The 72089-nt window shown below is 36.5% G+C and overlaps 1 protein-coding gene across 1 annotated transcript; it reads left to right on the forward strand.

Annotated features, from left to right (window-relative positions):
* The first annotated feature begins 46189 nt into the window (after positions 1–46189).
* On the forward strand, positions 46190–50380 carry LOC133309273 (fatty acyl-CoA reductase 1-like). Its single transcript, XM_061510025.1, has 10 exons — positions 46190–46271; positions 46358–46461; positions 46721–46923; positions 47005–47105; positions 48561–48753; positions 48841–49002; positions 49106–49187; positions 49301–49573; positions 50009–50136; positions 50224–50380. The coding sequence occupies exons 1-10, from the start codon at positions 46190–46192 to the stop codon at positions 50378–50380; spliced, it is 1485 nt and encodes a 494-aa protein (XP_061366009.1).
* Positions 50381–72089: the final 21709 nt, after the last annotated feature.

The raw sequence follows: 72089 nt of genomic DNA on the forward strand, positions 1-72089 counted from the left end.
AGAGACTGTCCGTCGGTGACGGCAAGGGCTACTGCAGTGCAGGAAGTGCCACTTCAGATTGTTCCCCTTCCACATACTTCGGCACCGGCAGTGCCACCATCTTCTGGGAGAGTTTATACTCTGGATCGTCAGCAGTCGGATCGAGCTCCGAACCTTGTCAGAGGTTCTGTTACGATTGGTACATCAGCTGTTGATGTTTTATTTGACTCTGGGGCCACGCATTCTTTTGTTGCTACCCCGATTGTTGTGGGGCTTGAGTTGCCCAATGATGTGCTTTCTCCACCGTTGCGGGTTACCACTGCCACCGGAGAAAAGTGTGATGCGACCACTGTTCATCGCGATGTAGAATTTCAGTGGGACGACCGTGAGTTCTCGGTAGATCTAATAGGATTGCCGATGGCCAACTTGGAGGTTATTCTGGGCATGGATTGCTGTCCAGATATTGTGTGATGATTGATTGTTGTGCCAAGCGTGTAGTGTTGTCTCCGTGTGATTCCACAGCCAGTTTCTCGCCGTACATTTCGTTGCTGCTGGCTAGGAGAGCCTTGAGAGCAAGGGCTTTTGGTTATGTCATGTTGGGAGGTTTGGTGAGTGGTACACAGGAGGATATCACTGGCATTCCTGTGGTGAGGGAGTTCCTCGAGGTGTTTCCTGAGGAGATTCCTGAGTTTCCGCCACGGAGGGAAATAGAGTTCTCCATAGATCTATTGCCTGGTGTGGGGCCGATTTCTTTAGCTCCATACCGGATGTTGCCACCGGAGTAGGGCAGAGCTGAAGAAGTATATTGAGGATCTTTCAGCGAAAGATTTCATTAGACCGAGTGTGTCTCCTTGGGGAGCACCGGTTATCTTTGTTAAGAAGAAGGACGGGACAATGCGATTGTGCACCGACTACAGGCAACTGAACAAGGTGACAATCAAGAACAAGTATCCCCTTCCTCGGATTGAGGATCTGTTGGATCAGCTCAGGGGTGCTTGCGTGTATACCAAGATTGATCTCCGGTCCGGATACCATCAGATTCGGATGAAGCCGGAGGATGTCCCGAAGACCGCATTTCGCTCGAGATACGGTCATTTTGAGTACTTGGTGATTCCGTTCGGTCTCACCAATGCACCTGATGTGTTCATGGATTACATGAACAGTCGTACCTAGATCAGTTTGTGATCGTCTTCGTTGACGACATTTTGATTTACTCCAAGACGGAGGAGGAGCATGTGGAGCATTTGAGAACTGTTCTGCAAGTGCTGAAGGAGAAGAAGCTGTATACGAGGCCTTCCAAATGCGAGTTTTGGCTCAAGTCTGTGAAGTTCCTTGGGCATGTTATTTCTGCTGAAAGAGTTGCAGTGGATCCAAACAAGATTGAGGCCGTGCTGGATTGGGAGAGACCCAAGACAGTTACGGAAGTGAGGAGCTTTCTAGGTTTGGCAGGTTACTATCGGAGGTTCATCAAGGGATTCTCCACCATGGTTTTGCCATTGACTCGCCTTACTCCGAAGGAGACTCCATTTGTGTGGACTCACGAGTGTGAGGTCTGTTTTTAGGAGTTGAAGGAGAGACTGACTACTGCACCTGTGTTGGTCCTTCCTGATCCTGCGCTTGAGATTAGCTGTACACCGACGCCTCCGGGAAGGGGCTAGGTTGTGTGTTGATGCAGTTAGGCAAAGTGATTGCCTATGCTTCGAGGCAGTTGAAACCTCATGAGGAGAACTACCCTACTCATGACTTAGAGTTGGCTGCTATTGTGTTTGCTTTCAAGATTTGAAGGCATTATCTTTTTGGTTTGAGGTTTGTGGTGTTCAGTGACCACAAGAGTTTGAAGTACCTATTCGACCATAAGGAGTTGAACATGAGGCAGAGGAGATGGATGGAGTTCATAAAGGACTATGACTTCGAGCTAAGGTATCATCCTGGCAAGGCCAATGTGGTAGTTGATGCTTTGAGTCAGAAATCCAGTAGCTCATCCAGTTTGTTACTTGGTAACTTTGATGTGGTTGAGAAGTTCCGAAACTTGGCAGTGACCATTCCGTGTGAGAGTGTACTTCTCGAGTTGGAAGCAGCAGATGTTGTGAACGAGCTGTTAGAAAATATCAAAGAGGCACAAGTTCAGAGAGAGTGTCTGGATTATGTGAAGAACCAACACGGTGTGTCTTGGAATGATGATGGATTGCTTTTGTTTCAGCAGAGTATTGTAGTTCCTCGAGGTCCGTTGACAGAAGAGATTATGGCAGAGGGCCATAAGGGTCAGTTTTCTATCCACCCTGGTGCTACTAAGATGTATCAAGACTTGAAGAAGAACTTCTGGCGGCCGGGCATGAAGAAAGATGTTGCTATCTTTGTGTCCAATTGTTTGGTTTGCCAGAAGGTGAAGATTCAACATCAGAGACCGTCTGGTGAACTTCAACCTCTTGAAGTACCACAGTGGAAGTGGGAAGGTATTTCCATGGACTTCGTGGTGGGATTGCCGAAGACTCAGGCGGGTTGTGACTCTATTTGGGTCATTATGGACAGACTGACAAAGTCTGCCCATTTACTTCCAGTGAAGGTGAGCTTCACTACAGAGCAGTTGGCCAAACTTTATGTTCGCGAGATTGTGAGGCTTCACGGGGTGCCCGAGAGTATCATCAGTGATAGGGACCCGAAGTTCACTTCTCGGTTCTGGGAGGCGCTGCAGGAGGCTTTTGGTACACAGTTGAGATTGAGTACCGCCTATCACCCTCAGACTGATGGACATACTGAGAGGACCATCCAAACCTTGGAAGACATGTTGCAAGCATGCACTTTGGAGCAGGGCTCGGCATGGGATAAGTACCTTCTGTTGGTTGAGTTTTCTTACAACAACAGCTTTCATGCTAGCCTGGGCATGGCGCCCTACGAAGCACTGTATGGTAGGAGGTGTCGGAATCCTACTTGTTGGTCTGAGGTTGGGGACAAGGAGCTTTTTGACTTGGACTTTGTCCAAGATACCACCTTGCAGATCCAGATGATCCGTGAAAAGTTGAAGCAGGCGCAGAATCGCCAGAAGAGCTACTATGATGTCAAGCCTCGTCCGCTGGAGTTCAGTGAGGGTGAGCACGTGTTTGTGAGACTTTCACCTGTCACCGGTGTTGGTCGGGCACTCGGAGTGAGGAAGCTGAGCCCGCGATATATTGGGCCATACCAGATTCTTGGTAGAGTAGGACCTGTTGCCTACCGGCTTGCCTTGCCTCAGAACTTGGCTAACATCCACGACGTGTTTCACGTGTCTCAGCTTCGGAAGTACATAGCAGATCCTTCGCACGTGGTGCAACCCGATGATGTGGAGGTTCAGGAGAACCTGAAAACTCCCGTCGGACCACTCAGAATTCTCGATCGTGGCGAGAAGCAACTGAGGAGCAAGATCATTCCAATGGTCAAGGTGCAATGGACCGGAAGAACTCCTGAGGACGAGCTTCTCCGGCAGTACCCCGAGTTTCGACCAGGTATGCTTCTGATTTTGAGGTCAAAATCCTAAAAAGGTGGGGTGAATGTAAGAACCCGCACCGTTAATTAAGGAATTTTAATTAATTAATTATGCAAAATTAGGAAATGATTCCATAATTGACCCTAATAATTTTTAAGAGGCTTTAATAATTATGCTAAGTGATTAAGAATGTTGAAAGTCGCTTTTCGGAAGAAAAGTGCAGATACCGGTTCTGCTAGTCGGTATAAATTCGTACCAAAAAAGTATCCCGGAAAATTAATGTAAGTGCATGATAATTACTAGAATAATATGTAGGACTTGTAAAATGAGTTTCAAGTCCAAATAATGAGAACTGATGCCAGAAACGGATACTGGCTATGAAAAGCGCGTACCGGAAAAGTGCTCAGAAAAATATTATAAAAATATGATAATTCTTGGAAAAATGTGTAGTTTCAGAATCCAAAGTTTGGGAATAAAATACTTAGCGTAGCAATTTAAGCTAATACTGCGTGTTTTAATGAGTTTTGGCTATATATACTGTCTAAGGGCACATTGCCCTAGATACCTAAATTTTGAACGTTGCTTTTCTTGGAGGCTGAGCAGAATTGTATTCTTAGGCTTCCTTCTCCATTTCTTGATCAAGTAATCACCTTTGATGCTTGTTCTTCCATTTAAACACTTGGTGAGGGTGAGGGTTGGCCTTGGGATTGCATTGTTGGCCTTTTTCTGAGTTAGAGAACCTGTGTGAGGGAGTTTGAACTGCTGAGTTTTGTGTTTGAAGAGTGGGAGTCTCATTCTTGGCATTTTGATCTTCAAAGTGTCACCTTTGTGAAGAAAAACCTACTCTTGTTGGTGTCATTTTCGTGCATCATGTTGAGTCAGCTTTGAGTGGCTGTTGTGAGCTCCAAGAGTATCTCCCTCCTCTGTTTTTGAGTTGTGGTATGATCACCAACCTTTAACTTGAGTTTTAATGCTTAAAAATGGAAGCTTGATGCATGTTAAGGCTAAAAGATGATAACTTGTTGTGGGGTAATGCTTAACACACATAGAAATGCATGTTTAAGGGTTTAAAATCGGTAAAAACCCAACCTTTGAAGGATATCTTCACGAAATGCAGTTGCTGCATTCTGTCGTGAAATATCCGAATATCTGCCCGTGGAATATCCGGATATGTGATATCCGGATATGGGGTTTTGGGATATCTGGATATTGGATATCCGGATATGGGAATTTGTATATCCGGATATTACATATTCGGATATGGACAGTGAGATATCCGGATATTGCATATCCGGATATGTTCCAGTGGAATATCCGGATATTCTGGGATTTCGCAGAACAGTAGCTGTGTTTTGTGTACAGTAGGCTATTGGGGGTTTGTGGACCCTAGATTGATGGAGTTGAACTTCTGTAATTAATGGTCTAAGTCAGAATCATGTGATTGAGGGCTTGTGGCTTTGTTGGAAGCCTTAAGACGTAAATCGTTAAAGGAGAACGTAGTCTTTATGTTAATGCTTTTAAGTTATGTATGTTGATACACTTGCTGGTCCTAAATCAGATTGTGATATGCTGTGTGTTGGACTTGAGCTCTGAGGACTCTTGGCATTGGATAGTGAGCTTGCAAGGTAAGCTTTCGTGTCCTCGGTTTAGCCATGTTGTGGTTCCACCATGTCCCATGGGGTATGGTATATGCATGCTGTGTTACATGTTTTGATGTTTTGGAAATGCTGTTGAGCTATTGTATATAGTGCTTTGTTGATATGCATGGAGGTGTTCCACCTATACGGTAAGCCTGAGTATATAGAACATACAATAGTGTGAGGCTGTGGGTGAGGTGCAAGCGGTGTTCCTTGTACTATATGTAGGTATAGACGTATTCCTACATTTCTCTGGCGAGTAGATAGTGATAAACACACATGCCATAGATATCTGTTGCATTACATAGTTTTGGAACTGATAATGATATAAATGCTTTTAGAACTTATATTGCACATGTAAGTGAGCTTGGGGTGGAAGATCCTTGAGGACCCCTTGTCTTACTGAGATTTCTTGTTTAGAGATCTCACCCCACGTTTGGGAAATGCTTATTTTAGGATCAGGTAATGTTGAGACCTCAGGCGGCAAGAGGCCGGAGCTGAGTTAGATTTTCTGTTATTTATGCTGACATGTTGGATGCTGGATTTGCATGCTGCTTATATGCTTATAGCTTCAGTTTAGGTTATGGAGTTTTGTGTTGAGACTTGTTTTTTACACTGTTTATTTGGTGAGCATGGGGATTGTCCATGACACATAGTATTGTTTATGTCTTGTTTTAATTGGAGTTGTAATAATGTATCAGGATACGGTCCGGACTACGAGTTGTAGATCCGTGATTTTAGCTACACACTTTATTTTTATATTGAGGTATTTCAGTAGATGTCTTATTGCAATTTACATATAGGCGATATTTTGTGAAATTGATTAAGTAACCAATATGGTAATTGATAATAACGTCATAATTGAAAAGAAAAAGAATATTTCGTATTTTTAATTAAGCATCGCTTAATACGATGTAATGCTAACACATACCAAATATATACAGGGTGTTACATAGACCGCTATGTCTTTCTTAATGCCCAGCCACCAAAGGTTTCTCTTTAAGTCCTGGTACATCTTTGTAGCTCTAGGGTGGACAGTGAATTGGCCCTTACGAGCCTCTGTCATCACCTCCTCAGTCAATGGACCTCGAGGAATTACAGTCCTCTTCTGGAACATCAACAATCCATCTTCAGTCCAAGACACGCCGTCCTGGTTCTTCACATAATCGAGGCACTCTCTCTGCACTTGCGCCTCTATGATCTTCTCCATCAGTTCATTTTCAACTCTAATCATTTCCATCTCGCAAAGTGCACCCCCAAACAAAGAGGTTAATGTCAAATCCTGAAACTTCTCAATGACATCAAAGTCGCCCATCATCAAACTGGATAGACTCACATATTTCCGACTCAAAGCATCAGCTACCACATTGGCCTTGCTAGGATGGTACTTCAACTCAAAGTCGTAGTCCTTCAGAAATTTCATCCATCTCCTTTGTGTCATATTCAGCTACTTATGATCAAACAGTTACTTGAGACTCTTGTAGTCGCTGAACACGAAAAACTTTATGCCATACAAAAAATGCTTCCAAATCTTGAAAACAAATACAATCGTCGCCAACTCCAAATCATGAGTCAGGTAATTCTCCTCATGAGGCTTCAATTGCCTCGAAGCATATGAAAATACTCTGCCTAACGACATCAACACACATCCTAGCCCCTTCCCAGAAGCATAGCAATAAAGCTCAATCTGCTCAACAGGATCAGGAGGACCAACACCGGTGCGGTGGTTAGTCTCTCCTTCAACTCCTGAAAGCACTCCTCACACTCGTGAGTCCACACAAATGGAGTCTCCTTCCGGGTAAGGCGAGTTAATGGCAACACCATCTTGGAGAATCCCTCAATGAACGTCCTGTAGGATCCAGCCAAACCCAAGAAGCTCCTCACTTCACTCACTGTTTTGGGTCTCTCCCAATCTAGCATGGCCTCAATCTTGTTGGGATCTACTGCAACTCCTTCTGCGGAAATTGCATGCCCAAGGAACTTCACCGACTTGAGCCAAAACTCACAGTTCAAAGGTTTAGCATATAGCTTTTTCTCCTTCAGCACCTGCAACGCAATCCTCAAGTGCTCTGCATGCTCCTCCTCCGTCTTGGAGTAAATCACAATATCTTCAATGAAGACGATCACAAACCGATCCAAGTACGGCTGGAAAATACGGTTGATGTAATCCATGAACACTGCGGGTGCATTGGTGAGTCCAAACGGAATCACCAAATACTCGTAAGGACCGTATCTCGAACGAAACACGGTCTTAGGGACATCCTCCAGCTTAACCCGATTCTGAAGGTATCCGGACCGGAGATCAATCTTCGAGTACACACAAGCACCCCTAAGTCCATCCAACAGATCATCAATACGAGGGGGGGATACTTGTTCTTGATTGTCACTTTGTTCAGCTGTCTGTAGTCGGTGCACAATCGCATAGTCCCATCTTTCTTCTTAACAAAAATGACTGGTGCTCCCCATGGAGACACGCTCGGCCGAATGAAGTCTTTCGTCGAAAGATCCTCAATATGTTTCTTCAGCTCTGCCAACTCTGGTGGAGACATCCGGTATAGAGCTAAGGAAATATGCACCACACCAGGCAAAAGATCAATGGAGAACTCTATCTTCCTCTATGGAGGAAACTCAGGATTCTCCTCAGGAAACACTTTGAAGAATTCCCTTACCACAGGAATGCCGGTAATGTCCTCATGTGTCCCACTCACCAAACCTCCCAACATGACATATCCATATGCCCCTGCTCTCAAGGCTCTCCTAGACTGCAGCACTGAAATAAAAGGAGAGGAACTGGCTATGGAATCACACGGAGACATCAGCACTTTCTTAGCACAAAAATCAATCATCACACAATTCTCGGACAACCAGTCCATGCAAGGATGATCTCCAAATTAGCCATCGGCAATCCAATCAGATGTACCGAAAACTCACGGCCATCCAACTGAAACACGACATCTCGATGTACAGTGGAAGCATCACACTTTTCTTCGGTGGCGGTAGTCACCCGCAATGGTGGAGAAAGCATAGACATAGGCAACTCAAGCCGCACAACAACCGGGGTCGCGATGAAAGAATGCATAGCCCAGGAATCAAATAATACATCAACAACAGAACCACCAATAGAAATGATACCTCTCACAAGGTTCGGAGCTTTGTCCGACTATTTGTGATCCAATGTATAAACTCGGCCAGTGGCAGGTGGCACAACAGGTGCCGCTAAAGGTGCAGTAGGAAATATCTGCAATGAAACCGCCTGAACAGCTGCAGCTCTAGCACTCGAAGAAGGAAAATCTCAGGCATAGTGGCCCTCCTTGCCACAATGAAAGTAAATGACCTGCCCGGTGGCACACGGCCCAACATGAAATTTCCCACATCCAGTACATCTGGGAGAAGAAGGTCTAGCTGCACTCCCCTAAGTAGAAGTCCTCTTGAACTGATTTGGCGCCTGTCTAGCAGCCAACTGCTTCTCCTTACCTTTACCACCAAACTTCCTGTCCTTCCAAGATGTGGAACTACTAGTTCCCTTAACCTTCGATAACTTGGCCTTACTCACAATGCAAACGTCTTCAATGTCGCGACACTGCTGAACCAACGTGCCAAAATCTCTAGATGTCGCTCTAGCTATCCTATCAGCTATCTCCTCATTAAGCCCCCTACGAAACTTAGAAGCTAGAAATATCGGTGTAGGCATAGCAATACAAAAATGTGAAAATTTGGCCAGTTCATTGAACTTAGCCAAGTACTCGTCCACAGTCATCGAGCCTTGCACCAACCGATCAAACTCTCCCTGTTTCCTCTCTTGAGCGTCATAAGGAAAATATCTCCCGAGAAAACACTCCTCAAAGAATGGCCATGTGATGACATGACCCTGCATCTCGTAGACTTGTGAGGTGTTTGTCCACCACTCATGAGCGTCTCCCTCCAACATATAGGTGGCAAACATCAGCTTCTGGGGATCAGTGCTCTGCATCACCCTGGATATCTTATCCACGGCCTGAAGCCATCTAGGAACAGCAATGGGGTCATAGGATCCGTCGAAAGAAGGTGGCTTATGCTTACGGAAAGCATTCAGCCGACGGTCAATGGTATCGCTGTCCTCAGCAGGCTCAAAGTAGGGCTACATCATCCCAGTGAGATGACTAACACCCTCCATTCGACTCTGAATGTCGTCCTCATGAACGTGCGTCCCACCTCCTCCATGCCTATCCCGGTGACTGGGTGGAGGCGGTGGCGGTGGTGGTGGCGGTGGAGGTGGTGGCGGATGATGCTATCCACTAGCATGACCAGTCCTCATCTCCTCCAACATAACCCTCATCATGGTCATGTTTGCCAGGAGGTTTGCCTCCAGCACATCCTCAGTGGCTTTCCTGTTCGCCTCTCTCACGGCGTCCAGCATTGCCTGGTTGGCCACTCTAATGGCCTCTTGGTCGGCTTGTCGAGCCACTTGCATCTCAGCTAATGCAGCCAGGACCGGGTCAGGCTGACCCTCTCTAGTCTCTCGGTCCCTCCGAGGTAATACCATGACTCTGCACAGGTTACACAAAGAATGAGTTGATCAAGCCCACGCAATATGGTCACACATGCATCATCATAGTAAAACCCAAAAGAGAAACATACAAGACAAAACACACAACAAAGCATCCTAAGTTAATGCAACACATACATGCTTTTTTTCCCTAGAAAGTGCTCCGATACCATAAAATGTAACACCCCATGTGCACCCGGTGTATTAAACATACATATGGCAGTAGCGCAGCTAATTAATTGCGGAAGATAACTTTTTCTTTTCAATTATGATGTCATTATTATTAACCAAGTTGATTACTTAATCCTTTTTCAAGATAATGCCTGTATGTTAATTACAATAAAGCTAAATGAATAACCTCATTAAATAAATGTGTATCTAATCACGGAACTACAACACGTAGTCCGGACAATAATCCTGCTACATTATACAACTCAAGTCTAAATAAACATAGTCAAGGCAACGTGGCATGGACAACCCCCATGATCACCAAATAAGGCAACAAAGCCCAACATAGTCTCAGCTCAAATAACAATATAATGGAAATAACGCATAATCACTAAGCAAGCATATCAGCAGTCAACATGCATAATCAACTCAGCTCCGGCCTCCTACCGTATGAGGTCTCAACCCCCGAGGTACTTGAACCTGAAAATGTGCCCCAACGTGGGGTGAGAACTCTAAAAAGAAATCTCAGTAAGACAAGGGGTCCTCAAGGATCTCTCCACCCCAAGCTCACTTACATGTGCAATATAAATTCTAAAATAGTAAAACAGTATAATTTCCAAAATCTGTGCAATGTAGCATATAATCATTTCATGTGTGTCAGAATCCTACTAGCCAGAGAACATGTAGGAATTGCATATGTCTACAACCTACAGTACAAGATGCTACTTATACCCACCTACAGAATCACCATCTTGTATGACGCTACATACTCAGACTTACTGTCTAGGTGGAACACCATATACATACCATGAGGCACTTGCACTTAACAGCTCAATAACATTTCAAATATCATTTCATAAAAATACATCATGCATATAAACCATCCCTCCATGAAGTATAGTGGAACCAACAATGGACAAAACCGAAGACACGAAAGCTTACCTCTCAAGCAATCAATCCCAAGTCAAAGGTCCACAATGCCCAAGGTCTACAAACAGCACTCTCACGGTCGGGTTAAACCAGCAATCATATCAACATTCATAATCTAATAGTTTATGACATAACGACAACGTTTCCTTTTACGTTTCATGCCATTAGGCTTCTCCGAAAGCCATAAGCCCTTAATCTAAGTGATTCTGACTTAGTTCAATTATTACAGAGGTTCAACTTAACCAATTATGGGTCCATAAACCCAATATTCAATTCTGTATAAACAGAACAATACCCAACTCAAAATTCCCAGAATATCCGGATATCTCACAGGGCCATATCTGGATATCATATCCGAATATCCATATCCGTATATCACCAAGCCCATATCCGGATATCAATATCCGGATATCAATATCCGGATATCATATTCGAATATTTCGCGACAGAATGCAGTTTCTTAATTTCGCGAAAATATCCAACCAAGGTTCCATTTTTAACCCTTATACATGTTAAATCATGCATATTTAAACCCATTTAGACCAGTGATCATGCTAGCTACTTAATCCTATATTTTTCATGCCAAGACTTGATCTTTAACAAGGAAACTCATGATCAAAAGTGAGGAACATACCCCCAAAGGCTCAAAACAGAAACCACAAGTGCTCTTGGAGCTTACAAGTCAATCCCAAAGTTCTGACTTCAAGGGTCCACGAAAAAGGCTAACAAGAAAGGTTCTTTCTCAATAAAAATGGCTTCTTGAAGCTCCAAAAGCCAAGACAATGGCTCCCTCCATGAAACTCAAGAACTCAGCCCCTAAACCACCACTAAACAGAGGCCATACTCAGCCAATTGGAAGCCCAGATACATCCTCGGTAGACATTTCGAATCTGAAGCTTAAAACTTCCTCCATAACCCAAGGATATAGCTGTCGAAGATCGGCACCAACGGGGGCAGAACCTTTTTCTGCTGGATTGACCTCGGCCTATTGACCCTGGCAAGAGGATGCAGTTTCAACGTGTAACTCTGCAGAAAGGACTCCATAAATACCTAGAACAACAAAGGGGGAGGATTAAAAATTAAGAAGCAGCACGTAGCAAAGAGAATACGTACCAGAATTAAACGAATTAGTAGTGGAAGAACTTGAGTCATCGGTTTCAACAGTTGAAGCCGGGATAGATAAACCAGGATGGTGAGAGCAACTGCCTAAAATTAGGTCGGCCATAAAATCGTTGCCCTTCTCAACAAACTGGGCACTGAGATAAATATAATTGAAACAAGGTTCTAGACACCTAATACTCGGCTGAGCAGGAACTCTTGGGAGAGTAGGAAGACGAGCAGGGGCCGAGTTTGAAAGAAGGGGATTGGAAATTGGGTTATGAATAAGACGTCTAGATGGAGCCCTCAAACCACCATGACGACCCCCAAGACCCCGGCTCTGTCCCCGAGCTGGAAGGTGAGAGGAAGGTACTCCACTACCTCGGAAACCCCTCCCTCGCCCTTCGAATGAAGGACGAGATGAGGACACCGCTCTACTTCCACTTCCTCGATAACCTCCTAATAGGGCGGCCTGGGTTTCCTCTTCCGTTCGAGGTCTTCCATACAACAAATACCTCGGACCAGGAGGCAAACTTTGAATAAACCTTTCTTCTTCTTCAGCATATCTCTCCTCCTCCTCGGCAACAATCTTATCAGCACGGCCAAAGACACGAGGGAAAGTGGACCTCTCTCGAACATTACAGTTCCTTTCACCCATCCCAAAAGAATTTTCGCACTAAGGTATGTAGAGAAGTGAACAGATGGCAGATAGCCTCATAAACAACGCACTGGAAATAAACAGAACTTAACCAAGTAGACAAGAACAATACGGTGCATTACAGAAGCAAAAATCATAAAACCAGACTCTTTCCCAGAATACGCATGCAAATGAACTCAAAACAGATGGGGGCAATGATAAACAGAGAACAACATGGAAGATAGAGAAGCAACCAACAAGTAAAGAAAAACACCGGTAAACGTACCTGAGAAGTATGAACTTCAAGAATGTGAAAGGTATGAACATAGCAAGAGGTACCAGACGCAATGCGATTGTTCGTAAATGGGTGAAAGAGTGAGATGGTGGGTTAATGAGGAAATGATAGGAAGGTACTGAAGTTGAAAGGTTTTTCAACCCGCGAAAACCAAAAGGCAGAGTTATGAAAGTAATTTCGAGGCTGACAAGGCAGTTGAGGGACGTTATGGACAGTAGAAATTAATGTGGAAACGGTGAACATTACACGATGCGCTCGATAAAAGAGACACGTGGAAAGGCAATCATTTGGTGAGATAGGAACCGTTTCTGGGAGAAAACCAAGAAAATGGAACCGTCTTCCAAAGAAGGACGTTGTACCACACTATGGCAGAACAACCTGGATACAATTGTGTCTGGAGAAGCCCGAGAAAACTCGGGTTCTTTCTTGAAGCCAGGCTGATAAGCCGAGATCAGAAGCAACAAAATAATGGCTAGATGACCGACGTCCGGGCTAAAATGCAGACAACACACGACCTGACTTGGACATCCCGGCACCCTGAAGACTCATTCTACCGGGTTGGGGGGCAACTATTATGGACCTGGAAAAGGCCCATGCCTGCGAGAAGCCCAAACAGCACAAGCCCAAAGGTAAGCTCTATAAATAGGAGCTAAAGACCACAAGTACGACTGATCTCTCGAACCCTATTTTTATGCAATCACGACAGTGCACACACACACCTCCTCTGGCTAAGGCCATTATATAGTGTGTAGTGATTCGTTGTCCCCAAGATACCTAATTTATAGGTATCTAGAGAGAAAGCACTAGATCCAAGATCAATCATCCGACCTACGGTCGGACACCTCTGCCTCAGGCAGAACATATATATATATATATATATATATATATATATATATATATATATTGTTTTGCTTATATTGCCTTAACATGAACATGCATTCTTTTGAACTTATTATATACGTGTAAGTGAGCATGGGGAGGAAGAGTCCTTGAGGACTCCTTGTCTTACTGAGATTTCTTTTTAGAGATCTCATCCCGTATGGGGCACATTTTCAGGTAAGGTACCTCTGAGGTTGAGACCTCTGGTGGCAGGAGGCCAGAGTTTAGCTGATTGATGCATGTTTCTTTGTTACCATAGTATCATATGATTATGCCTGATTCCTATTTTATGGCTATCGTATTGAAGACATTATTAATGTTGCTTTTTGGTGAGCATAGGGATTATCCGTGCCACATTGGTATAAGTTATGTTTATTTCAGACTTGAGCTGTAATATTGTATCAGGATATTGTCTGGTCTACGAGTTGTAGTTCCATGAATTGATACTTATTTATGATATGAGGTCTTTCAGTATAGTTACTTATTGCAATTTACCTACAGGCGATATTTTGAAAAAGAATAAGTAAATATACTTGGTTAATTTTATAATGATCATAATTGGAAAAATTAAGCTTCTGCATTTTTTTTGAGCTGCGCTATTACCATATGTATATTTAATACATCGGGTGCACACAGAGTGTTAGAGTGTGTGTATGATGATGAACTGTACAAAGAGAAGGAAATTCTCTATTGCAAAACTCTATGGCTCACAATGGAGTATCATTTAGAAGGTTCCTTCGTTGGACCTTCGATATTGGGTCCAACCCATTGGACCTATGGATATCGACTAGAGCAATGTGTAAATTAGAGTTAGAAAAATACGCGAATAGAAATTAATTGTCCTTTTCATTTTATTTTAAGCATCGAAAAAAAATCTTGTAACTTAATTTAGTGGATACAAAATTAAGTTTTAGATTTTTGTATGGTCTTTTGAGCTACTTTTTTACGCAGTACTTACACGTTTTAAAATTTAAACTTAAGTAAAATTTTGTTGTGCTATAATGCAATTTATTTTTCAACAAATGAACTTTTAGTCTATTCTCTCTTAAAGAAACGCTCATATAATTGTTAACTTCTCTTTTTAAATTTTTAATTTAATTTTTTTTGGAATTAATTATGCATAGTTTTATAATTTTAAACATTATTTCTTTTAAATATTTTGTGATTCAACTTTTTTCTTTCTTAAATTTAAAAATATTTGCGTAATACACCATGTATTTACTAACTTTATTGAAATTTTAAAGTAGATCTAGTTTAATCTACTTTCCTTTTTCCCGCACGCACTAGCTCTTATACCATATACTTCATTTATAACCAAAAAATTGCATAAAATGTGTAGTTCAATGCATCCATCATCTAATCATCATGTAATGTATTCAATTAATATTTTCATTAATTTAATTTTTTTAACCATGATTTATAATAAACTAACTTAATTTTATTGAGATTATTATACTTTTTAGGGAGTGTTTGGTTGAGGTTTTTGTAGAATTTATCCATGCATCTGAGTGTGGCTTTTCTGGATTTCCTTGTTTGGTTGAAGTTTTCCAAAATTTTCCCCATGCATCTGTGTTGCCCAGCAATTTGCATTTGTGTGTAAAAATGGGGGAAAAACACTGTTGAGAAAAACCTTTTGCAATGTGGTATTTCAAGTTGTCTATGCAAATGGGAGAAAGAGGAGCTTTTCATTGCCAAAAATACCCTCTTCGTCTCTGTTTAGATCTAAACATTAAAAACCAGAAAAGAGGATTCAAAGATTATTGATAGATAATAAGAAAAACGCTCCAATACAGACTCGCGATTTTTGCTATCATATTTGCTCCTCCCAGACCCCGACTCCCATTCCTCCTTAAGCAAACTTCAACATAATACAACAGCTTTTCAACTTGTATAAATGCTTGTGATATTCAACAAGATTTCTAAAGATTACCCATTTTCATTTGCATCCTAAATGGTCTAGAACTAGATTCCCAGGAAGGGAACTTTCTGTACCTAGCAACTTATCTGAACAATGATGGACATGCACCGTATTTAAGGTGAAAGAAGTTTATCTTGTTACATATATACAAATAAGAAAGAATTACCAACAGGGTGGATCTGGATTGAAATTCACTGATTCCATCTAGATGAGCTCTTTGATGTGCTCTGCACTTAATGTTGGCTGCTCAAAATAAAAACTGAAAGGCCTGGGACCAACTGGCTCATCATTGATGTCGTGAAGTGAAGAAAGATATGGGTGCCAAAAAAAAAGTAAAAGGTAGGTGATTGAAATTTTTTTAAAAAGAGGGATATTTTTGTAATTGTCACTTATTTTCCCGTCTATATTTTACCTCAAACCAAACATAGACTTTATAAATATTATCTAATTTGTCCGGTAAATTTTTTTCCAACCAAACAACTTTTTTTATATTTTTCTACCAAACTCACTTTTCAATCATTTCCCTATCAATTACATTTCCCTAGTATTCAAAAAATTTCCCTATCAATTACAAAATACCTTGATTTTCGATCAAAAATGATGTTTTAGAATCAATGTAGACAAGTTATCTACATTGACTGTAGAAAAAATGAAATATATATATATAATAAAATCATTTCTACAATCACTTTATGTACGACGAATTACGCAATGATTATGGTACAAATAAAATATGATGTTATTTCAAAGATAGCATGCTTTTAGGGGGGAAATGTTACTTTTGCTATATCTCATTACGATTGATGAAACCAATGTAGGATGGGCTAGTCACACTCAATCAATCCTAATTATATTTAAACAAGTTTATATATGATATATCTACAGATGGGATTTTGCATTTGCCTGCCCTACTTACTAGAAAATGGAATAGTGAAAAACTGCAAGTTTTCAAAGAAAGTCTTTAGCGGCGGGTCCTTCTTTGAATAAAAACAATAATTTAATAATTGAAAACATAATTAGGATGCACGTGCTATATTAGTATAAAATTTACTGTTTATATATATATATATATATATATATATATATGGTATTAATATTTTTACGGTAGATAATTTATCTACATTCAATTACAAAATAACATCATTTTAGATTAAAAAATTAAGAATTTATAATGAGAAAAATTATTATAACCATGAATAAATTATAATTATAAAATACCTTGATTTTCGACCAAAAATGATGTCGTTTTGGATTCAATGTAGACAAGTTATCTACATTGACGGTAGAAAAAATAAAATATATATATATATATGATAAAATTATTTCTACAATCATTTTTTACGTACAACAATAGATTACGCAATGATTATGGTACAAATAAAATATGATGTTATTTCAAAGATAGCATGCTTTTACGGGGGAAATGTTACTTTTGCTATATCTCATTACGATTGATGAAACCAATGTAGGATGGGCTAGTCACACTCAATCAATCCTAATTATATTTAAAAAAGTTTATATATGATATATCTACAGATGGGATTTTGCATTTGCCTGCCCTACTTACTAGAAAATGGAATAGTGAAAAACTGCAAGTTTTCAAAGAAAGTCTTTAGCGGCGGGTCCTTCTTTGAATAAAAACAATAATTTAATAATTGAAAACATAATTAGGATGCACGTGCTATATTAGTATAAAATTTACTGTTTATATATATATATATATATATGGTATTAATATTTCTACAATAGATAATTTATCTACATTCAATTCCAAAATAACATCATTTTAGATTAAAAAATTAAAAATTTATAATGAGAAAAACTATTATAACCATGAATAAATTATAATTACAAAATACTTTGATTTTCGACCAAAAATAATGTCGTTTTGGACTCAATGTAGACAAGTTATCTACAGCAGAAAAAATGAAATATATATATATATATATATGGTAAAATTATTTCTACAATCGCTTTACGTACAACAATGACATGTGTATGATTATGATTCCTCACATTTAATGCTTTCATTTTATGTATGGTTATGATTTTTCATATTTAATGCTTTTTGACTGCTGCACGTACAGCAGCTGCAGTCTGCAGAAATATAAACCCCATATATATATATATAGGGATTTATATTTCTGCAACTGTTATACGTGCAACAATTAAATACTTGTCATATATATACCTGAAAGCATTAAATGCGAGAAATCATAACCATACAAAGGATGAAAGAATTAAATGTGGGGAATCATAACCATACACCTGTCGTTGCTGTATGTAAAGCGACTACATAAATTATTTTACCTATATAGGTATGTATGTATATATGTGTGTGTGTGTGTGTGTGTGTGTGTGTGTGTGTGTGTGGGGATACGATCATTTGACTCTGGTGTCAAACTTTAAAATTTAACACCAAATCCTTACAGTTGATTTCCGCCCATCAACAATTGTCATTTTTTGGAAATTAATGATTAATTAATAAGTGCAATTTCCAATAAATGATAACCGTTGATTGACAAAAATCAACGGTTAGGATTTAATGTCAAATTTCAAAGTTTGACACAGGTGTCAAAGGATCCTGCCTCATATATATATATACGGTAAAATTGTTTATACAGCCGCTTTACGTATAACAATGACAGGTGTATGATTATGATTCCTCACATTTAATACTTTCATTTTATGTGTGTTTATGATTTTTCATATTTAATTCTTTTTGACTGCTGCACGTAGAACAACTGCAGAAATATAAATTCATATATATATATATATATATATATATATATATATATATGTGTAAAAGATTTCTCCAGTCAATGGAGATAAGTTATGTCCAGTGAGCCCAAAATGACGTCGTTTTGGGACAGAAATCAAGGCATTTTTATAATTATAATATTTTGCAGAGTTATATTAGTCTTTATCATTATAATTTTTTAATCTTATAACCCCAAAACGACATTGTTTTAAGCTCACTGGAGATAACTTTATCTCCGGTGACTGGAGAAATACTTTTTCCTATATATATGGGAAAAATATTTCTCAAGCAGTTTTAGATAAGTTTATCTCCGGCTACCCAAAACGACGTCGTTTTATTTATTTATTTTCTTATATCAATTGATTCACATTTGAATAGTTATGATTTTTTTTTCTCTCTCTTCCTTTATCACCATTGATCCATCTTTGTACAGTTATGATTTAGTAGCCGAAGATAAGATTATCTCAAGCAACTTGAGAAACGATAAGTCTTATATATATATATATATATATATATATATATATATATATATATATATTAGGTCAAGGAGCTAATGGTAGATAAAAGAAAAGGTTTTATAAGAGTTATGTTGTAGGAAAAGTGATTGTGTAATGTTATAGAGATTCGTTTTGCGTGCCTTAATTTTTTATTTATTTTTTTGTTTTAAAAAGTGTGGACCCCACAAAATGTTGTGAGTGTAGAAAAGTTTATTGTGTTATGTTAAAGGATAAAACAAAAACCCTAAAAAAAAAAGTTTAGAATGCATGTAAAGTGATTTTTCTCAGTTTCAGTCTTAAAGTGATTTGACATGGATTGCCGCTCTTAATTTATTCAAGAAAAATTGCCACCAAAAAAGTTTATTCAAGAGATATCGATTATTTGATTAGGTTATTAACATCATTGTATACAAAAAAAAAAAAGATTATTAACATCATTTAATATCACAATTTTTTTGAAGCACTTATCTATAATGAAATAAGGCATATTAATATATCAATACATTTATACCAAATAAATATTATAATATATTTTAAATTAAATGAAGAACAAATACGTTTTTAATTTTTTTTAAAAAAATTTTCATGGACGATTTTTTTATAACATAGGGCCAACAGCACAAGAAAAAATACAGAGAGCATTTTCCTCAATTCAAGAGGCGGGTGTTTGATTATTTTAATACCAGGAAGCCCAGGTTCCTGGTAGAGGAGAGCAATTTTAAGTGCTCAGTCGCATGTAGTAAATGTCATTTAAAATAAAATGGTTTAGTATTTGTTCTTTTAGAGGATATAGAGTTATATATGTCATTTTAACTTAGAGAAATATATAAGTAATGAAAATCATGAGAGAGAAAGTGAGTAATTTATTTTTTAAATTTTAAATTTAAATAAAAAATACTAGATTATTTCTTTTTCTTTCTCAAAATGACAAAATTATATACAATTTAAAAGGATAAATATTTTTTTCAAATAAAATATCTATATTTTGGATAAACTATTTTTCCATCTCCTCCAACATTGATATGACAATATATCAACATTCATCGTCTTGTTTTTATTGTATGAATGTACGTAATAATAAGTGCCATGGAGCCCTTAAAATATTTTCACGATCGAGGCTTAATTCAGCACTTGTACGTCTGCACAATGTCATTGATCCTGATTACCCAGCTGTCCTGATAATACTTCTCAGCTGCCTCATGATTAAAGTTCCAATATGTCACATTTCCATCACAATACTTGTTTGTGAATCCATCCCCAGCCACGCGGGCTTATTTTTAAATATACTGGAAGTATGTGCTTCCTTGCTAAAAATAAAAAAATATGGGACATAGTAAAAATAAATATAGAGATAAAAATAATGTAGAAATATTATTTTTTTATTATATTTGTTAAAAAATATACCAAGTACTCAGTATAATGGGAGCACCAAAAATAATTTCCAGCCACGCACCCTACAGCGTACGTATAATTTCCCCACGGCATGGCAACCCAACTTGCTCCATCTCTGTTTAGTTTTCCAATCCAACCCACCTCGAATGGCAACCACTAAGGAGGCGTTTGGTTGAGGAGAAATTTTTTGAATACTAAAAAATGTAAATGATAGAAAAATGGTTGGAAAGTGAGTTTGGTAGGAAAATGTAAAAAAAGTTATTTGGTTGAGCCAAATATTACCCGGCAAATCGATAAAAGTTTTTGAAACCTATGTTTGGTTGAGGAAAAAATATTAATGGGTAAATGGGATATAATTACAAAAATAACCCCATTATTAATACAAGTAAACAGTGTATGCCATTTGTCCTCCAACGGTAATTTCCGTCATCCAAATTTGTCCATCGTCGGTGACAATTTATAAATGCAATATTACCAGGCCTATTGCATCGTCCGCTTGAGGTCCTCAACATTCTGTGAACACCCACAACCGAGGTTGGAGATCACGGCGGTGTTGTCGACTAGAATGCATGATAAGAAAGAAGCAGAGGATAATTGACTGGATGGAGAAAATGCAGTTGGTGATGTAGAAGATGACAAAGATGGTGATAACAACGAAGATGAAGATTGAATCGCTGCCATTTGCGAATCATAGAACCATTGTTCAAGTCCATGGAAGTCACCTGAGCTCTTCTGAGAATATTCTCAGTAGTCTCTCATCAAATCAGAGGAGCCTTGAAAAGGTTGTCCCTGCATGAATGGTGGGTGAAACGGCGGTGGAAGAGGCGGTGCCGGAAAAAAATTAAATGATGGTGAACCAGAAATGGCGATAGGAAAATCGTGAGCAGGTGGTGATCGCATTGTTGTAGTAACGTTTTCTGGGAAGTTGAGTTTTGCTCTGTTACCTCTGAATCTCAATGCAGCTTCATCGTAAGCTCTTGCTGCAGCTTCTGCAGTTTTGAATGATTCAATCTTTCTTTGCGCTTTACATGAGGGTAATATGGTCTGATTTGGATTGCCATGAGCTTTGTTTAGATGGCTAAGTATAAAAAACCACCTCCAACTTGTCTTTCCTAACAGTGACAAATGCTTGCTTTCTTCAACCAAATGCGGAAGGCTATGCAAATATAATAGATAGGAAAATTGATAGAATCAGTCTACCAAACATGGATACCCAACTTTGCCATTTTCATTTGCATAGCTAACTTTTTACAATCCCTGAACCAAACACCACCTAAATGGAAAATGTCTTCCTTACTGAATATTTGCTCCACTAAATTCCCATCGTTGTCTACTCTTGTAATGGATATTTTATTCACTTAAATTTCAAATCCCACTTTGCTAGATATCACTATGTCTGAAAGAATATTGGTGTATCTCTGTTTATGTCTAATAGGTTCGGGCAAAAAAAAATTAAATTTTTTTTTTAATGGAAGAGGTTATAGTTACTATTTCTCCTTTTTTACTATCTTTTACTACCAAATCTTACCGTTGATTTCCGTCAATTTGATGATTATAATTTATTAGAAATTAATAATTAATTAATAAGTATGACCCAATAAATTATAACTGTTAGATTGACGGAAATCAACGGTTAAGATTTAGTAGTAAAAGGTAGTAAGAAAAAGAGATAGTAACTATAACCTTCCCCTTTTTTAATAAACATTTACGAAACTATAGTTATTTTAAATGTAAATATGAATCTATAGCACTCAAATACGTTCCATATGGGGCGTGACCTGATAGAGAGAGACACGTCCCACAAGGGGCGTGACTTACCAGGTGCTGACACGTGGCACAAAAAATCAATAGTTTGACCGTAAAATTTTGGAAGGCCATAATTTTTGACTCGGGTGTCCGAATTAGGTAATTGTTTTTTGGTTCCACACAACTTTTCAAGATCTACGCAATGAGGTCTCATTGAAGGGGATTTGGTGGAAAAAATTTCAAAATTTTGGATATTTTATCGTAAAACTTTGGAAGGCCGTAACTTTGGCCTCGGGTGCCCGAATCAGGGTTATTTTTTTTATTCCGAATAAATTTTTGAGACGAACGTGTTGACAAGTACCCGAAGGGGACTTGGTCAAAATTTTTTTCAAAAAATGCTTCAGTGTGCTTCGCTTTACATATTTTATATCTGAGGGTGTGAACGATGATATTTAAGTTGAAATTTTGTGTCCTACAAATATTTTTCAACAATGACACCATAATCATAAGGATATTTACTATGAATGTTTCTAATCATGACAATGATTTTCTCTTTATGTATCTGGATTTAAACGTTTTTATAGTATCATTGTTGTAAATTTGAACTTTTTTGTTAGAGACAAATATGTCAAATGAGGTGTCACTGCGTAAATCTTGAAAAGTTGTGTGGAATCAAAACTTTTTTTTACATAATTCGGACACCTGAGTCAAAAGTTATGGACTTCCAAAGTTTTATGGTCAAACTATTGACTTTTTGTGCCACGTGTCAGCACCTAGTGAGTCACGCCCCTATAGGGCGTGTTTGAGTACTATAGATTTGTATTTATATTTAAAACGACCATGTTTTCGTAATTTTTTATTAAAAAACAATATATTAAGTTTTTTTGCCAATAGGTTACAGTGAAAATAAAATAAAATCAACCTTATGACACATGTTTATTTTAGAAAGTTTCACATCAAAACTTACAAGACGATGTATGATATTTTATGATGAATTTTTACTATTATATGACATTGATTTTGTCATTTAAAGTGATTTATGGTATTTTAGATTCAATACTAAAAGTTATTGAAATGGATTTATCTTTCTTTGACTTCTCATAATGAAGTGTTTTGAAGAGATTATTTGCTTGTCATAAGAGTTATTCTTTTTATTCTTATGATCTAATTTCTTAAACAATTCGTATTAGTTTTAGGCTTTAATGTTTCTAAATTGAATGTAGATAAGTTATCTACATTCGGTCCCAAAACGACGTCGTTTTGGGTTGAAAAATTAAAAAATTATAATGAAAAAGACTATTATAACCCTTAAATAAATTATAATTACAAAAATACCTTGATTTCCGCCTCAAAACGACGTCGTTTTGAGCTTATTGTAGATAAGTTATCTACATTGACTGTAGAAAAAACGAACCCTTAGTTTTATTATAATTGAAATTGTAATAGTCTTGCTAAGCCTTGTAGTAATGATAGAGCAAACCAAGTCTTTTATTTAAAAAAAAGTAAAGTCAAACGTATAATTTAACCTTTATGAGATTAACAAGTTAGTCTAAACATAAATTGTTCTATATAAACCTAACCTATTTAAGCTAAAATTTATCTTAATCCAGCCTATTTAAATGCTAGGTACCACTAATGGCCCCTTTTATATCAATTCTTGTTTATTTTGTCATACATTCTATATTTACTTAAATTAGAAACACCACTCACTAGATACATGTATTCATCCTATTTTTTTCATTTTTAATTTCAAGTGAGTAAAAAATGGGTGAAATGTTGAGAATTCAAGTGAGTAATAAAGTCTTATATCAAAAATGAATTGGCTAAACATAGGACATATAAGTGAAAGAACCCATAAACATAACACAGATATTGGGTTGAGCAGTAGTGATGAATCCACTTATTGTGGGCTTCTTGCTTATCCCATTGATATGCGGGTGGTAGTCTCCCATATTTTGGCATCCCTTAACACCATAACAGTGGTATTAGAGCCAATGATTGATTAGATTACACTAGCCAAGTAATTGGATGAGTTGAGTATATAAAACTAAAAACTACTTTTAAGCTAAAGTTTTTTCAAAAAAAAGCTAAAAGATGATTGGTAATTATATAAAACTATTTTGAGGGCTTTAAAGGAAGGAAGATGAAGTAATATGTTATTAGGTTAAAGAGTAAAATTGGTAAATGCAAATTTAGAATAAGGGTGAAACTGGAAAATAAATATAAGAATTCTAAAAAACTAGTATATATCTTAAAAAAAACTCCTCTTTGAAGCTTTTAGCTTTTTCTTTTTTAATTCATTATAATTAGGGGTGTAAATGGATTGGGCTAGGCTTTGGCTTAAATAAATCATGACCGTGTAAAATACTTTAGGCCTGGCATGGTTTATTAGCCTTATATATGCCTAAATTATAAGTATGACCTAACTTATATTTAAAATTACAAAAGCCTTGACCTAGGCCTATTAGCCTGTTTAAGCTATTAGGCATTTAATAATTAAAAAAATAATTAAAATAATATTACTTTATTATTCAAAATCATTAAAATAATTATTTTATTTATTTTATTAAAAATATAATATAGGCTGATCTTTAGGATTATAGGCCCGGCATATAAAAGCAGTCTTATGGCTTGTTTTTCTAAATAGGTTTTTTAAAAGGCTGATCTTTGCGTTTTCAGCAAGGGCACCGGTCAACGGATATAAAAGTAATAAAGTGTAAGTGCTTACGAGATCGTTCCCACGAGGACTAGGATTTCATTCACTAATTCATTATTTTACGCTTTAATTGGACAATCAAATACGAGATTAATAGAACAAAGATTTAAAACAATCAATGATTAAAATCACAGAATTCTAAAAAAACCAAAATATTCAATAATAAAGCATGAAAATAAAAGACGGGTTGTTAACAATTAAGAAAATATAGTTAGGGATTCAATTTCCCTCAATTTTTCTTTTTATGCAATGAATTAAAATCTTTATGTAACCGCCCTTAATGTATTGCTAATCGATTCACTAAATTAATTAGGATTCAATCCCTCAAGACCTTAATTCTTTATAATCTTGAAAAAATCCTAATTCCCCGATTATTCCTCAAGAAAATAAGCATTGAACATAAGAATCACAAGATTGCATAATTGCCCTATGTACAAGGATTATGATGAATTTATCAAATAAGGTTCATGCACCAATATTCCTATTGTCATATGTTGGGTGGTTTGCTGATGGCGAAAATTATATATTCTGATAAGGGACGTTCCTCTGTTCTAAGTTAGCAACAGAAAACAGAGTTGTTCCCTTACTTCCAACCCAAGTGCGCAAGTGCACACATCAAGTAATAATGGGTGTATTAAGGCCTAGATTATCGTTCCCACGAGGATAGAACTCTAAATATTGTCTTAAACTATTTTAAAAAGAATGAAAATGAGAAGAAAAGTTAGTGAATGAACTGTCTGGTCAAACTTTCCCTACTGTCTTGACGACGTCTCTCAGGAACAGTAAGTTCAGTCTGATGGCAAACAATTGCTCGCTGCGTTATGTATGTGATCCTTCCTGTTTAGAAGAAGGTGTGATAATAATCATTGGAGTTTGATAGATACAAGATTAAACAAAGTAAAAATAAAACAGTAATGATAACTATAATCAAGAGACAACAAAGTGGATGGTTTGAAAAATAGTTTAACAGAAGGAACATATTCACTGCTACATTCTTAAATAGTTATTTCCTCTGTTCAAGACTTAGCACTTTTTGGCCTTGTCCCAGTTTCTTATCTGCCAACTCTGATTCCTCAGCTCATGGACTAGATGGCTCACAAGTTTCCATATTCCTACGGCTCCCTTGACTCCAACAGGTACTTAGTACAGAACCTTAAAATGGACGAAGTGGCCCCTTATTCCTAAGGTGACCAATAGTTTTTTTGCCATAACACTACCTTCCCTCAATGGCTAAGCTGTCTGAAATCCCTTCCTTAAGGAAGTTTCTTTCTCAGTATGTGTTCAATTTCCGTTGATACACAATGAATATAGCTTACTTAGCCAAAGAAATACAAAAAGCTTCAGTCAAGAGTTTTGGAAATAATTCTTTAAGAGTTTTACAGCTTATCCATTCCACAGATAGTTCAGCTCATGGTTGATATTTTAAACATAATTATTCTAAACTGAAATCTCATAGACCCGAGATTCAGTTCAGAGATAACGATTGGAAAGAAAAGAAGAAACACTTATATTGAAATCAAACAAGAAGGATTACAACAAAGTATAAAATGGAGAAGATGGTTTGATGCTTGTGGGGAGTCGTAATGGATGACACAGAGTAAGGAAGAAGGGTTGTCACTTAACTACAGTTAAAACTATACAAAACTAAACTATTAACTAATACTAGGTGATCTCTTCTTTTAGGACTTCAATCCCTCCAGAATTCGATGATGTTTTTGTGTTTGGGACGTCCTATTTATAGGCAGAAGAGAGAGCGACAGTCTTGTAAATCCTTTGGAGTTGGTTTCTTGAATGAAGGGACGGGGCGGTGGCAACAGTGTTTAGAAGCTTGCAAATTGCTTGATGGGACAGTTTTTGTTGATGATTAGTTGTTTTCTTGCAGTCCCCCATGCCTTGCTTTCTTCCTAGCCAATGAGAACTCTTGATTCTCTGCTGTTCACGTTTCCTGCTGCTTAAGTGGTGCACCGACTTGCTTTTTAGGAGACATTGTTTCCACGTTTCCTGCAAAATGAGCAGAGCATTGAATGAAGGTAGCAGGTGTAATAAATGCTCTCAATCTGTTCCCCTTTTAATATGTTTTCAAAAGAATACGTCATCATACGTTCCCCCACTGTGTTTTTGTCACAAATGTGTAAAACAAATGATTTTCATGCTAAGTTACACATCATATGAGGGAACGTATGGTATTTTGCCATCAAAATGAGCTTAGATGAGAACAAATTTACGTCCCATCATCATACAATTATCATAAATCATTCTACAAGCAACAACTCATAGAAAGCATTAAGAATAGATAAATTCATGCACTATGGAAAGGAAAATTACAGTAAAAATTCAACTCATAGACATAAAGATTCAATCGGGTTACATCTACCCCCTAACTACAAAGAAATCTAGCCTAGCATAGCGAATTCAAAATCACAAGAAAACAATAAAGGTTCCCCAAACTCCACTGGCGTGATGTCGTTGTGAATCCTCAAAGCTCCCAGCGTGTTCTTGAAATCCACCCACTCTCTGTGCTCCAAAGCATGAAAGTTACACTTTCAGGACCAAAAGTTAAGATGGAAAAGCGTAGGAGCAAAGGAAAATATATAAAAGCTAAGTTTAGAATTCTTAAGGCTACTCAATCTCATCCATATGCAAAGGAGTATTATGGATGGGCACTATATTTGACCGAGGGGACGTGGTCATCACTGAGCTCATGCTTTGAGCCACCATGATCACAAAGAGGTATGTTAGGCTCGTGACGTTAAAATAAGCGCTTGTTAGGAGGCAACCCAATAATTTTCTACTTTTAGATATTTTAATTTTAGTTTTATGTTATTACTTTTAGTTTATTTTGAATAAATAGGAGATGTTGAATTTAGTAACCAGGCAATTTTTTGAGCTAACTTTTCTAACCTTTATGACGTTCATGATCATGTTCTTCCTAGTATGTGTAGAAAGTGTTATTTTTTTTATGTTCTAAATTTAAGATTTCACCACTTAAACTTCATCAAAATCCAAAACACTCTTCACCAATCTTGTTCTTAAACTCTTGAACTTGTGAAATATTTCATTTTGAACCTTGGAACCAAAATTTTGTGGCTGTACTCTCCCCAAACAGAAGCTCCATTTCCTTCCTTTTATGGCAAAAAATGGTGGTTGAAGCTCTTTGTTGAAGAACACACTTCCTTTGGTCATTCTTTGAATTCTTAGTGTAAGTTCCTTGCATTGTCTTCTTGAAAAACCCAACCTTTATTCTTTTAAATTCACGTTCATGGTTCTAAATCCTTGAATATTTCATGAAGGTGTGTTCTTGGTGAAAAAGAAGCATTCTTGGTAAGTAAAGGTTGTGGCTTGAACTAAAGGAGCCATCTTGGAGAAGTAAGGCTTGAATCTATGGAAAAGATGACCAAAAATCCTCCTTTCCTCCACATTTAATTTCGTCCATAAGGATTTTATGATTGTTAATGATGTTTTATTTTCTTAAAAATGAAGTCTAAAACTCAAGAAAGATGAAGACTTGTAAGAGAAAATGTCACATTTGGCTTATGTGTGAGTTGTTCTTGATGTGGATGAACTAAGAACCCTAAAATCACATGTTATGATTATGCCCTAACTATTACAATTAGTGTTTAATGGTTAACATTAATAAAAATGGTACCTATAGGGACTAAAGACTTGATTAAACCCAGAAAGAGTGTAAAAAGACAAGTAAAAACCCTAACTTTGTGCACTATGCAATTCAGCCATATGGTATAACCTAGGCTTTGTAATTTTAAAATATGTTCTAAGACTTAATTAGGACACTAATGAAGAGATTAAGTGAGGTGGATTAAGCATAATTGATTAATTAACTCTTAACACCCTAAAATTTGACCTAATTAGGGTTTAAAACCACTAATAATGTAATTGGTGAAATAAATGAACTAATCATGTAATTAGTGAAATAAATTTGACCTAATTAGGGTTTAAAACCACTAATCATGTAATTTGACCTAAAATTTGACCTAATTAGGGTTTAAAACCCTAATTAAGGAATATAAATAAATGAAAAACCCTAAATTTAAGTTCACCTAGGGTTTCCAACTAAACCTAATTAGAATTTGCTAATCAAACACACTTTGGTTCAATGACCAATGTTTAGGCTAACTTTGGGAGAGCATATCTCCCTCCATAGAGGTCCAATAGGGACATGCCATACATAATTTTTAAGCTTAAGATGTCAGATATGATGTGTCAAAATTTGGTACCATTTGAAGGGGTGTAGCGTTCTGTAGGTCCAATTGAGTTGAGACTGCCCAGGGAGACCATGTGCAGGGGCTGTACGAGTCTGCATCTTCCACGAATTGTTTCTCCCTTTGTTCTTACCAAAATTAAGCTCATGATATATCAAATTAAAGATCAAGGTGTCTACTTTTCCGTATAAAATTTTGAGAGTCATTGGTTTAGTATATTTTCCAGAATTACAGAAATGGTGAGGGATGTTTGAGGTTGGCAGGCAGTTTTGCTTGTCCAACTTCAAACGGTGATAACCGGAGCTAGAGAACTCCAAATGAGGCGTATAATACCTTGCTGGAATGGTAATTGAGTCTTGATTAATATACTAAAAGATGAGAATGTTATAGCAAGTGGGTTGCACATAGTGACTAGAAAACATAAGCATGTACAGTTATAGAAAAACCGTAAAAGTGAGATTTATTCTAAGTGGGTTTATGGGAACCTCTTAGTAACTTATAATGATTAATGTTCAAGGTTATGAATAACATATATTGATGATAAGTGTCTTGATTAATTGTAAGTTAAGTGAAAAAGACCTTAACCTAAGTGAGTTATTGATGAGCTAAGTGTCTAATTAGTCATTTTGGACTTAGGGAACAAATGAACACCTTGTGTACCCTAAGTATGTCACGACTATGAAGGTTATATATGGTTAGAGTGAGTTGAAAATAATGCAAGTTATCTTATTTTCCTTAGAGTGTAATTCTAAGATGATTGAAGTGCTTAAATTACATAGTTGATTTTGTTGTAAGGTAACACTTCCTTATGAACTAAAACACGTAATTATGTAATTAATGGTCTAGACTTGTGTTGGGCATATTATTGGCATATGAGTACGTAAAAAGGAAATGGAATCAACAAATGGCTAAGTCTTGAATATTTACTTGACTAATTAATATGTCATTAATAAATATGTATGATTCCTTCTCTAGGTGTGCCTACAGATTCTTGCTTGTGAGGACATTTGTTGGAGCATACGTACTTGCCTAGGCAAGTGAGCTTGAGTATAGCTCTCGGAGATAAGCTCTTTGTTTAGGATATTCCTCTTCTCTTGTGACTCCACCATGATGGTGGGCATTATGGTTGCAATTGTATGAAAGTATGATATAAGTTGTATATGTGCATTCATCCACATTCATATAGAGATTATATGATTCATTATGTTATGATGCACTAATGATGTATGTTATGAGATTTCTGGCCAGTTAATATGTATGTAGGCTCTTGGGTCATTCCCTTGAGTTATTTCATGCTCTTGAGATGTGTGTAGACTGCCTCTGACTGGACTCTGGGGGTTATTGCACATTAGCATGTTGGACATGCCACATGTTGGCTATTCGAGGATGAGTCCTAGAATAGCTAACCAGGATCAGATATGTTGCTATGTTTTTGCTGTATGATTATATATATGCTTTATATCTAACTTGTCTTGCAGGAAGTGAGTTCAAGAGAATAGAGGATTCTCTATAAACCTTGAGCGTACTGAGATTGTTGTTATCTCACCCCTTCTTGGGGACATCATTTCAGGTATCTACCATAGTAGTGAGCCCTCCATGGGCAAGGACCAGGCACGTGGCTAGTGGAGTGCCATGGATATTTATTTGATAGAATGTTTAGCTTTGATCATGCCATAGTTATGTATTTTGAGATTATGTTAATTGTGCAATAATGCTCATGACTAGTATTTGATGAGCTTATGGAGAATTATGTATTTGTTTAGATGCATGAGTTGAGTACATGAACATGCTGTAATTGATGTTTAGTTTTAGGCATGGAGCCTTTATGTATGTATTGACCCATTGAGGGGATCACAGTCCGTGTGGCACTTGTGAGATGTCTGTTTATATCAACTGTGTCTGTGAAGATTATATTATGGAGTGAGATTCTTATCTTCCAGTTATCCGTTAAACCGCTGTTATGCTGTCCGTGAGACTCTGGCAGGAATGACACTTGTTATCATATCCGGTTAGTCAATGGCCACTAATAATGGCTAATGGGATTAGTTAATAGTTGTATGTTTTAGATTTACGCTTAAGCAATATCTCATGTGCATGATTTTGGAAATGTTTTGAAAAAAGTTAACTCATATTTTTATAAGACGATTTTATATTTAACAAAATAAAGCTTTCTGCTGTGTACGCTAAATATCATGTATGTTAACAACCGGAGTACTACGGGGTGTTACACTTGTTAGCTTGTGCAGGCCCCAAATTACAGGTTTGACCTGACCTATATTTAAAAATTAAAAGCATTGGCCTAAGCTTGTTAGCATGTTTAAGCGTATCAAACATTCAACAATTAATAGAATAACTAAAATAATATTACTTTATTATCCAAAATTATTAAAACAATAATTTTATTTATTTTATTTAAAATAAATAATATGATATATGTCTGCCTTTATAGGCCCGACATATATAAAAAAGCATATGGTCTGTTTTTTAAATAGATTTTTTTAAAAGTCTAGGCATATTCTATTTTATTATTTGTAATAGACCAAACCTGACCTAATATAGGCTAGGCTGTAGGCCCTGTAGGCCGACCTTGCCCATTTACACCCTTACTTGTCATTATGTACACTTCCCTTCCATTCTACGAAAGAATTTCGATTATGCAACTTGTAACAGCCCGTTACGTACCGGTATTGTTAACATTGATTATGATATTAAGCGCAGTTACAATCACAACAGTTCATTTATAAAAAATGTGAGTAAACTTTTTCTTTTTTATTACGCGAGCATTTAAAACAATAAAAAAGCGTAATAAATAAAAGCTGTGACCGTAACTGAAAACTAATTGCGGAACAATAATATAACATGCCTAGATATCATATAACACTTCTCTCAAGTCACTAAGGCTTTGTTTGGGAGTTTGGAGGGGAAGGAAGGGAAGGAAATTAAAGGGTATTCTCTTCCCTTGTTTGAGAGTTAAAAAAATGATAAGGGAGAAATTAGAGGGTTAATGAGATAATTTTACAATTTTACCCTTTTTAAATTAATATAATTATTATATTTTACAAATTGAATTAAATTTAAAAATTCTAACAAAATTATTTATTACTTTACACAATACTAAAAAAGATCATATTTTCAACGAAATCTGGTTCCGTTTCTAATTTCATCTCTAGTTTTGACGGAAATTTTTTTACGTATATTATTTTCATCAAAAATTTTAAAACTATTTTTAACGAAATATTTTTCGTCGTTAAATTATGTCGATATTTAAGATTTTTCTAATAATGTTACATTTATATAGTTTTCACATTTTAATGCTAAGAGTAGATAAGTAATTTTTAATATTTTTTCCCTAAACCCCCCGAATTGGGGGAACTTAAATTTTAAGAAGAATGAGGATTTTGGAGGGTTTAGCAAAAATCTCCAATTCCTTCCCCTCTTTTTTTTAAACTCACAAACAAGGGAAGAGTTTATTAAAACCCTCCCTTTTCTTTCCTTTTCCTCCTAAAACCAACTCCCAAACAAAGGCTAAGGGGTTCACATAAACCTACTTAGCTTAAATCTCACTTTTACGGTTTCTACCTATCCGAACATGGTTCGGTATTCTGGTTACTGCGGAAATTTCGCATGCCGCGAACCTATCATCTTTTAGTATTTTATTCTAGACTTAATTATCTTTCTAACAAGCTAGCACACAAGTCATAAAGTTCTCGTTTGCTCCGGTTATCACCGTTTGAAGTTGCACAAGCAAATCTGCCAGCCAACCTCAAACAGGGCTCCGAATAGCCCTTACTCTCACAACGATTCTGGAAAATTTGACATATCATAAGTAAACTAGACACCTCAAGCTTCAATTTGACCAAGAAATGAAGTGGGAATAATTTTCCCAAAAACGCACAGTGACAGCCCCATGTGTAGGAGCGTTTTGAGCAGTCTGTGCTATATGGCTTCTACAGGGCTGCGTGCTACTCCTATAGATCTCAAATTTCGACACAAGGTAGTTAACATCTCAGGCTTTAAAATGGTGTATGGCACGTCCCTATTGGACTCTTGTAGAGAGAGATATGTTCTCCCAAAGTTCACTCAAAATCTGTCAATTTATATAAATTTCGCTAGAGTCTCCTTTGTTTTTTCAACATATCCCAATTTTAAAAGTGTGTTATCTAACCTTGAATGGTACCTAATAAACATGAGTGGCACTCAAGGACCAGCAATGCCTTGATGATCTTAGAACCCTTCACAATTTATATCAATTAGCTTACTTTACAATTCAATAATGGCATTATCAAATCTTAAACCATTTCAATCACATTAATTCTTTTGCATGCATTCCTTTGACATAAAACATAAATTAAATCCTAGAATAGGACTATTGCCCTTTCATCATATACATGCTTCAATATTACACAAAGTCTCAAGATTGCAAATTACATCTTCTCCAATGAAACATAATACAAATAAATCTCCTAATGAAAATATGGTAAAACATAAACTAAACTTAGACAAAATATTGCATGAACATCGATGATAAAATGCATAATCCTAACTCCATATACAGTGTTCATGCCCTAAGTCTAGCCTAGACCCAATTGCCACAAAATGCAAAATAAACTCCATGTACAAGCTCAACCTACGGGCCTCCTGCCCGCCACTCCGGTACCACTGCCACTACCTAAAATAAAGTCCCCAAAATGGGGTGAGATATACGAATATATCTCAGTAACCCAGAGATTCTGGAGATTACTTCGCCCAATGGCTCACTTCAATGCATATTAATAATATAATACAATATTCCAAAACGGGATAAAGCAAGGGATTTAGTGAAGTAGGAAAACATAGGGAATAAAATACGATGAAGCTAGGATGGCCAATGCCAAAGCCACGCAACATCCATCCTATTAGCCTCGGCATATAGCTTACGGGTTCCAATCCAAGGAAGTGCTCCCAGAACATCAACTAATGAGCCCTTCTTTCATATACACCCGAGACTTCCTAGTGTGCTCCTCTACGGATGACACACCACAACCCCAGGTTAACTGGAACTCCCTCATGGAGACCTATCCAGTGGAAGTCTGTAACGCCTGAAGGCAAACTGTCTACTGGCCAGAGACACGGTACATCCTATGTATCACTATACAGGCAAATATGCATGATTATGTTATACTACATTATCAACATACACCTCCAACCACTATCCTCAACGGGCATGGTGGAGCACACACAGGGATTAAACCCCAGTACCAAGGGATTACATGATAAAATCCTTCTAGCTTGACAGCTCCAATTAAATATGGCCCTGAGCTTGGTACTTCAAGAGATGCCTACACATAGGCCATTTCCAATACAATTATAATCAACCAAAAGCATACACATGCTCATTTAATATTCATGCATATAATCATGACCACTTACCAAAATCCCTTTGGTCAAGGACCAAAGACAACCCACCAAGCTCAAAGCTCCGAATTTCCGTGCGTGGGAGGCAACCTACAACGATCACACAAGGATCATCAATACAAGGTGCAATCATCAAGATTTTAAAGCACCAAAATCCACCCTCCCCACAAGCATAGGTTCGGCCATTTAGGCCTAATTTACCAGAAAATTTTCTTAATTATTTTTCAAGGTTCCTATGCCTTCACAAGCTTACCACAACACCTACTTAAGTCCTACTTTCCATGTACTATAATCCTAGCACCAATTTTCCTTAGTTTTCTTTAAAGGTTCGAATGCACACCCTCACACACTCCAAGTATTTTTTCTTTAATTTCCTATGCATCAACTCAATACACAACTCATTTAAACACCATTTTTAATCACACAACATCCATTAAACAATTTTTGCATCATCACACCCAATATTCCCTATCATGGCCGAATTCTAGGGGCAAGCATACCAAGGGGTTTCCAATCCAATTCAACACTTCCACACACCTTACAATTCTACAATTAACTCATACAAACTCTCCACAACTCAATTACACAACCATAACACAAAGTCACTTCCCAAAGTGTTGAATTCCCACATCAAATTCCCTAATGTTATCAACCAAATTCTCCAATAATTTTTATGACATCAATCACTCCAAAACATCATTCTAAGTCACTTTCATCTAATACACAATTTCAATTTGAGTTCTCTAACTACATCAATCACACAATTTAGCTCTAGGGTTCCTGAATTTGAATCAATTAATTCAACCAATCAAATGAAACTTACCCACAAGCTTGGCCTAAGAATCCTCCAAGTGATACCAAATCAAAAGCTTGAACAAAATGCTCAAGAACTCCAAATCTCCCTCCAAGGTCGCGGTTGAATATGGTGATATGCTCCCAATTTAGTGAGTTTCAAGACTCAAGACTACCATGGTTGTGTTTGGATGATGATTTCCTTCAACTTTGGTGACAAACTTTGTTGGATTTGAGTGAGTTTTGAGTGAGTTATGAGAGGATGAAGTTTTGAAAGAAAATGGCCATGGAGGAGGGGTGTGGCACGATGTAAGAACCCACACCGTTAATTAAGGAAGTTAATTAATTAATTATGTGAAATTAGGAAATAATTTCATAATTGACCCTAATAATTATGAGAAGGCTTAAATAATATTGGTAAGTGATTAATATTGCTGAAAGTCGCTTTTCTGACGAAAAGTGCAGATATCGATTCTGCTACTCGGTATAAATGCGTACCGGTGAAGTATCCCGGAAAATTATGAAAAGTTTTTATATGTCACTAGAATAATATACAGGACTTGTAAAACAAGTTTCAAGTTAAAATAATGAGAACTAGTGCCAGAACTGATACTGGCTATGGAAAAGCGCGTACCGGAAAGGTGCTACGAAAAAATAAAATAAAAATATGAAATTCTTAGAAAAATGAGTAGGTTCAGAGTCCTAAGTTTGGGATTAAAATGCTAAACGTAGTTATTAGTGCTAATACAGTGTGGGAAATGTTAAATCGCCTATAAATACCCTTTTACACAGAACCCTAGGCCGATCCCTTAGCATTTCTACGTGGGTTTTTGGCTGCTGCTCTTGTCCTCCTACTTGTCACCTTATTCCTTCAAGAAAAACCACCAAGTTACCACCTTTCTCTTGATTTTCCTCCTCTAAAACCTTGTAGACACTTGGGTGTGTGATTGGTGAGGAAAAGAGGACCACCTTCTGAGCGTTTTGGCTGCTGTGAGGGGAGTCTTGGGGCTGTGTAATGTGTTCTTGTGGGAGTGGCCATTTATTTGGTATTTTGATGCTCCAAGGAGCTACTTTTTGAAGTAAAAGAGCAACCTTGGTGTTCATTTTCGTGAGTCTTGAAGTCAGAATCTTTGGATCTGGTTGGTGACCTACAAGAGCAACCTTTTTATGAGTTTGAGCCTTAGGTAAGTGTTATCAACCTTAATCATGAGTTTTCTTGGTTTAAAGGTTGAGTCTTGGCATGTTAATGAGTTAAATGAGTAACCAACCTGAACATGAACCTAAAGGGGCTTAAAGGTGCATGCTTGGACGTTTTAATGGATTAAAAACCGAACCTTTGGAGTGATATCTCGTGAAAATGCAGAACTGCATTCTGTCGTGAAATATCCGGATATTGATATCCGGATATGATATCCGGATATGTGGTATCCGGATATGTCGCCGATAAATATCCAGATATTCTGGGTTTACGTGAACAGTAACGGTACTGTTCATACAGAACTGAGTTATGGGTTTGTGGACCCTAGATTGATGAAGTTGGACTTCTATAATGACTTGTTAAGTCAGAATCTAAGTGATTAAGGGCTTGCGGCTTTGTGAGAAGCCTTAAGACATGAAACATAAAAGAGAAGCGTTTTCTTTATCTATATGCTTATGAGCTATGGTTTTTGATATGATTACTGATCCAAAACAGATTGTGATTCTACTGTGTTTGGACTTGAGCTTGTATGGACTCTTGGCTTGGATAACTAGCTTGCAAGGTAAGCTTTCGTGTCCTCGATTTAGCCATTGTGTGGTTCCACCATACCCCATGGGGGGATGGTTTATATGCATGATGTGTTTACATGCTTTGATAATTGAAAAGGTTGTTGAGCTTTATGTGCAATTGCTTATAATATGTATGTGTTGTTCCACTTAGACGGTAAGCCTGAGTATGTGGCGTCATACAAGACGGTGAAACTGTGGGTGGGTGCAAGTGGCATCTTGCACTAGTATGGGTAATAGACATATTCCTGCATTTTTCTGGCCAGTAGATTAGTTATAACACACATGATATGATTATCTGCTGCATTGCCCAGGTTTTGGAACTGATATTGAATTACTGCTTTTAGAACTTATATTGCACATGTAAGTAAGCTTGGGGTGGAAAATCCTTGAGGACCCCTTGTCTTACAGAGATTTCTGTTTAGAGATCTCACCCCACGTTTGGGGCACATATTTCAGGTTCAGGTAATGTGGGGTTGAGACCTCTAGCGGCAGGAGGACGAAGCTTAGCTGATTTATATGCTGTTTTGCTGCTTATGTTGGATGCTGGATTATGCCTGTTGCTATTATGCTTTTAGTTTCATGTTATGTTATTGAATTGAGACTGTTGTTGGGCCTTGTTGCCTCATTTGGTGGGCATGGGGATTGTCCATGCCACATTTGATTATGTATCGTTGTTTAGTTTTGAGTTGTATAAACCATCAGGGTTGTCCGGCTTACATGTTGTAGTGCCGTGACTAGAGACTCAGTTAATGATCTTATTTATGATATGAGGTTATTCATCATAGATATCTGTCTTTGCAATTTACATACAGGCAATGTTTTGGAAATGAATTAAGTAATTCAACTTGGTAATGATAATGACGTCATAATTGAAAAGAAAAAAAATATTCCGCATTTTTAATTAAGCGTGGCTTAATATGTTGGCATGTTTATAAACCGAGTATACACAGGGTGTTACATTTTGTGGTATCAGAGCACATTCTAGGGAAAAGCCTGTATGTATTGCAATAACTTAGGATGTTTTGGTTGCGAGTCTGCCTTGAGTGTTTTCTTCTGATGGGTTTTGCTATGATGATGCATGTGTGATCACATTGCGTGGCCCTGATCAACTCATTCTTTGCGTAACTTGTGCAGAGTCATGGTAATACCTAGGAGAAACCGCGTGACCACTGAGGATCAGCCGGATCCTGTCCTGACTGCATTAACTGAGATGCAGGCGGCTAGACTAGCTGATCAGGAGGCCACTACATTGGACAACTTGGTAATGATGGACGTCGTTCGAGAGGCGAACCGGAAGGCCACAGAAGATGTTCTTGAGGCAAACAGGCTGGCGAACATGACCATGACGAGGGTCATGTTGGAGGAGATGAGGGCTGGCCACACTGAGGGTCAGTTTCCTCCACCACCACCACCTCCACCACCATCGCCACCACCACCTCCACCTAGTCTTCAGGATGAGAGCCTGAGTCACGTTGAGGGTGTCACTCCTCTTACTGGGGTGATGGAACCCTACTTGGAGCCTGTTGAGGACCGTGACATGATAGACCGTCGGCTTAATGCTTTTCGCAAGCATAAGCCACCTACCTTTGATGGATCTTATGATCCTATTGCTACGGCAAGATGGCTTCAGGCGCTGGACAAGATTTTCTGTGTGATGCAGTGTACTGATCCACAGAAGCTGATGTTCGCCATGTATATGCTGGAGGGTGATGCACACGAGTGGTGGATGAACACCTCTCATGCTTTTGAGATGCAGGGTCATGTTATGACATGGCCATTCTTCGAGGACTTCTTTTTGGGCAGATACTTTCCCTATGATGCGCAGGAGAGAAAGCAGGGGGAATTTGACAGATTGGTGCAGGGCTCGCTGTCTGTTGATGAGTACCTGGCAAAGTTTAATGAGCTGGTTAAGTTTACTCACTTTCGGATGGCTATGCCTACTCCGACCTTTTTGGCTGCTAAGTTTCGCAGGGGACTTAGTGAGGAGATTGCATAGCGTATTACTGGAGCAGCATCGAGAGATTTTGGTACACTGGTACAGCAGTGTAAGCACATTGAGGACGTCTGGATTACGAGTAAGGCCAAGAGGGCCAAGATTGCTGAGGCGAAGGGAACTGGTAGTTCCACTTCCTGGAGGGACAGGAAGTTCGCTGGCAAGGACAAAGGGAAGCAGTTAGCGGCTAGGCAAGCGCCAAATCAGTTCAAGAGGACTACGACTCAGGGGAGTGCAGCGAGACCTCATGCTCCCAGATGCACGGGATGTTGGAAGGCTCATGTGGGGCCTTGTGCGACAGGCCCGTTGATATGTTTCCAGTGTGGGAAGGAGGGCCACTACTATAGAGATTGTCCGTCATCGACGGCGAGAGCTGCAGCTATACAGGCAGTTTCACTTCAGATGGTTCCCCTTCCACCTACAGCGGCACCTGTTGTGCCCCTTGCCACTCGGCGAGTTTACACTTTGGATCGTCAACAGTCGGACCGAGCTCCGAACCTTGTCAGAGGTACTATTTCCATTGGTGGATCTTCTGTTGATATTTTTTTGAATCCGGGGCTATGCATTCCTTTATTGCAACCCCAATTGCTGTGGGGCTTGAGTTTCCAATGTCTGTGCTTTCTCCACCGTTGCGGGTGACCACCGCCACCGGAGAAAAGTGTGATACTACCACTGTACATCGAGATGTCGTGTTTCAGTGTGATGGCCTTGATTTTTCGGTAGATCTGATAGGATTACCAATGGCTAACTTGGAGATTATTCTGGGCATGGATTGGTTGTCCAGGAATTGTGTGATGATTGACTGTTGTGCTAAGCGAGTGGTGATGTCTCCGTGTGACTCCACAGCCAGTTCCTCGCCTTATATATCATTACTGCATGCTAAGAGAGCCTTGAGTGCAGGGGAACTTGGATATGTCTTGTTGGGAGGTTTGGTGAGTGGGACACAGGAGGATATCACTGGCTTTCCTGTGGTGAGGGGATTCCTCGAGGCGTTTCCTAAGGAGATTCCTGAGTTTCCGTCACAGCAGGAGATGGAGTTCTCCATAGATTTGTTTCCTGGCGTGGGGTCTATTTCATTAGCTCCATATCGGATGTCGCCACCTGAGTTGGCGGAGCTGAAGAAGCTCATTGAAGATCTTTCGGCGAAAGACTTCTTTCGACCAAGCGTGTCTCCATGGGGAGCACCGGTCATTTTTGTTAAAAAGGTAAGGTGCCTTACGCCATTACATAATCGTGATGGTGCTTTGTTTGAGAATGTGAAATTCTCTTCAAGCAAAAGTAAGTGTGTAACACTTGAACTTTGTGGCAAGGCCACGCGCGATCTTATATATGTGAGACTAGTGCATGTACAATTATTTTTGAGGGTTGAGTGGTCTCCATGACTCTAGGTTCACATGTTATTATTGATTTGCTTTATAAGTAGTTGGCATGTTAACACCATGGATAGTGTTCAGTATGAAATAAGTACGATAAATGGTGGTAATGTATCCATGTTGTTTCACCTTTAATTGACTTTCGATTTTGCAGATGCCATGGAGGTTGAGGTATATTGTTGCATAGAGATTTTGATTCATTATGTTATTGGAATTGAAAATTTTGCAGGTGTACGTGAACTAAGGTACATTACTAGGTGAATGAATATGTTAACTAACATGTATTGTTTGAAATGAACATGATTATGATTTCGTACTGTGAAATGAATATGAATTTATTTTGAGGATATTGATTATAAAATTGTAAGTCATGTCGACGTTAGAGACATGAAATAGGACCAAACTCACTCGAGCTTTGTGTGGATTGAGTAAGTGGGGTCAGGTCACCTCTATTGAGAAAGTGACTGGTGATCCCGGAGAATCGAATGACGTTTTTGTTGTCATTGCGTAATTTCGAGATCTGACAGTGACCTCTTTGTTTGGGGGTGCACTTCTCGAAATGGAAACCGTGAAAGCTGAGAATGAGCTCATGGAAAAGATCAAAGTGGCGCAAGTGCAGAGAGAGTGCCTAGACTATGTGAAGAATCAGGACAGAGTGTCTTAGAATGAGGATGGTTTGTTGACCTTCCAGAAGAGGATTGTGGTTCCTCGAGGTCCTTTGACTGTTGAGGTGATGACAGAGGCTCATAAGGGCCAGTTTACTGTTCACCCTGGTGCTACAAAGATGTACCAAGATATGAAGAGGAATTATTGGTGGTCGGGCATGAAGAAGGACATAGTTGTGTTTGTGTCATAGTGCCTGATTTGCCAGAAGGTGAAGATAGAACACCAGAAGCCGTCTGGTAAACTTCAAACTCTTGAGATTCTGGAATGGAATTGGAAGAGCATTTCCATGGACTTCGTTGTGGATTTGCCGAAGACTCAGGTTGGTTGTGACTTTATTTGGGTCATTGTGGACAGATTGACGAAGTTTGCCCATTTTCTTCCAGTGAAGGTGAGCTTCACTACTGAGCAGTTGGTCAGACTTTATGTTTGCGAGATCGTAAGACTTCACGGGGAGCCCGAGAGTATCAACAGTGATAGGGACCCGAAGTTCACATCTCGATTCTGGGAGGCGCTGCAGGAAGCTTTTAGTACGCAGTTGAGAGTGAGTACCGTCTATTACCTTCAGACTGACGGACAGACTGAGCGGACCATCCAGACATTGGAGGATATGTTGAGGGCTTGCACTTTGGAGCAGGGTTCAGCATGGGATAGGTACCTGCCATTGGTAGAGTTTTCATACAACAACAGTTTTCATGCTAGCCTGGGCATGGCACCCTACGAGGCGTTGTATGGTAGGAGGTGTCGGACTCCTACCTGCTGGTCTGAGGTTGGAGACAAGGAGTTGTTTTGCTTGGACTTTGTCCAAGATACTACCCAGCAGATCCAGATGATCCGAGAGAAACTGAAGATGGCGCAGAATCGCCAGAAGAGCTACTACGATGTCAAGCATCGTCCACTGGAGTTCAGTGAGGGTGAGCACGTGTTTGTGAGACTTTCACCTGTCATCGGTGTTGGTCGGGCCCTCGGAGTGAGTAAGCTGAGCCTGCGATTCATTGGGCCCTACCAGATCCTTAGTAGAGTAGGACCTGTTGCCTACCGGCTTGCCTTACCTCCGAACTTGGCCAACATCCACGACGTGTTTCACGTGTCTCAACTTCAGAAGTACATAGCAGATCCTTCGCACGTGATGCAACTGGATGATGTGGAAGTTCAGGAGAACTTGAAAACTCCCGTCGGACCACTCAAGATTCCCGATCGTGGCGAGAAGAAGTTGAGGAGCAAGATCATTCTGATGGTCAAAGTGCAGTGGACAAGAAGAACTCCTGAGGAGTGTACATGGGAGCGAGAGGACGAGCTTCTCCGGAAGTATCCCGACTTCCGAGACAGGTATGCTTTTGATTTTGAGGACAAAATCCTAAAAAGGTGGGGTGAATGTAAGAACCTGCACCGTTAATTAAGGAAGTTAATTAATTAATTATGTGAAATTAGGAAATAATTTCATAATTGACCCTAATAATCATGAGAAGGCTTAAATAATATTGGTAAGTGATTAATATTGCTGAAAGTCGCTTTTCTGACGAAAAGTGCAGATACCGATTCTGCTACTCGGTATAAATGCGTACCGGTGAAGTATCCCGGAAAATTATGAAAAGTTTTTATATGTCACTAGAATAATATATAGGACTTGTAAAACAAGTTTCATGTTAAAATAATGAGAACTGGTGCCAGAACTGATACTGGCTATGGAAAAGCGCGTACCGGAAAGGTGCTACAAAAAATAAAATAAAAATATGACAATCTTAGAAAAATGAGTAGGTTCAGAATCCTAAGTTTGGGATTAAAATGCTAAGCGTAGCTATTAGTGCTAATACAGTGTGCGAAATGTTAAATCGCCTATAAATACCCTTTTACACATAACCCTAGGCCGATCCCTTAGCATTTCTACATGGGTTTTTGGCTGCTGCTCTTGCCCTCCTACTTGTCACCTTATTCCTTCAAGAAAAACCACCAAGTTACCACCTTTCTCTTGATTTTCCTCCTCTAAAACCTTGTAGACACTTGGGTGTGTGATTGGTGAGGAAAATAGGACCACCTTCTGAGCGATTTGGCTGCTGTGAGGGGAGTCTTGGGGCTGTGTTATGTGTTCTTGTGGGAGTGGCCATTTATTTGGTATTTTGATGCTCCAAGGAGCTATTTTTTGAAGTAAAAGAGCAACCTTGGTGTTCATTTTCGTGAGTCTTGAAGTCTGAATCTTTGGAGCTGGTTGGTGAGCTCCAAGAGCAACCTTTTTCTGAGTTTGAGCCTTGGGTAAGTGTTATCAACTTTAATCATGAGTTTTCTTGGTTTAAAGGTTGAGTCTTAGCATGTTAATGAGTTAAATGAGTAACCAACTTGAACATGAACCTAAAGGGGCTTAAAGATGCATGCTTGGACGTTTTAATGGATTAAAAACCGAATCTTTGGAGTGATATCTCGCAAAAATGCAGAACTGCATTCTGTCGCGAAATATCCGGATATGATATCCGGATATGAGGTCTTGTGATATCCGAATATGGATATCTGGATATGGATATCCGGATATGCATATCCGGATATGATATCCGGATATGTGATATCCAGATATGTCCCCTACAAAGATCCGGATATTCTGGGTTTGCGTGAACAGTAATGGTACTGTTCATACAGAACTGAGTTATAGGTTTGTGGAACCTAGATTGATGAAGTTGGACTTCTGTAATGACTTGTTAAGTCAAAATCTAAGTGATTAAGGGCTTGTGGCTTTGTGAGAAGCCTTAAGACATGAAACGTAAAAGAGAAGCGTTGTCTTTATGTATATGCTTATGAGCTATGGTTGTTGATATGATTACTGGTCCAAAACAGATTGTGATTCTGTTGTGTTTGGACTTGAGCTTGTGTGGACTCTTGGCTTGGATAGCTAGCTTGCAAGGTAAGCTTTTGTGTCCTCGGTTTAGCCATTGTGTGGTTCCACCATACCCCATGGGGGATGTTTTATATGCATGATATGTTTACGTGCTTTGATAATTGAAAATGTTGTTGAGCTTTATGTGAAATTGCTTATAATATGTATGTGTTGTTCCACTTAGACGGTAAGCCTGAGTATGTGGCGTCATACAAGACGGTGACACTGTGGGTGGGTGCAAGTGGCGTTTTGCACTAGTGTGGGTAATAGACGTATTCCTGCATTTCTTTTGCCAGTAGATTAGTTATAACACATATGACATGATTATGTGCTGCATTGCACTGGTTTTGGAACTGATATTGAATTACTGCTTTTAGAACTTATATTGCACATGTGAGTGAGCTTGGGGTGGAAGATCCTTGAGGACCCCTTGTCTTACTGAGATTTCTTTTTAGAGATCTCACCCCACGTTTGGGGCACATATTTCAGGTTCAGATAATGCGGGGGTTGAGACCTCTAGCGGCAGGAGGCCAGAGCTTAGCTTATTTATATGTTGTTTTGCTGGTTATGTTGGATGCTGGATTATGCCTGTTGCTATTATGCTTTTAGTTTCATGTTATGTTATTGAATTGAGACTGATGTTGGGCCTTGTTGCCTCATTTGGTGGGCACGGGGATTGTCCATGTCACATTTGATTATATATCGTTGTTTAGTTTTGAGTTGTATAAACCATCAGGGTTGTCCGGCTTACGTGTTGTAGTGTTGTGACTAGAGACTCAGTTAATGATCTTATTTATGATATGAGGTTATTCAGTATAGATATCTGTCTTTGCAATTTACATACAGGAAATGTTTTAGAAATGAAATAAGTAATTCAACTTGGTAATGATAATGACGTCATAATTGAAAAAAAAATCTTTTTAATTAAGCGTAGCTTAAACTATGGCATGTTAACAAACCCATACACGGGGTGTTACACATGGTTTTGAGGAGAGAGGAAGAAGAAAAAGATGATGAATACTGACATGGAGGTGTTGTCATATAGTCACTTAAGTGGGGTGGGTCCCACCGCCACCTCACGCGATTCAAATTAATTCAAATCTCCCGTCTATTCCACTATACGTCCATAATTTCATAAACTATTTAGAAACTCTAATTTTTAACATTAACCATTGTCCTTAATCAGATGAATCCAGAGTTTTCCTGTCGTTCGGAGAAATCGCATTTTTAAGCTATTATGCGCGTTGTGGGCACGCTTCCCCAAACAATCTAATTTCCATCAATTTTCACTAGAAATCTTATTTCCTAGTCCTATATACCATTTATAACTTATATCCAAATCTAGAGCTCAAAATTCATTCGGCACGCTTTACGGTGCAACTTTATCGCAATATTTTACCCGGAAAAAATACTATTAACCAAATTTTCAGAAAACTTGTCTAGTCACTCAATTTTTCGTTCTGAATTCATTTCTAGGGTTAGTTTTCCCATTAGAGACCTCATACTCAATTTTATTTTCCTAGGGTTACGTATTTGGCTAATTATCGTTTTACCCTTTCTTTTTATTTTGACCTTAATTTCAGGATTTTCACTAATCCTACCCTTTAATCCACATTTAATATATAAATACATGTTTTAGAAATGCGAGGTGTTATACAACTACAATACAATATTAGATATGTAATATAAAATTATTTACACATCATTAATTAATTGTTACATTAACCTTAGGATTTAATAATAAAATCCAAACTATAAATCAGATAAATCCATAGAACACAATCATGCAATATAATCTAAAGAAGAATAAATATGATTTACTAAACTCTGAGTCTCGATCTTAGACAAAAAAAAAAATATGATGAACACCTTGGAAGAGCTCTTCCACAATCATATGATTTTCTCTTGGAACGTTTCTCTTAGTTGTAAAAAAGTTGGAATTAACCTAGAGATCCTTCCATAATGTACTTATAGTATATTAATTCCTAACCTTAATGCACTTTCACAATAGATTGGTCAGGCTCGTCCCAAGTAAAAAAACCAACCCCGGATAATTACACCTGTTAAACTAGCCCATATATTTGAACCCTTGTTTTAGAACTAAGCCTAGTAATTAATTAAGTCCACAATGAACTTTGAAAATTATTTAACATTAATAACTTAAGTTTTTCATACAATTAATTCATGAGACTGAATTAGTGCCCTTTTTCACTAAATTATTTAGAACTAGATCACCTCCACTTTTTCTAACAAGCCCAACTGCCCAGGTAGCTCTGATGTGATGTATAGCTTTTTTTTTTGGATATTAATGTATAGCTTTAATTATTCTCTCTCTCACCTGATTCAACAAGTGCAACTATCAAATTTTTTTATATAAATAGATTGTTTCAGTGGCAATTGGCAATAAGCAAAGTTCTTCTAGTATATACATTTCAGGTTAATAATTAGAAATGTCATCATTAACTAGCTGTAACACTGATCTACCTATGAAGCAGTTGGGAAGTGTCTACGACTTTCTAAAGGGCAAGACCATTCTAGTTACTGGTGCAACAGGATTCTTAGCGAAACGTACATGATGTCTTCATCTATCTTACTCCCAAATTTTTCTGTAAAGAGAGGATTAGTTCAATTAATGTTGTTATTAATTTATGCAGTTTTTGTGGAGAAGATTCTAAGGGTTCAACCAAACATAAAAAAGTTATATCTTCTTCTAAGAGCAGAAAATCCTCATTTAGCTACCCAACGCTTGCACAATGAGGTACACAATTTATTTAAATGTTATATTTATCTTATTTTGTATGAGAGAAACAAATTTATGTGTCCCATCTCTTTTTTATCTTTCTTCTTACATGTAGGTTCCACTTGTAATTTTGTTTTTATTATATGATATATCTTTTTTTCTACAACATAAGAAAATTATTTTCCTTTATTTAACTATTAAATATTAATTTTCACTCCGTCTTAGAAGTTTACATTTTTATATGTAATTTATTCCCACTTATTTTACATACATCTAGGTCTTTGCAAAGGACTTGTTCAGTGTACAACGAGATAAGTGGGGTGAAGATTTTGATTCCTTCATATCGGAGAAAGTGATTGCAGTTGCCGGCGATGTTTCTGTTGAGAACTTGGAACTTAAAGACTTAAATCTGAGGGAAGAGATGTTGGAAGAGATAGATATCATAGTACACAGTGCTGCAACTACCAAGTTTGACGAGAGGTTAATTAATAAATAAGATAGCCATAATCTTAGTAATTAAGCTGCATGCAATTTTATGTATAAAAATATTGTTTTGTGCAGATTGGATATTGCAATGGGTGTTAATACTATGGGAGCTCTGCATGTTTTGAACTTTGCTAAGACTTGCCGTAAAGTTGAAATTCTTCTCCATGTATCTACTGGTACGTAATAATCAGTTCAACAAAGTTCCCGCGTGCCTACGGAAAATTAAAGAATTAATTGTTCAATTTAATTGTTGAATTTGTGAATGTGACCCATATCTTGAGAGCCCAAGTCCAAATTCTAGAAGATAAAAACTTCAGAAGTATTATAAGATTATATAAGCTCTAAAAATACTACAAGGTTCAATTAATTGTAAAGATCTGGAATAGGGATTAAAAATAAATATTTAGTTATGGTCACTGGAAACTTCTTTTGAGACCTATAAATAGACACGAACATCATGTTTTGGTGTGAGCATAAAAGTTAATTTCCTTCCATTATTCGTTGTGCAAAGCTTTACCACTCACTTCAACTTATCCCCTCCTCCTACGAATCTAATATTAGTTTTTTAGTTTTTATTGCCTTCATCCACCCCTACCTAATTCCTTCGTTTTGTTATTCTGAAAAACACTAACATTAAAGGGAAAAGTGTCTATACTTTTAAATTACATAACTTACATTCTTTCACTCTCACAAAGAGGTGGGACCCACAACATTATTTTTTTTGTCAACTCTCTCTCCTCCTTTATCTATCTCTTTCTCTCTCTTAAAATGACACAACTTTACATCCTTCAAAATTATACACACTTTTCCCAACCTTAAATAGTCGTTTATTTGAATTTTCTTTTGTAATCTGGTTTTCTTTATGGCAGTACTTTACTCAATTGGTATAACTCAATTGACAATACATACAGAATAGGTGGAGAGAGAATCTGTATTCGATTCTTACCAAATACATTTATAAGGAGAGGTGAAAAGCTTTAAATGTGATCAAGCTTCAACTAAAGATTAATCTAAGAGTAAATGCCCTTTTGGGTCCCTAATAAAAATTACGATTCTCACTTTAATCCCTTACAAAAAATATTAGTCGATTGATCTCTATGAAATTCAAAATAGACCCATTTTAGTCCTTTTGAGGGACTAATATGGGTCTTTTTTGAATTTGTGAGGGACCACGATTTCAACTAAATGGGTCCACTTTGAATTTTTTAGGGACCTCGAAACTAATTTTTTTTTGTAAGGGACTAAAGTGAAAACTGTGTTTTTTGTTATGGACCAAAAAATGTATTTACTCTTAATTTAATAGGGAATACCCAAGGAGCAAATCGGGTTGGTATAAAAAAAGAAAAAGAAAAAAAGATAGATAAGTACACAGATTTTAGCACAAATAATTGATGAGTAACAAAACTTGAAATTAATTCATTAATTAACACTTTGGTGATGCTAAGCTAAAAGAAAATTCAATCGATTTTGTTCTTACTTAAATATGCTGATTAATTTTATATAAGCAATTTATGTCCAGATTTATAAAGTCAAATTTTAATTGGACTTTATATATATTATTTCTTTCATTACCTAATTAAATCCCCATGCATCAATTATGCATTACTAACTAGTTGGAGTTTCACTTTCAGCTTATGTATGCGGGGAGGCTAAAGGACTCATACGTGAGGAACCTTTGCATATAGGTCACACGCTAAACGGGTCCTCAAGATTAGATATCAACTTAGAAAAGCAGTTAATTGAGGAAAAATTGAATGAACTCCGATTACAAAATGCTAGTGAACAAACAATCACATCTGTGATGAAAAACTTTGGAATTCTAAGGTATTTTTTGGAATCTAACCATCAACGCACTTTTTACCTTTCGTCCCTCTAATTTTGAGCTTGTGTTTTCCAATAATCAATTTCTAGGGCAAATTTAAATGGATTTCCAAATACCTATGTATTTACCAAAGCAATGGGAGAGATGGTTTTGTTGAATATGAAAGATGATGTACCGTTGATCATCGCACGCCCCACTATGTTAATCAGTACTCACTCTGAACCATTTCCCGGTTGGATTGAAGGTGTGAGGTATATGTTTTGAAGAATCACTTAAACATATGCTCCATATTGTGTGTGTGTAAATGGGGTGTGTATGTTTGGGTAATTAAATAATTTAATTTTGTAATTGCAGAACTCTTGACGTTCTGTTTGTCAAGTATGGTAAAGGAACATTAAGAAGTTTTCTTGGCCACCCAAAGACAATATTTGATGTGGCAAGTTACCCATAATTTATTTCAGCAATTTTTTTTTCAATTTTTTTTCACACATCGAAAACTTGATTTTAAATTTACAACCGAAGAAAATGAAATGATTATTATGCTTTCAGATACCCGCGGACATGGTCATAAATTCCATGATCATAGCATTAGTGGCTCATTCAAAGAGACATTCCAAGACTTTGATATACCATATTGGTTCTTCATTGAGAAACCCTTTCGGAATTTCCGATTTTGAGGATATAGCCCACCAATACTTTACTAAAAATCCTCTGGTCGACAAATATGGAAAACCTGTGGCTGTCCCAAAGAAAATCACGTGGATCTCAAGCTTGAGTTCCTTCAACAGAAACATCAAGATACGATATGTGATTCCTCTAATGGTTTGAACCTCAATTTCATCATGATAGTTAGATGCTAGCAAAATAATAATAATAAATAGGGAAAAAGAAGTATCATTTAAAAGGATACAAGCTGTGTCCTTTTAGATGATTTATACAAAGTATGACCAGTCATACTTTGTGTAAATCTGAAAAGTTTTTTTTTTCTCTTCCCAGTCACATCGCTGACGTGTAACGTGAAAAAAAATAACTTTTCAGAATTACACAGAGTATAACCAGTCATACTCTGTATAAGTCACCAAAAGAACACAACTTGTATCCTTTTAAATGACATACACTAAACCCTAATAAATAATAAGATTTTGTTTATTATATGATATAAAACAATAATTTCTTTTTCTTTTTGTTATGTTCCCCTCTTGCTATCCAACTAATTATAATCTTTCATTCTTTTATTTTACTTGCTTTACTTTGAAGGGATTAAATGTGATGAACAAGGTATTTTGGAACTGTTACGGGGATTTTTATAATGAAAGTCAACGGAAAATCAAAACATTGATGAACATAGTAAGATTGTGTAAACCTTATCTCCTCTTTGAGGTCATGTAAGTACAAAAGACTCTTAAACTGATGAACTTTCCCTTTTTCAAGAGCTATACAAATTATTGATTGGTTTATCTTTGTTAAAACAGCTTTGATGACAAGAACGCAGAAAATTTGCGCATGGCAACAAAACAGGTAGCTGATGAAACCCATGGAACATTTAACTTTGATCCAAGGAGTATTAATTGGATTGACTACATGTTGAACACCCACCTTCCTGGACTCATAAAGTACTCTGTGAAGTGAGTTGTAATAACATAATTAATATATGTTGTTTTTGAAATATGTTTACTATCCAGCGGAGATGAACTATGTACGTCAAATAAATAAATAAAAAAGTGGAAGTGAAGTTGTGCAAATAACACTTCTATTGACTTTTTATTTTATATCAAATTTTGCATTTTTAAATTTAGTTCAGCGGCGTCGGGAATAATATTGGGTAAGAATAATTTAAGAATCATATAATTTGATTGAGATTATTGGGAATTTAAGAGTGAATGGAAAGAATTAATGAACTAATTGAGGAATGTGTTACTTCACTACATAACAACCTGATGGATTCTATGTTGCACCGACACTTCAAAAAATCTAAAGTGTCATGTTCAACACTCCTTGACATCCTGATACTCCTTGACACTCTAACACATTCTGACATCTATAATATTTAATTTTTTATCATATATTATGAAAAAATTGATCGATATTTTACTAAACTGATATAATAAAAATTAAAAATCGATACCGAATAAATCTCACTAGAGTGTATAAGAGATTTTCAATTTAAAAAGATAATTGTAAATATTTACATATTATGTTTCTTTACAAAATTGATTGATATTATGAGTTTAGTTTCATTTTTTTGTTAAATTATTGAATATTAAATATAATATAATATAAACTACATCAATTAAATATAATATTTAATATCAAAACTTGAAATCTAACATTTTTTAGAATTAATATGTCGGAGTGCCGTGTCATGTCCCGTGTCGATGTTAGTGCAACATAGTTGGCGTCGAGAGTTAAGAAGTTAAAGAACAAGGTGTATTGGGTCGGGTTTCGAGTTCTGAAAAATTAAAACCATATAACCCATCGTCATCCAACCTGAATACAAATGAAATTGAGGATTAAGATATGATGGGAAGATAGTTTCTTATGTTATATGAGATAATTTTGTGTTATGCACATATAAAATAATGGGTGAGACTCATTTTTTTTTTCTCTTCTCTTTAGTGGGCTCTGTAGGCACAATTTGATCTGCAGAAGCGTTTAGACCGTTGAGGTTTGGGATGCGATGGATCATCATCATTCTAATTTATCGCTTGTCATGCAGATCTGTGCAATATCTCCTCGTGTTTGATTCCCCTTCACGAATTGCTCAAATTTGCACGAACAATATCTTTGAGGCTGGTTAGTGGAAGATCTTCCAGACTATATCTTAAGGGGCATAGGGCTAGTGTATAGCCATTCTCTCACTATCAAAGAGATGACCTTACCTCAGCCTTTGCCACCAGAAAGTGAAGACCTGGAGGCTGATAACTATAAGTGTAGAATATATATGGGTTCCAAGAAACCTCCATAAGCTGAATGAGCTCTAGGTTTCTTGGGCTCTTACACACTAGGCTTAATTGGGCTTTAGTGAAAGAAAAAAACTCAACAATCTCCCACTTGCTCTTGAGTACAAACTTGAGCGCAAAGCTCAAGACCATGTAACTCACTAGTTGTCATCAACTGAAAATGCCTCATCCTAAATATCTCGAGCTAGCCTGGGGATCTATCAGCTGTTATTAATCAAGGCTCCTGATAATCAACGAATGATTATCTAATTCGGAGCTACTCTACTAAAAGCCCAAACTTTAAATCCAAGATTAATAACACATTTAACATGAATATGCATCGCCCCTCTGTAGAATGTCAATAATTGATTGATGAGTTTTCTATTACTCAATCAATTATTTACTCCTATGATTGTGATAGTTTCTCTAATGGATTACATGCACTGCCAGTGTCTTCAATATCCAAGTACCGAAACATATCAAGAGGACATATCATACAAATTCCATGTTATTTATCTTATAAATACTGATAATCAAATAATCTCACTCCCAAAATATCGAGCTATTGGCGATCAATAGATCGGACCTCACCTATTGGTATATCAAAGAATGAAAACTATTAATTACTTATTTAAAATAAGCTCAGGATTAAAAGCAATCACATAATATAGTTAACTAGATATTTGATACCTTATGAAAGAGAAAATAACTTTAATTAAATCTCTCCTTAATCCCCTCAAAGTGAATCTTAATTCACACCAATATTTTACAATGATTCGGACAAAACCCTTTCATAAAATATTGCAGCCTAAATAAAGCGCCCAACTTTATTTAACAACAATGAACCAATTCACCATCATGAGAACCTATGATCATGTCCTCTATGAACATATCCAAATGATCATATACTCCACATTGATCCGGACCTTAATGTTTGTAAATTGTGTACATAATAATGAATAATATCTCATTTGTAAAATTCAGAAAATGATTACATTGTTTTATTGTCCTACTCCAAAAGTATAATAAACATAATATCTCTCACTCGCTTAATGTAATTCTGGGATCCTCCTAAGACCAAAGGGAGTGACATGCCTCTCAAACACAAGTTGAGACAAACTCTTAGTAACTGGGTCTGCAAGATCCATATCTGATGATATCTTAGTTTAATGTAAACTTCATAGCTCGAGGTTAATTTTCTTTAGTCAATATCCAGTTGAAAAAGTGAATCTGTGAAATCTCTCGTTCTTCGAAGATATTTAAGTACATGCTTAACAATAATCTATTGTTCCTCTAGGTCCAGAATTGTACTGTCTTACTACTTCCACTGTGTGGCAGATGTCTAGTTTAACGTCCAACATGGTATGCATGAGACTACCTATTGCTAAAGCATAAGGTATTCTACTCATGCATTCTTCCTTCTTAGGAGTCTTTAGAGGTTACTCCTTAGGAAGATGAATTCGACATATGAGAGATATGATTCCCCTCTTAGAATTCCCCATGTGGAACTTTGGCAAGAGTTTTGTCAATGTAAATAGCCTAAGGTGATGTCAACAACTTATTCTTCCTGTCTCATTAGAGTTTTATACCAAGAATATAATTGGCTTTCCCAGGTCTTTCATCTCAAAATGCTTACTCAACCAACTCTTTATGCCTGATAATGCCTCCATATTGTTTCCAATAAGGAGCATATCATCTACATAAAGTATTAGAAAAACTATTGCCTCCCCTTGAATCCTTTTACACCCAAACACACACGATACATCAAGGTTTTCTCAAAATAAAATTTTTGATAACCTGATCAAAACTGATGTTCCATGACCTGGAACCTTGCTTAAATTCATAAAATGGACTTTCACAACTTGCATACTATGTGTTCCTGCCCATTGGCTATATATCCTTTTTGGTTATTGCATGTAGATATCCTCTTCTAAATTCTCATTCAAAAAGGTTATTCTGACATCCATCTCCCAAAATAAAATATCGTAATTGAGTCTTCTAACAGCAACTAAGAGAATCTGGATAGACTCAAGCGTGGCTTCTGGCAAATATTTGCCACCAAACTAGTTTTGAAGGTTTTCACCTCCATCCTCTATTTTCCTTGTAGGTCCATACACACCTAGTGGGTCTTACACCCTTTGGTGCCTTTACTGGGGATGGACAAAGTTGAAATACAAACCACCTTATGGTTCATAGCTTTGAGCAATACTTGATCAGCAACATCTTCTAGTGGATTATCTTAACTAGTGGGATCAATGTAAATTGAGGGTTAATAAGGTTCTCTTCTACTTTGAATGTACTGCACTAGACGTTGTGTATATATAAATAGATTCAAGTTTGGGTCAGATGGTGGATCTTCAATTTCTTGATGCTCCACACGTTACATGTTTAACAAATCCTTGATATTGTTCTTCTACATGTGGTACTAATATTTCTACTAATTCCACTTCTACATTATCATGTTGAATTTCCAAATAGGGTTCTTGTAAGAACCCGCACCGTTAATTAAGGAAATTAATTAATTATCTATGAGAATTAGGAAATAATTCCATAATTGACCCTAATAATTATTATGAGGATCTAATAATTATAGTAAGTGATTAAGAATGTTGAAAGTCGCTTTTCGGAAGAAAAGTACAGATACCGGTTCCGCTAGTCGGTATAAATGCGTACCACAAAAAGTATCCCGAAAAATTATAATAACTGCATGATAATTCCTAGAATAATATATAGGACTTGTAAAACGAGTTTCAAGTTAAAATAATGAGAACTGGTGCCAGAAACTAATATTGGGTATGAAAAGCGCGTACCGGAAAGGTGCTCCGAAAAATAAAATAAAAATATGATAATTCTTGTAAAATTGAGTAGGTTAAGAATCCTGAGTTTGGGATTAAAATGCTAAGCGTAGCAATTAAAGTTAATACTGTGTGTTTAAGACTTAAACCATTATATATAGGCTCTTTTGGCCCAAAACCCTAGGCATCCTTTCTGTTGCTACGTGAATAGGAGGCTGATACATTGTTCCATTGCCACTCTTCCCTTGTTCTTGACCAAAACTCAAGCAAGAGACCATTTTCTTGGTGGATTCTTCATCCTAAACACTTGAGCCTTGTGATGGTGTGTCTTGGGAGGGCGTGGATTGCTCTTTGGCTGAGTAGTGTCCTCTATTTGGTGGCTTTGAGTGCTGTCCTCTTGAGTTGAGGTGGTGAGAGCTTTGTTCTTGCCATTGTGAGCTCCAAGTAGTGAGCTTTGTGGGGAAAGACACCATCTTGGAGTGTCATTTTCGTGGTTGTCAAAGTCAAAACCTTGGAGCTGAAGTGTGAGCTCCAAGAGCACCCATAGCTGCTGCCTTGAAGCTTGGGTAAGTGTTACCACCTTTAATCATGAGTTATTGGTTAAAAATGGAACCTTGATGCATGTAATGAGCTTAAGATGATAACCTAACGTTGGGTAATGCTTAACACACTTAGAAATACATGTTTAAGCTTCTGTAATCGGTAAAAGTTGGACCTTTGGTTTGGATTTTCGCGAAATGCAGAATCTGGGTTCTGTCGGGAAATATCCGGATATTTTGTTGTGAATATCCGGATATTGATATCCGGATATGGGTATCTGTATATTGATATTCGGATATGGGGATCTGAATATCCGGATATTGGAAGAGAGATATCCGGATATTGATATCTGGATATGCCCCCGACGAATATCTGGATATTCTGGGAATTCGCAGAATAGTAGCTGCATTGTTCATAGAGTAGGCTATTGGGGGTTTGTGGACCCTAGATTGATGAAGTTGAACTTCTGTTTTAATTGAACTAAGTCAAAATCAAGTGGTTAAGGGCTTATGGCTTTGTGTGAAGCCTTAAGACATAAATCGTAAGAGGAAAACATAGTCTTTATGTTTATGTTTATGAGCTATGAATGTTAATATGCTTGCTGGTCCTAATCAGATTGTGATCTGCTGTGTGTTGGACCTGAGCTGTGTGGACTCTTGGCATTGGATAGTGAGCTTGCAATGTAAGCTTTCATGTCCTCGGTTTAGCCATGTTGTGGTTCCACCATGTCCCATGGGGGTATGGTTATATGCATGCTGTGTTACATGCTTTTGATGTTTTGGAAATGCTATTGAGCTGTTATATGCTAGTGCCTTTATGATATGCATGTGGTGTTCCACCTATACGGTAAGCCTGAGTATGTAGTACATACAATATGGTGAGGTTGTGGGTGAGGTGCAAGCGGTGTTCCTTGTACTATCTGTAGGTAATAGACGTATTCCTTCATTTTTCTGGCCAGTAGAATAGTATTGACACACATGGCATGAATATCTATTGCACTGCATAGTTTTGGAACTTATATTGGAAATTACTGCTTTTGAACTTATATTGCACATGTAAGTGAGCTTGGGGTGGAAGATCCTTGAGGACCCCTTGTCTTACTGAGATTTCTCTTTTGAGATCTCACCCCACGTTTGGGGCACCATTTCAGGTTCAGGTAATGTTGGGAGTGAGACCTCAGGCGGCAGGAGGCCGGAGTTGAGTTAGATATTGCTGATTTTTATGATGACTTGTTGGATGCTGGTTATGCTTGTAGCTAGTATGCTTTTAGCTTCATTTTTTATTATGGATTATCTTGTTGAGACGTTGTTGTTATGATGTTGGTTTGGTGAGCATGGAGATTGTCCATGCCACATAGACTTGATTATTGTCTTGTTTTATTTGGAGTTGTAATAATGTATCAGGATATTGTCCGGACTACGTGTTGTAGATCCGTGATTTTAGATACTCACTTTATCTATGTTACGAGGTATTTAAGTTAGATGTTTATTTACAATTTACATACAGGCGATATTTTATGCAATTGATTAAGTAATCAACTTGGCTAAGTATAATGACGTCATAATTGAAAAGAAAATGATATTCCGTATTTTTAATTAAGCGCAGCTTAATACGATGATATGTTAACAAACCGGGTATACACGGGGTGTTACAGTTCTCATGTTTGTTCACTTAGAGATATATCTTTCCCCTCTTTGAACAATCAAGGGAACATAGGATAGAGCTTCTAGAGGTTCTAGAAATTCTTAATCTGAGATGAGTCTCATTAAGAATAAGCTTACTCATGGGCTTATAATTTTTCGTATAGTCCTCCTTTAAGAAAGTCACATGAGTGTTCGTGTAATACCCCAAAAAAATAAAAATAAAATAATAATAATAATGTATATCCTTATGTATATTAGAACTTTTAGGATTAGTATAAAGTGATGTTATGAACATAGATATTGATTGTTATTAATTGTTGATGATATCGATTATCATTTAATTGATAATTATTTCTTTTATTTGATTTTGTAACCACTAGGATATATCAATGATAATTTATGAAAAATAATAGTGATAAAATTACTAAAAATAATAATAATAGTATTTATCCCTATGAGTATTATAATATTAAATACATTGGATTAGGATGAGTCAACATTTTTTAACTTAGTATGATGAGTCAATCATGAGTCAACCTTGAGTTAGCAAATGAGTCAGTCATGAGTCATCAATATTTTGAACCATAAGAAAACTAAAAAGAAAAGGAAAATAACTCTAAATTTTATGAAGAAAAAAGAAAACAAATAATTTCAAGAATAAAAAAGGATATAAATTCTACGAAGCCAATATCTTGAGCCCAAAACTTCAGCTATAAATAGAGGCTTAGATTAACCAAACCAAATCACTTCCAATTCTCAGTATTTCTCTATTTCTTCTATTCTCTTCTGTTTTTGCCCTCTTTTTCTCTTTCTTCTTATTTCAAATTTTTATTTTATTATTATTTTTCTTTGACTACCAACCGAGTTTCTCTTCCCAAATCGCTTTTCCTTCTAGAAGTTATCAAACACGGAGACCAAGTTATCTTAATCCCCATGTGTTCTTATGTTAGATTTGTATGAAAAATTTTATAGGTAATTTTTAAATTTAAATTACTACATGTGGTAATTAGAATATTTTTGGAAACTTTATTAATTTGGGAATAAATAGAGATAATGAATAATTCATTAAATTAGATGATTGTGTGTGAATAAATTATTATGAAAAATTTCCAAATATTATTTATTATTGAATTTGAAATTGAAATACTTGTAAGCAAACTTTCCAAATATGAGACTGATGATTAAATTTGAAATTATGTGTGATTGTTATTAATTAATAGTGGGAGGATATCTTTGGGATGGTACCTCCTAAAGTGATGAACACAGTTTTTGGGCTTTATACCTCCGATATTTATATGATGTGAAAAGATATTATCTGTTCTTCTCAAAGTGGTATTTGGCAGGGATTCCTAAGATACTAGTAACAACTTTGGGAAGAGATGTGCACACTAAGAAGAGATATTTTGATGATGGCCAAATTTGATTATATGTGATTGGCAGTGTTTCTGGGGTCTACCATGGTTCTCTTCCCAATAGTAAACTTAATAACGGTAAATATGATTAATAATGAAATTTGAACCTTGATTTGATTATGATGAATATTTGAGTTGTGATTCATGCTGAGCTGAATATGTTACTTGATTAATTTATGATTATTTTGAATATCATGTTAAGCTGATTATGTTGATTGATTGAGTTTTAATTATTCTAAATAAAATATCTTGATTGATGTTTGAGTTGATTATAATTTATGACTATCCTTGTTGAGTTCTAGATTGGGATTATCAGCTTTTGCTGAATGTTTGTGTTTGTGTGTTGTAATGATCTTTCGGGGGAGAAAATTTTCAGTGAAACAAGTTACAAAGGATGGGGCTAGCAGTGAGCAATGAGGATAATGACTCAGATATTTCTAGCTAGTCCTAAATTTTATGTATAAGACATAGTCTCTGATTTTATCGTAATATTTATAAATGTAATAAAGTTAGTCTTGCACTTGTCCCTTACAGGTGCGGCAGTAACATTTTCCCAAATTAGTTTTAGATTAGCTTCAGCAATATTTATAAGATCTTAATAAATAATTAAATGTGAATTTTGTCAATTTCTTTGTTATAAGAATTTTAAAAATTGTTAGAAAGTTAAGGGTGTTACAGTTAACTAAGACCATCTTATCCTTTGGGCTAAATAAGACCCAATCCCTTAGGGTAGCCAAAGATATGCACACTTTCGTATAAGATTCCATCTTATTTGACCGTTCCTGTAAGACATGTGCCAGAGCACCCTAAATCTGAATATGGTTTGAACTGGGTTTGCACCCTTTCCATAATTTTATAGGTGTTTTTACAATAGAATTTGATGGAACCAAGTTAAGAAGGTAAATTGCATCTCCTACGCATCTCCCCAGAATGATATTGACAAGGATGAATAACTGAACATGCACTTCACCAAGTCTAGAAATATTTCATTTATGCATGCTACAACTTCGTTCAACTAACGCGTTCATGGAGTTGACAGTTGTAAAAACTATTTCCTCTTAAATCAGGTAAGACATGAACTTACCAAACAAGTATCCAACACTTCAGTCAGACCAAAGTGTTTCAATTTGAATACCTAGATACTTTTTTTCCTTTTAAACTCCTTGCAATTTTCCAAAAACTTTATACTTATGGCGCACTAGGTTCATCTATCCAAATCCAGAGTAACTGATAGGACGAAAATTCGTTCCCTTCTAAGCTGATTTTATTAATAAATACTCATTTGTTTTGTTACCTGCATCCATTTTTGCTGTTAAAAGACGTTCTCGGACAATGAGAACAAAAATACCGGAAAGGGAACGGATGCTGGCATAACAGTTGATAAAGGAAAGAAAAAGGGGAACATATTGACTTATTCCTACACCTGCTCCACTAACCTCTACCCTGACCACTTTGTAGGAAAAAGCTTGAAAAGAAGCTTCCAAAAGTAGAGAGTGCACAGTAATCAAGTAGCAAGGAGCATGTAAAGCAAAGAAGGAAGATTGTTCATTGGTTAAAAGGGTAGAAGATGCATTTGGGTTTCAGAACAAAATGGCAAAATTCCATTCTTCATCACCATTCTTCATTCTTCATCACCATTTGAGACTCCTCACGAGAAAACTTCCGTTCTTCTCCATTTTATTTCATATTGTTGTAATCAACTAGTGTTTATTAATATACGTCTGTTATTTCTTCTCTTATCCAAGCGTTCTCTTCAATCTGAATCTCGGGACTATGAGACTTCAAATTGAGATAACTATGTTTGTATTTTCAGCCATGGGCTAAGTTATTTTGGAATGGAAAAGCTGTGAAGTTCTTAATGAACTGTGTTCAAAACCCTTGTATTAAACCTTTTGTATTTCTATGATTTAAGTAACTTTAATTATTTGGGTATTAATGGAAATTGAACGCAACTGAGAAAGGAACTTCCTCAAGGAAGGGATTTCAGACAACTTAATCATATGAGGAAAGTAAGATTGTGGAAACAATCTTACTGGTTGCCTTAGGAATAAGGAACCACCTCATTCCCTGAAGGTTCCATACTTAGTAACTATTGGAGTCAGGGAGCCATAGGAATTGTAACAGCCCGTTGTACACCGGTATTGTCAACAATGATTATGATATTAAGCGTAGTTACAATCACAACAATTCATTTAAAAATGCGAGTAAACTTTTTCTTTTTCATTACGTAAGTGTTTAAAACAATAATAAAACGTAATGATAAAAGCTATGATTGTAAGAACTCGCACCGTTAATTAATGAAGTTAATTAATTAATTGTCTGAAATTAGGAAATAATTCCATAATTGACCCTAATAATTATGATAAGGCTTAAATAAAATTGGTAAGTGATTAATAATGTTGAAAGTCGCTTTTCGGACGAAAAGTGCAGATACCGGTTCTGCTACTCGGTAGAATTGCGTACCGATGAAGTATCCCGGAAAATTATGAAAAGTATGTATATGTCACTAGAAATATATATAGGATTTGTAAAACGAGTTTCAAGTCAAAATAATGAGAATTAGTGCCGGAACTGATATTGGCTATGGAAAAGCGCGTACCGAAAATGTGCTGCGAAAAATAAAATAAAAATATGATAAATCTTGTAAAAATGAGTAGGTTCAGATTCCAAAATTTGGGATTAAATTGTTAAGCGTAGCAATTAGTGCTAATACAATGTGATTAAGTGTAATCCGCCTTTATATACTAAGTGGCACAGATTTTTAGGTCATTTGAGGCTGCCTACGCGTTTTCTGAGTGCTCTTCATCAGCCACCATGCCACCTTTTTCCTCCCCTTCTTGTGAGCGAAAGAGAGCACCTTTGGTCCTAGTTTCTTCACCAAATACCTTGTGTGTGAGAGAGCTTGCATGAGGAGTGAGGAAACACTCCATTTCTGAGTTGGTGGGTCTGTGTGAGTGGGTGTTGGGGCTGACCTCTTTGGTTTTGTGGTGTCAGAACTATTCTTATGGTGGTTTGAGCTTCAAGAAGCCACCTTTGTGAAGAAAGAACCATTGTGGTGTGCCATTTTTGTTTTCCTTCAAAGTCAGAATCTTTGAGGTGTTTTGGTGAGCTCCAAGAGCAACCTTTTCTGAGTTTTGAGCTTGGGTAAGCTTTATCACCTTTGATCATGAGTTTAAGGGTTAAAAACGGAACTTTGATGCAGGTAACAAGCTAAAGATCATAACTTAAGGTTGGGTAAGGTTAAACACACCTAGAAATGCATGTTTAATCTTCTGTAATCGGTAAAAATGGAACCTTTGCATTGATATCTCGCGAAAATGCAGAATCTGAGTTCTGTTGCGAAATATCCGGATATTGGGTTAGAAATATCCGGATATTGATATCCAGATGTGGATATCCAGATATTGATATCCGGATATGGAGTTCTGAATATCCGGATATTGCAGGACAGATATCCAGATATTGATATCCGGATATTCTGGGTTTTCGAAGAACAATAGCTGCACTGTTCATACAGAATGTTGTTATGGGTTTGTGGACCCTAGTTTGATGAAGTAGGACTTCTGTAACGATTAATCTAAGTCAGAATCAAGTGATTAAGGGCTTGTGACTTTGTGAGGAGCCTTAAGACGTGAAAAGTAAAGGAAAGACGTTGTCTTTATGTCATATGCTTGTATGCTGTGTATTGATATGATTATTGGTCCAAAACAGATTGTGATTCTGCTGTGTTTGGGCTTTGAGATTGGTTGGACTCTTGGCATTGGATAGTTAGCTTCCAAGGTAAGATTTCGTGTCTTCGGTTTAGCCATTGTTGGTTCCACCATGTCCCTTGGGGGTATGGTTATATGCATGATGTTGTTTTCATGATATATTGATTTGTTGAAATGTTGTTGAGCTGTTATATGCGAGTGCCTTTATGATATGCATATGGTATTCCACCTATACGGTAAGCCTGAGTATGTGGTACATACAAGAGGGTGAGTCTGTGGGTGAGATGCAAGCGATGTTCCTTGTACTAACTGTAGTTAATAGATGTATTCTTGTATTTCTTTGGCCAGTAGAATAGTTAAAACACACATGGCATGAATATCTGTTGCACTGCATAGTTTTGGAACTTATACTGTTAAATGCTTTTGAACTTATATTGCACGTGTAAGTGAGCTTGGGGTGGAAGATCCTTGAGGACCCCTTGTCTTACTAAGATTTCTTTTTAGCGATCTCACCCCACGTTTGGGGCACATATTTCAGGTTCAGGTAATGCGGGGGTTGAGACCTCTAGCGGCAGGAGGCCGGAGATTAGCTGATTATATGTTGTTGTGCTACTTATGTTGGATGCTGGATATTGAGTGTTGCCTCTTATGCTTTTAGCTTCATGATTGTTGAGACTGCTGTGGGGCTCTGTTGCCTTATTTGGATGAGCATGGGGATTGTCCATGCCACTTTGACTTGACTTTATGCTTAGTTATTTCTAGTTGTAATTAATAATGTATCAGGATATTGTCTGGACTACGTGTTGTAGATCCGTGACTTAGATACTCACATCTATGTTATGAGGTATTTCAGTTAGTTGTCTTTTGCAATTTACATACAAGTGATGTTTTATGAAATGAATTAAGTAATTCAACTTGGCTAATGATAATCTGACTCAATCATAAAGGCCAAATATATGTTTCATTTGAAACTTTTATTTCTTTGGTGAATGTTCTTGTTAATCATCTTTTTAATTCAACATAATAAATAGAATAGGTATAAGACATAGATAATAAAGATTATTTAAACAATATACCGAAACAAACAAGAAGATGAACTTCTTATTGAAACTGATGAACTAAATTGTACTGTCAAATCATGTTCACACAAACAAATAACAAAAATAAAATAATTTGTCCTACTGCTAGTGCAGACACAAGCTTCCCATCTTCAAGCTTAAAATTTCCTTATCCAGTTCTAACGGGTCATCTTTGCTTGAACCACTGCAAATAGCAAAAAAAACAATTAGTGGTTCCCGAATCATTGATTCATTCACTAAATAAGCCTTAAATTACCTATATCTAATTCTTTTCATCATATCTGGGCAATCTTTCTTCCAATGTCCCTTTAGTCCGCATTTGAAGTACTTGCCTTTCAGCTTCTTCATAGCAACTGGTTTGACAAGTGATAACCAAGTCATTTTGTTCTTGTTACCACCCTTGGGTTTCCCCTCAAATTTTACAGAACTCTTAGCAGAACTTGCACTGACTGTATTCTGTCTAGCATAGCTGCTACACGCAACATACATGTCATTAAGAGTCTGAAGTATCACTACTTCACTCTTAAGCATGCTCATTTTCTTCTATAAGTGTTTGCAAAGACTGACAAGAATATAACAGTGAACTACAATATTTGCCCTCTCCCAATCTGAGTATTGCATTTTAGTTTCCTCATACGCATCCTCTACAGGTTACCGTGCCTTTGGTATGGTCAGGACAAAATTCAATTTTTCATGTTTAAGAACAACATCGAGGTTTGTTTTCCACTCTTCATAGTTGTTACCATCTAGAGGTTGTTAACTCAAAATTATTTCTAAAGGATTGAAGGAAGTCATTTTTTGAAAAACATACAAGGCACACAATTACAAACATATAATGCAATAAAAAAACTAAGTACAAGTAGATTCTCATAACTACTTTTGTTTATTGTTAATAATTCTTCAGTTTTCTTTACAAGGCTTACGTCGGACAAGTCACTTGTAAAAACTGAAATTGTTATTTGGGCCTTTAGTGCCATTACCAGAGCCTCGTGGGGACGGTTAGTAACTTTACCAAAGTTGAACGTAATTAACCATTGTTTAATTTCAAAATTATTTTTAGTATCCAAGTATTGCCGACGTTGGGCCGTACAATACCTTACTAAAGTTTTGAGATTGTTAAGGTCCAATTAAATAAAATCCGATCATGCTTATCCGTGGGGGCTTCACATGACCATTTTATTAATGGACCCACAAATGGAGCTCGTAGGTTTTAAAATTAAATACTTAATTTAAAACCTTCACCATTCAATATTTTTATTAGGAATTTTCATAAACTTCGTTTGATGTAAAATTCATTGTTTAATTTCAAAATTATCTTTAAAAACTTAGTATTGCCAATGTCAGGCCGTACAATACTTTATTAAAATTTTGAAATTACTAAGGCCCAATAAAATCTAATCACGCTTATCAGGTGGGGCTTCAAATGATTATTTTATTGATAGGCCCACAATGCGATTTTGGAATTTTATAAAGGACAGAGTCAAAATTTGAAATTTCAAAGGTGTTTCTCTTTCGCCAACGATCATCTTTCCCTTGACAAAATTGTAAGTTATACTATTCCGAATTTTGTTAGAGTTTTCTAATTAATCATATATGTCGAATTCACATTATTATTTAATTGTGGATCTTCGGCCAATTCGTTGATTTCATCCTCAACCGATTTTGTCGAGTCGCTTGCATTCGTACTTAGTTAGTTGCCGAAGCTCCATTAAAGAGAGAGAAAGCTCGAGATTTAGTATTATATATGGGACATGATCATTTTGTTCGAATACTAAATAGAATGTGGTATAAGACATAGATAATAAAGACTATTTAAACAATGTACCGAAACAAAAAAGAAAATGAACTTCTTATTCAAATTGAGGAATTAAATTGTACTGTCAAATCATGTTCACACAAACAAATAACAAAAATAAATTCCTCGTCAAAATCGGAACAAACAAACAGTCATCCAAAATTGAAGTCCTTAAATTATCAAAAGATAAAGTAATTTGTCCTACTGCTATTGCAGACACAAGCTTCCCATCTTCAAGCTTAAAAATTCTTTTTCCAGTGCTAACAGGCCCTCTGTACTTGAACCACTACAAATAGCAAAAAAAAAATGTTAGTTGTTCCCGAATCATTGATTCATCCACTAAATAAGCCTTAAAATACCTATATCTGGTTCTTTTCATCACCTCTGGACAATCTTTCTTCTAGTGTCCTTTTAGTCCGCATTTAAAGTACTTCTCTTTCGGCTTCTTCATAGCAACTGTTTTAACAAGTGATAACCAAGCCATTTTGTTCTTGTTACGACTCGGGTTTTCCCTTGGATTTCACAAAACTCTTAGCAGAACTTGCACTGACTACATTCCGTCTAGCATAGCTGCAAGACACAACATACATGTCATTAAGAGTTTGAAGCATTTCTACTCCACTCTTAAGCATGTTCACTTGCTTCTACAAGTGTTTGAAAAGGCTGACAAGAATATAGCAACGAACTACAATATTTGCCCTTTCCCAATCTGAGTATTGCATCTTAGTTTCCTCAGACGCATCGTCTACAAGTTACTGTGGCTTTGGTAATGTCAAGAAAAAATTCAATTTTTCATATTTAAGAACAACATCGAGTTTTGTTTTTCAGTCTTCATAGTTTGTATCATCTAAAGGTTTTTGACTCAAAATCATTTCTAAAGGATTGAAGGAAGTCAATTTCTGAAACACATACAAGGCACACAATTACAAACATATAATGCAATAAACATATTAAGTACAAGAAGATTCTCATAACTACTTTTTTTTATTGTTAACAATTTTTCAGTTTTCTTTATAAGGCTTACATCGGACAAATCGCTTGTAAAAACTGAAATTGTTATTTTGGCCTTTGGTGCCATTACCAAAGTCTCGTGGGGAGAGTTAATAACTTTATCAAAGTTGAATGTAATTAACCATTGTTTAATTTTAAAATTATCTTTAGTATCCAAGTATTGCCGACGTCGGGTCGTACAATACCTTGCTAAAATTTTGAAATTATTAAGGTCCAATCAAATAAAATCTGATCATGCTTATCTGTGGGGCTTCACATGTCCATTTTATTAATGGACCAACCAATGGAGCCCAGAGTTTTTAAAATTAAATATTTAATTTAAAAACTTCACTATTCAATATTTTTACTGGAAATTTTCATAAACTTTGTTGAATGTAAAATTCATTGTTTAATTTCAAAATTGTCTTTAAAAACTTAGTATTGCCGACGTCGGGCCATACAATACTTTATTAAAATTTTGAAATTATTAAGGCCAAATAAAATTTAGAAGACCCACAATTTACTCGCAAAATCAACAATTCTCTTAGGAAAAATTTCTCAATTATTTATGCACATATTTTGAAAATTATGATGACCATTAATCTAGCCTATAAAAAATGTAACAATTATTACATTTAAATTTTGAAATATTAATTGGCATAATGACTTTTAATCTCGTCGCTCAAACATAACAGTCATCATGCTTATGTAATTAACAAGTTATGCAACAATAATGCACCACCTATTCTATTTGGCGTGTTATCACTTCAAGCATGTTATCAGACCATATAATTCATTCATTCATAAAAATAAAGCAATTATAATTAGACTTTAATCCATGGTTCCCTAGAGAGAAAAAAACAAAATTACAAAAAAAATAGAAGGAAACTTTTGTAGCCTATCTGCTCCTTCCTTTTGATCCATAGGTTCTATTTTAAGCTTCTTTATGATAACTGTGGGCCCAAAAGCCCAAAATACCAAACTTTGGCAAGAAACCCTAAGACAGCTTTCAGGAAACCTAGCTGTCACGTTCATTGCGCCGTCACTCGAACTCATCTCAGCACGAAACTATAGGGATATGACCGCCTTGAAGAGACGAAATCACGGCCACCAGAACCACCCATATCTTACCATCCACGCGCCTACACGCGCCACTTCTTTCCAAGAGAGTGTTGCCCTCGTGGAGCTGTTTCCGACAGGGCGTGGCGGGGCGTCCAGTGTCATATCTGCCGGAATCGATCGTCTACTTTCACAATTTTCTGTCCTCTTTCACCCCATGGGGTTAGTTTCTCGGATCGACCACCGGAAGGTCACGAACACATCCAAATAGATCTTGATCTTCTTATTTTCAGCTTCTCTTGGATCTTCTTTTCATTACAATTTTATAATACAACAAAAATGTACAAAAATTAAAATGAAACTCAAGGAGGAAACCTAATCATATAGGATTAGCCTCCTTGTTATAACCCAAAAAATACATAAAAATATCTACCACGGATTAAAGTCAAAACATTATATAAAATCATCAATTTTTAAAAGAAATAGATTATAAAAGATAGAGTAAAGTACGTTTTGGCTCCTCAACCAATATCACGGGTCCAATTTATACTCTGTTAGATAACTATTTTTAAAAACATCTTTTTGATTTTCGAAAAAAAACAATTCATTTGGCAAGGCTTGTTTTGTGAAAAAATTTTAAAAAGTGTAACTGTTTTTTATTTTGTTTTTAGAATCAAATTTAGAGAACATGTATGGATTATTTTTGTTTTATGTTTTTGTTTTTAACTTTCAAAACCAAAATAATATAGAAAACACTTGTTTCCATAACTAATCTACAAAACAGTTTTAAGAACAAAAAAACTAAAACACAATCAAATAGGCCCTTAATCCCTTAGGAAAAAAAAGTCGACTTGTGGTCCCTCTGAAATTCAAAATAGACCCGTGTTAGTCTTTTTGAGGGACTAACATGGGTCTTCTTTGATTTTCAGAGGGACCAAGATTTTGACTAACTGGGTTGATTTTGAATTTCAGAGGGAACACAAGTCAATTTTTTCTTCTAAGGGATTAAAACGGGCCAAAAGGTACTTTACTCTAAAAGATCCACATGCCAATATATTATAATAACAAATATAGAATCTTAGGTTCCATATTTCATGAAGCTAACTAATTACATGAAAAACGTAAATCAAATAACTAGATCCACATCCAAACACGCAATCCAGCTCTGATACCAATTGTAGGGCAATTGGATCTGCGGAAGCGTTTAGACCGTTGCGGTTTGGGATGCAACAGATCATCATCATTCTAATTAACCTCTTGTCACACAGATTTGTACAGTATCTCATTGTGTTTGATTCCTCTTCACAAAATGCTCTCCTATGCACGAATAATCTCCTTGAGGCTGACTAGTGGTAGATCTTCTAGACTATGTTTCAAGGGGGATAAGGCAGGTGTGTGGGCACTCTCTTACTATCAAGGAGATGACCTTACCTCATCCTCTGCAACCAGAAAGTGAAGACTTTGGAGGTTGATGAGTTTAAGTGTAGAATATATGGGTTCTAAAAAACCCTAGCCCTAAGCTGAATTGGCTCTAGGTTTCTTGGACTTTTCTAACACAATATATAGGTATTTTTTCTATAACACTGCTGATTTAGCATACTTATTCATATTATCACCACACTTCACTCCACTCTTAACAAACTTTTTTGGACCAGGAAGGGAGGGCCCAACAATAGTCTCATTTAAATTTATTCTTGGAGAAGAAAAATTTGTGGGCTTGCCTCGATGTCTTGATGACTGGGAAACATTCATGAAGCTGGTATTCAATTTTGATAGGGTAGGCCTAATTGATGAAGATGACTTGAGCCCACTGAGTGAACGACCTTTAGGAACAGCTTCCTGCCATCCTTCATCTGAGTTGTCATTCTGTGCCAGGTTATTACTTTCCTTGAGCATTGTTTGGTCCGAGTGAGTTGACTCCACTTTACCAATACTGTGTTCTTCAAATTGAGCTTCAACTTTATTTTCTTTATCACTTATAGTCTATGTAATTGCATAACCTTGAGACATGTCTTCATGTGATTTTCATCTGCAGTTGTTTCCCAATTTTGGCCTGGTTTTCCCTTGAACTGTACGATGGATAATAATTTAGTTTATTTGAATAAAAGATAGGACAAAAATATTGTAAATATTAAGTAATGAAATATGTAATTATAATATTTGAATTTGCGCAGGTGAGAAAGCATTAGCTTGATACAGGCCACAAAAAATATTTGTCATTGTAGTTTATATTTATGTAATGATAAAGATTTTTATTTTGTTGGGTTGAATCCTATTTTGAATTCAGATTATTTTGCTTTGTATTTTTTTTTTTTGGGGCTTTTGCCCCTCTAATATACTAAAAAAAAGATTTTTATTTTTTTTAGTATTATAAATATTTATGTATTTTGTCCTTCATTTGGAAAGTATTTTATTTTTAGCTTGTTGATTGTAGTTGTTTTATTTTGTCTTTCATTGTAGTCTATCGATCGTTGATTGTAGTTAATATCATCAGTTTTAGATGTTTTTTTTAATATTTCTTTAGAAATAGCTACGGTTGCACCGAAGCTATACTTACTTTAAAAATATAACATAGGCACAGAGGCGGTTATTCCGTCGATTTTCGAAAACTGCCTTTGAATACTGTTTTGGGTTTAGTGGCGCCATTTTTTATGGTGATTTGATAAACTGACGTTATATATTTTAGTAGCGGTTCAAACTGCCGCTAAACAAGAAAATAACCGCCACTTTCAGGCTTAGACTAGGCTTAATTTCATTTGTGTTTCATTTGCGCGCACCATTGGTTAAGCTTTTGAATTTTATTTTTTATTTTTAATGTTAACGAGTTTTTTTTTTAAGTTGCAAGTTTCTTTTACCTTTAGCTTGAGTCATAATTAACTATGACTAGGGCATTGCTTTTTTATTATTTTTTTAGATATTTCAATTGGTTCATTACTTCACGATTAATCTGATTTAGGACTGGTGTCAGGATTAAAACTTTGAACCTCTCCCAAAATTAATACTGGGGATCTCACTCTCACGTGCTCAATTCTCTGACACCAACTGAACTATCTTCATTTAGTTGATTAGAGCCAGTTTGTTATCACTTACCTATTACCGGGTCTCGTTTTTAAAGTAAATCATCGTCAAACAAGTCATCGTGCAGTCTACAATATATTCTCCTTTTCATTGTCATTTTAATTCTTGTTAATTAGTTCGTTATGCTGTTATATGATGTAGTAACTCATGGATGGGTATGTCTAGAGAATTGGTGATGGAGAAATGATGTCAAAAAAAGTACCAAATCTTCCCTCTCTCTTAAATAATTAAATTTTTAAATTATTTAAAGACATAGGTTTATATTTAAATATTTTTTTTTATAATCACTTTATTATCTTTGGATCAAAATTAAATTAACAATTTTCGTTTGATGTACTTTTTAATACTCACTGAGTCTAAAGACGTTCCCTAACCTTAAGCCGGAACAACCATTCCCTCAAAATTTCCCTAAAAATAGTAATTAATAAGTTCAAAAAAATTTATCAAATTAATTGTAGATTCAATTGTAATTAATATTAAGTTGTTGTTCATTAATTAGCATAGATTATGGTCCAGTAAATAGAACAACTACTAATTAATATTAAGTTGTTGTTCATTAATTAGCATATATTATGGTCCAGTAAATAGAAGTTAGGTTTGTAAACCTCAATTATTTGCATGCATTATATTCTCTGCCCTTACATGATACTCTTATCCTCATGGCGTGACAACTTTATTGATTTGATCCCTCTTAATTCAGATCAACGAAGCATCAGAATTGGGCACAACCATATAAATATGAATGGTTTGGCATTTAAAGCTAGGGGTGTGCATGAGTCAGGTTGGGTCAGATTTTTGTGCCGACTCGACCTAACTTGATTTTTATAAGTCAGGTATTTTGACCCGACTCGCTTTATTTTGATCCAAGTCAAGTCTGACTTGGTTTGGATTTTTTGAACTAGTTCAGAACCGAGTCGGAGTTGACCTGACTTAGTTTCTGAAGTGAGTCTGACTTGGTTTCTGAAGTGGGTCAAATCCAACCTGACCTGTTTTTGACTTGGTTTGAAAACATGTTTTTAATTTGATTTTTTTTATATTCCGACGAATATTTCTTCACAAAATTATTTTTTCGTAGGAATACTTTTTGTCGAAAAGCGACGGAATTTTTTCTGTAATGAAAATTTTTACAAAAATAAATTTTCTATCGAAATTTTCGACGAAATTTAGTTTCCGTCAAAAGTTTTGACGAAAATGATTTCCTCCATCAAGTGATTTAAACTAAAAAAGAATTCCGTAAAAAATTTGGACGAAATGTTTTTCGTTCAAAATTTTGATGGGCATGTGTTCTGACGAAAATTTCGACGGAAATTGTTTTGAGGGAAATGTTTCATTCGAAACTTTCGATGAAATTTAGATTCTCCGTCAAAATTTAGATTTGAAACTTTCTATCAAAATTTTTTATCGAAATATTTTTTGTCAAAAATTTTTACGCAAATTTTTGACAGAAATATGTTACGTTAAAAATTTTGATGGAAATGTTTTTTATCAAAAAAAACTTGACGAAAATATTTAGTTGAGATTTTCGATGGAAATTTCTCTAAAAATTTCGACGAAATTTTTTTTTATCAAAAAGTTTAACGAAAATGTTTCCGTCGAAAACTTTCGCCGAAATTTGAATTCTGTAAAGAATTTTGATGAGATTTTTTTCCGTCAATTTTTTTTGAGGGAAATGTGTTTCGTCGAAATTTTTGATGAATATGTTTTTTATGAAATATTTTGACAAAATTTAGATTCCGTAAAAAAATTTGACAAAAAATTTTGCCGTCAAATTTTTTTTTTCAAAAAGGTTTTAGTCACAAATTTTGATGAAATTATTTTTCGTCAAAAATTTTTGCGGGAAATTTTGATTAAACTATTTTCGTAAAAAATTTTGCCGTAATTGTTTTACGTTAAAACTTTTCTTTTAACGTAATTGTGATTTTCTTTTTCTTTTTTTTCACATAATGGGTGTGTGTCAAGTTTTGGGTCAATGGGTCATTATTAAAACAAGTCAGGTATAAAACTGACCCAAATAAAAGTGGGCCAGTATTTAAACCCAGTTAAAAAAATAGATATTTATGGGTCAGATCAAGGGCAAGGCAAGTGAACCAACTTTTTTGCACATCCTTATTTACAGCAACTTGAGATTCTCTTGTCAAACAATCATTTTCTTGATGTATCAGAAAGCTAACGTCCCATCTAACAACTATAACTACTATGCTGATCTGTCATGATTCGTTGGGTAAATGCAAGAATCTGACGTGGTATTATCACTTGACTTATCAGACGACTTCAACTTAACTTTATCAACCAAAACGC

The sequence above is a fragment of the Gastrolobium bilobum genome, unplaced genomic scaffold (assembly GCF_033153095.1).
Source record: "Gastrolobium bilobum isolate Gb01-03AN ecotype WA unplaced genomic scaffold, APGP_CSIRO_Gbil_v1 utg48699, whole genome shotgun sequence".
Classification (NCBI taxonomy): Eukaryota; Viridiplantae; Streptophyta; class Magnoliopsida; order Fabales; family Fabaceae; genus Gastrolobium; species Gastrolobium bilobum.

What these genes read in the sequence shown, in the direction of transcription:
- LOC133309273 (XM_061510025.1), top strand. Translation starts at nt 46,190, where the DNA reads ATGAAGCAGTTGGGAAGTGTCTACGACTTTCTAAAGGGCAAGACCATT. An exon ending in AACAGGATTCTTAGCGAAAC is followed by an intron (nt 46,272 to 46,357) that starts GTACATGATGTC and finishes TAATTTATGCAG; the next exon opens with TTTTTGTGGAGAAGATTCTA. An exon ending in TCTTCTCCATGTATCTACTG is followed by an intron (nt 47,106 to 48,560) that starts GTACGTAATAAT and finishes TTTCACTTTCAG; the next exon opens with CTTATGTATGCGGGGAGGCT.